The sequence below is a fragment of the Ipomoea nil genome, unplaced genomic scaffold (assembly GCF_001879475.1).
Source record: "Ipomoea nil cultivar Tokyo-kokei standard unplaced genomic scaffold, Asagao_1.1 scaffold0805, whole genome shotgun sequence".
NCBI lineage: Eukaryota > Viridiplantae > Streptophyta > Magnoliopsida > Solanales > Convolvulaceae > Ipomoea > Ipomoea nil.
In genome coordinates, this window is record NW_017617233.1 from 2,820,331 (window position 1) to 2,881,278 (window position 60,948).

Sequence of the window (60,948 nt, forward strand, 5' to 3'; positions counted from 1 at the left end):
ACGGTGGGCCATGCACCTCAATCAGTTTGACATAGATTTCAAACCAAGGCCCGCCATCAAAGGCCAAGCTCTTGCAGACTTTATAGTGGAGTGCACAGCTCGGGAAGTGACGGACCAAGTAGAAATTGAAGATGGAGGGTGGTGGACCTTGTGCACAGACGGTTCTTCCAACATCAAAGGTTGCGGCGGCGGCGTAGTGCTCGTCACTCCGGAGGGATTCCGCGCCTACTATGCCATCCGATTCCACTTCAAGTTATCTAACAATGAGGCGGAGTACGAGGCCCTGCTCAATGGGCTGCGGTTGGCGGCGGGACTACGAGCTGAAAAGGTCCGAATTCGATGCGATTCCAGGCTTGTAGTAAGCCGGGTGTCTGGGGAGTACGAAGCCAACGAAGGAAGCATGCAGAAATACAGAGACGCGGTGCTGAGAACCTTGCGCGAGTTTGAGGGGTATGAAATACATCAGGTACCAAGGGAGCATAACGCCGACGCCGACATGCTCTCAAAACTAAGTACCGGAGTCCCCAGCCACATTAGGAAGATCGCTCGGCTAGAAGACCTCGAGACTTCAAGTATCGATGTTTCGTGGGTCTTCCCCGTGCAGACTAGGGAGCCATGTCGGATTGATCATATCAAGCGATACAAGGCAGATGACACCTTACCACAAACCGAGGCGCAGCACCTCGCATCAAAGAAAAAAAAAAAGGGGGGGGGGGGGGGGGGCAAACAGCAGGCATGTATACGCATATATATTAAATACATAAATAAATCGTAAAATTGTAGTGACAGCGGAGACTTACAGAACTGTGGCAGAAGTTGATGAAGAGGTGATCTCAAACTGTTCAGAGGCAAGGGTTTATATTGGAGAGGAGCCTGGGATAAAAAGTTAAGTGAATATCATTAGAAGCAGGAAAGGATTGGGAAAGCACAAATCAGGGATTTGGAAAGCAAAAATCAGGGATTTGGAAAATATCATTAGAAGCAGGAAAGGATTGGGAAAACACAAATCAGGAATTTGGAAAGCAAAAATCAGGGATTTGGAAAATAAAATCACTCCTAAATCAATCAGGATTCTACACAGGATCAAAATAAGATTCAGCTTTACTCTCAAACCAACTCAAACACATCCGTTGACTAGGAGTAGGGGGGACTGGTGACAGGATAATAGGGCTGGAACCCGACCCGGATCACAAGTGGGCATCCGACCCGACACCACATGAAAACCAACGGGCAGAACCTCAACGAACAGAATTCCAACAATGTCTCCTTTACTGTCATTGAAGCCAGCATTGAAGCCCCCATTGATGAGAGAATTAAAAGCTTAGGCTCCCCATTTAAGTCCCATGTTGTTACCGTTAGGACCCTAGTATAAATGGGGCTCTCCTTAGCTAGCAAAGGACACACTGTATTTTCTATATTGAGACAAAAGTAATACAACTATTGTTACTCGTTCTCTCACATAGCGTTATTATAATATTATTATTACCGGTAACATTATTACCGTCAATAGCATTCTTTTATATTTAATAATGAGATGTGTAATTTATAATGCTTTTTTTATTCAAATTATTTTTATCAAATTAATTATGTTTCATATTTTGTTATGAATATTTTTATAAAGTTTCGATGGGTTTTATTTTTTGCTCATATCGAACAATATTTATACCTATATTTTTTAGATATTTTTTTCAAATTATCTCTTTTGTTTTAATGTTTCGCCTTCACTGAAAAAAATTTCTGGATCCGTCCCTGCTTTTTCGCTGCCCCCCTCAATGGAATTCCTGGTTGCGTCCCTGTGTATATATGTATGTGTGTGTGTGTGTGTGTGTGTGTGTGTGTGTGTATATATATATATATATATATATATATATATATATTTATTTATTTATTTATAACACTCCCCTAGCCTTAACCATTATCTTACTACACTCATTCCTCATTAAAAACCTCTCTAGAAAAATCAAGACGAGGAAAAAAGTACACGTACGTGGTGGGTGAACCATGTGTTGCACTGGTTGTCTCATTAAAACCTTAGGCTAAAAAAATAAGCGGGAAAAAATCTTAGTTAAGGAAAAAAGAGTACAACCATAACCCCAACATCAACCTTCATGGCATAATCTTTATAAGGATTGATTCAAGTAAAATGATACTCCCCTTGAAAATAACAATCTTCAAACCCCACATATGAAATATATTTCCAAAAAGTAAAAAGGGTTTTGTGAATAAATATGTTCAATTGTCAATGAGGCAAATATGTTGTATAATAATCTCGTGAATCTTCTAAAGCTCACATGGATTGAATCATGACACTACACTATATATGTCTTGTCAAAAATTTCATAATATGCCCGACCATTTATCATTAGTGCAACACAAGCTTTATTGTCTCAATATAGGACAATAATGATGGTAAAATATAATATAACCAATTCGGGACTTGACATCATGGGGATCAACTAACAATAGCAATACACACGTAGCCCACTATAATCATATATTGGCTAACTGGTGTATAAAATTCATTCAAGGAAATACTCGATCTTCAAATTGAGGTAATAATTAGGTTTCCCAAGCTTTTCATTTCAAAATCTCCGTGTTTAATCATGAGCTAACATCATCAAACTCTTTCTGTATTTCAATGATATTTATACCATCAATACTGACTGAGATAATAAATAAATAACTCCATTAGCAACTCCTTTAATGAGCACACATAATGACACATATTATATGGATATTCCTTCTTTAAGAGAAAAAAAACTCAGTCAATAATCAACTGTTAAGTCATGTAAATACCTTAATACTTTTCATGTTACAATTTTCAATTTTTTTTTTTATTTTGAGAATTTTTTAAATCAAGAATTTTGAGCTTCAAGTGCACATTTTTGTACCTTGAAGTGCATGATTTTGAGCTTTCAAATGCACATTTCGTATAAAATTTATTTTAGGAGAGTCAATGATCATAGTTTACCGTATTTTCGCACCGAAAGTAGGCTGCTCACCTTATCCTAAACATATGTATATGAGAAAGTAAGTACTGATATGAAAAAGTAAGTACTGAAACAAAACATGTGCACTCAAAGAAGAGAAATATGCGATTAAAACAAAAATATTAGTGTGGGAGTTTAGATTTTTTGAACCGAAAATGTTCAAGAAAGTATAGAATATATACTACATTGTAAAAGATCATGAATATTTAAAAAAAAAAATTAAAATAAAATAAACTCAAGTACCCTAGTAGTATTTCTCGAAAAAAAAAAGTACCCTAGTAGTAGTGATTAAAGAATATTTTGGAAGAAATATTTCTGCCACACAGACGAACGCCTTTGCCTTTCCATCAGTCACCTCTCACGCCAGCCCAACTTTGCATCTTTGCAACAAATTCAGTAGGTTTTTCACTGATCGTATGTTATTTCCGATTTAATCAAAATCCTTAGCTTCCTGCTTATTTTTGAGTTTTATTTTTATTACAAATTATTCGTTGAAGCGGTGGAGTTTGAATTGCGGACAACTTGTTTGATTGTATGCCTGAAAGAGGACGCTTTTGGTTTTTGGCTGTAGGAACTACTCGAATATGAACTGTACCGTAATACAAACAAGCTTAAAACGGTATTCTTTGCATTCCAATGAACAGTTTACATCGCCATTTTGCTAAGCTGTCGTATAGTTTGATATTGCTTTGCATTTGATGGTTTATTTGCTGAAATATTCTCAATTTACGGTAAATGGGAAGGTTCAAGATGGAGAATGCTACTAGGCTTCAAGGAAGCATTCCTTGCAGCAGTCCAAGGATGGGTTTGCAGAGAATGGTAGTCAAATTACATAAAGTATCCATAGGGAAATATACTTCACAGCGTGCTTCGGGGAGGATATTTTGTAACCCTGTTAGTTTGGAGGAGGAATTTTCAGCTCTACAATCACCAGATATATCGAGGAATGACGAGTCTGATACCGATTCTTCAAATGAGGATGATCTTGATCGACCTTTGAGTGCTGAGGAGGTAAATTATTTGGTCCATAGTTGTAAACCAACAGTGGAAGTAGCTAAAAGAATATTAGTTGCTGTGCCTCTCCTTTTCTGGTACTGCATATTCATATATATATTTTTAATATTGTTCTGCAATAGTTGTTGATGCAGAGATGAACTTGATTAATACTCTAGTCGAGTTAATACCCAATTTTAGTCCTAGACTATAATGGTTTTTCTCGATGGTTTTACCTAATTGAATCCTATGTTTGGATAGCTTGGTAATTTTTTCTGTATTAATACTCAATTTAGTTCTCGACTATACTGGTTTTACTCAATCTAGTCCTTGATTATAGTGATTTTACCTAATTTAGTTCTCGACTATAGTGATTTTTCTCGATTTAGTCCTTGATTCTAGCAGCCAATAGACGGAAGGCTTGACAAAGTACTCAATTAGATAAAATCATCAAAGTTCAAGACCCAATTAAGCACATAAAGTCATTTAGGAGTTAGGACTATATAGAGGAAAACCAGTGTATTGAGGACTAAATTGGGTATTAACTAATAACTCTACTCTAGTCATATTACAGATGGGTGATATTTTGTTGAACAGAGCTAATACTATACTCTTAACATTCTTGAACAGTTGAAGGTGCTGCTGACTGATTCTGAAAGATTAAAGCTGCTCAAGAAATTGAGTGAAGCCAATCAACATAATAGGTTCCTTAAACGCCAGGTTTTTACCTTCATTTTCCCTCAAAAACTCGTATAAGATTGCTTGCTTTATTGTATTAATTTTTGTTGAAGATAATTAAACATGATGCAATAACTGTTGCACTTGGGAACCTTTCTGCTATGATTCTGCAGTTGCAAGCACGGGAGGATGAACTGGTTAGTTTCAAAAGTGAACTTGCAGTGGCAGAACTCGAGATTGAGGTATGCATCTTTCATTATGGTTTCTTATCCGCATAAGTTTCCATTCAGTTTCAAAGCTTTAGTCCCTTGCACAACTGTTTGAGGATGCAATTCATGTCAATTATGTATTTTCTTTTTTTCTGTATCAAAAAATACATCTTCTTTTATAGCTTCTTAACCATGTAAATGTAGCATATCAGCAAATGTTTACAGTTTAGTTTTTAAAAAATGACCTTTATGCAATGATTTGAGGATGTAATTCTTGCCATTTAACACTTCAAGTGTCTGAAGATAAGTAATTATAAGACAAGAAAGAAGAAAAAGAAGTCCCACTTGAGGTTTAGATTTTGGTGTATGAATAAGACTCTTAATCTCTTTTTGAAGGCTTTGGTCAGTTTGGCAGAAGAAATTGCAAAATCTAATATTCCAGAAGGTACAAGAAAGATTAATGGGAAATATATTCAGTCTCACCTCCTTTCACGTCTCCAAGGTACTAACACCTGTTTTACAGTTTCACCTACTTCTGTTTCATTTATGCAAATATCAAAGACGACATCTACTCCCCAAAACAATTGATTATGTGAATTAGGATGTTTGTTTAGTAATATACTCTTTAAATGCATTGCAAAGTTATTTTGGAAAGGAGTTAATTGATTGGAAAACAAAGTTTAGCTAGTTTTAGTTAATATTCCATAATTATACACTATAATCATAACAAGAATATCCACTACCTCAACATTTATGTATGTCTTAACAAGACCTTTTCTTCATATGGACTTTATATTTGCTTTGAAAAGCTTTAAAAGGAAAACTGAAGGAACAAGTAAAGGATGTGGAAGCTGCTCAATCCAAAGAGGTTCCTTTATTCTGGATGGGTTTGGCAGAGGTCAGTTCGTATGGAAGTTTTTTCTGTTTGCATTGGATTTTGTCCAGCGGCATTATATTGATATATATTTTTTTTATAAAAGCAAAAAAAAAAAAAAAAAAAAAAAAAAAAAAAAAAAAAAAAAAAAAGATACTGTGTACAGCTAGAGGTTCTGAAAAGATGCCACCTTTGAGATATTCAACTTGAAACAACTTCGAATTTTTTCTGATCGATATATCCTTGAACTTTTGGGGTCTGATATTAATTTGGTTTGTTCAGAGTGTGCAAGTAATGGGATCTTTTGATGGCTGGAGTCTAGGAGAACACTTATCACCAGAGTACACAGGTTCATACACACAGTTCTCAACAACATTACTGCTTAGACCTGGAAGGTACCACTTTCTTCAACCACCTATATTCTTAAATAGTTGGTTACTTTTAGTTGATCCATATTCTTAAATCGTGAAGGTATGAGATCAAATTCTTGGTGAATGGAGAGTGGCAACTATCCCCACAATACCCTACTGTTGGTGAGGGATTAACCCAGAACAACTTACTGGTTGTGGAATAGCTCCAATTAGCAGACACCTGCTCATATCTATCTACTGAGCTATAGAAAATGTAATTCCTGCCATCTTACTTTAAAATCTGTAAGGAATTGGATTGTTCATCTTCTATATTCATCCAGTCATGTACTTAATTAACTATCTAATATATGTAGTTGACTAGTCCGTGAGATTATAATAATTTAACAACTCACAACCCTGAGTGGAAAAAGTGAAAACGATATATTCGAATTACTCGACCGCCTAGAACGCGCCTAGTGCCTTCTGCAACATTGGTTGACACATAAATTCTCACTCATGGAACAACTCAAAAACTTTTGGATGTAGTATGGAAGCAAAATTTGACTGAAATCATCGCAATTACATAGTTAAGAATGAAGGCGAAGCTAATGTTAGGGTTAAAGATTTAGAACTTACAAATTAGGAATTGAGAAGAAAAAGAAAAAGGATCCTGATTTCGTGAAAGGTTGAAAGAATGAGTCCAACAAGTTTATCCGATACGGATACGCCATCGGGAACCAGTTGCGGTTATAATACTCCTCCCTCGCTACTTATATACATCCTCATTTTCATGGCGGCCTGTTTTTCGCCTGCTCGTTCCATCCCCATCTTTTATCAGCATCTCTGCTTAAAACCCTCGTTTATCTCACGTTCCCTTTCTCACCCCAATCATTTTCTTAAATCCCGCCCTTGTCCCCTCTGGTCTTCTTCTTTCTCACTCTGCCTTCACACTACCACCCGCAAGTCAACACTCCGAGCGTCGTCTCTTTCTCCTCGCAAGCGGGTGACCTCCGTGTGCCGATTCTCCGCCCCGCCCTCTCCTGCTGTCTCCGGAATGGCCGCGGCCGCCGCGACTGACGATAATCCTTTGTTGAAGGATTTCTATTTCCCGCCGTTCGATGCCATCGACGCCTCGCACGTCCGCCCCGGAATCCGCGCTTTGCTCAAGCAGCTCGTATGTTGTTTGCGCGTGTGTGTATTTGGGTTTATTTGACGGCGTTTGATGAGTTTGTAATGTCTGTGGATTTTGGATGTAGGAAGGTGAATTGGAGGAATTAGAGAGGACTGTGGAGCCGACGTGGCCGAAGCTTGTGGAGCCATTGGAGAAGATCATTGATAAATTGGCTGTGGTTTGGGGCGCCGTTAATCACCTAAAGGCCGTGAAAGATAATCCTGAACTCCGCTCCGCCATTGAAGAAGTTCAGGTCACTATCGGATTTCTCATCACTGGTCCATTCTAGGGTAGAGGCTTTTGAGTTGAGGACTATTGAGCTTATCTTGGTCATTCAATTCCGCTTACCTTGGGCTATACTTTAGCAATTGACTAAAATGCCTAGGGACTATTTACATTTCAAGAAGTTTTGATAAGTTGAATTTAAGTAGTTTTCATACCTTTGATCATTGTGGGCTATAAAGTATTTTCTGCTGGATATTTTGTGGACCAAATTGTTCTTCACTGCTAATTACTTTGTGTATCCTTTGTTATTGGCCTACAGCCAGAACAAGTTGCTTTTGAGCTTAGGTTGGGCCAGAGTAAGCCAATTTATAATGCATTTAAAGCTATCAAAGAGTCTTCTGACTGGCATGGTCTGAGTGATTCTCGCAAACGAATAGTTGAAGGTATGTGTGCCAAAGCTCTTCAGTTTATTCTTTTGATGAATATATATTGCTTATATCAATGTGCAATGAGTGCTCCTGTGGCCTATTTCACATTTTCTTTCCTACTCATCCAGCTCAAATAAAGGAGGCTGTGCTGAATGGTATTGCCCTTGAAGATGATAAAAGAGAGATATTCAACAAAATTGAGCAGGTATCTACTTATTAGCTGCCTACTTGATAGACTCAGCTGTATTTGAAGGCTTGATTTCTGAATAACTGTTTACTCCAACAAAATTGAAGGCTTGATAGTTTCTGTTCACTCCAAATTTGCAGCACTGTAACTGTTTACTTTTTTTTACAGGACTTGTCAAATCTATCAAGAAAATTTGGGGAGAATGTCTTAGATGCCACAAAGAAGTTTGAAAAGTTAATAACTGATAAGAAAGAAATTGAGGGGTTGCCGGCTTCAGCTCTTGGTTTGGCTGCACAGACTGCAGTGTCTAAAGTATTTACTTCTTTGCATGTCTTCCTTATTCTCACTTATCTGACATATATCCAGTTTGCTTTCCTTGATTGTTTCCTTAACATCTATGCGACTGTTGACAGGGACATGAAAATGCTACTGCTGAAAGTGGGCCGTGGATTATTACATTAGATGCACCAAGTTATATGTCAGTAGTGCAACATGCAAAAAATCGCACATTACGGGAAGAGGTGTACCGTGCCTATATAACTCGTGCTTCAAGCGGAGACCTTGATAACACAGCAATTATTGACCAAATTCTGAAGCTTAGGTTGGAGAAGGCTAAGCTTCTTGGATACAATAACTATGCAGAGGTATGATCTTTCTTCATTTTTATATGTACTACTTTTCATTGGCACGACCACTCTTATACTTTGGAGCAATAGGTAAGCATGGCCAGGAAGATGGCAACTGTTGATAAAGCAGAAGAGCTCCTCGAAAAACTTCGCGTTGCTTCTTGGGATCCTGCAGTTCAAGGTAGTTCCTTCAAGATGAGTTCATGCTTAGTGATATTATCTTTAGTGTTGGTTACTTGGTTTTGTTACAATTGTACTCGTTTTGCATTATGTTACTTTTTCCGGCCTAGAAATACATGTATGCTTGATGTATACAAAAGATGCCAACTAGATTCAGTTGACAAAGCATGAAGGCTAATTTCATACATATATTTGTAGATTAATACTTGTTTCTGTTGTGGTTAAGTGGTATTTGCTTCTTAATTTAGATATGGAAGAGCTTAAAGATTTTTGCAAAAGTCAAGGTGCTCCAGAAGCGGATGATTTGAACCATTGGGATGTTTCTTTTTGGAGTGAGAGGCTTCGTGAATCGAAGTATGAAATAAATGAGGTTCGATCTCCTTCTCTATGAATCAAAAAGTAAATTATCCTTGAACAGACAGATGTAAATCTGTGCTCCTCTTTCATTCTTGTCCATCTGTCTTAGTGGCAAACAAATTAGAGAATGGTTCTGATGGAGGCCCTGAACTGCACCTGCACATTTTCTTTGGGAGCATTGACAATAGTTTAGTGCTTCAGATATACTGTAACCTTTTAAGAGTTCAGATACCACAGAATCAACCCACCTAAACTTATCATCCAGTTGCATCTTTTAAATACTGGGTGCCTGTCTTTTTCTGGAAATTGCTTATAAGCCTACTTGAACTTGATGTATGTATATTTTGCTTATTACTACTACTCATCAGTCATAATTGTGGAAACTTTGTGCTTTGCTTCTAAGCGTGATGATTATACTGCATACTACAAAAGCCATTTCCTTAGCTAATTGGATGCACTTTTCGTTCTTTTCCTCCAATTTTACTGTATATACAGATTTAATTTAACTAGCCTTTATACAATTTACAGGAAGAACTGCGCCCATACTTTCCATTACCAAGGGTCATGGATGGACTTTTTAATCTTGCAAATAAGCTTTTTGGAATACGTGCTGAACCAGCCGATGGATTAGCTCCGGTTAGATTTCAGTTGTCTATCCACTATTCCACTTACATTGAAGAGGAAGTACAGCTGGTATCTGTACTGATAACAATATTGTTAATTAGGTATGGAACAAGGATGTCCGCTTCTACCGTGTGAATGATTCATCTGGCAATCCCATTGCATATTTCTATTTTGATCCATACTCACGTCCATCTGAAAAACGTGGAGGCGCATGGATGGATGAAGTTGTCGGTCGAAGTCGTGTGCTGTCACCAGATGGTGCTTCTCCTAGGTTGCCTGTGGCCCACATGGTTTGCAATCAAATGCCACCTGTAGGGGACAAACCCAGCCTGATGACATTCCGTGAGGTAAGCATACACTTGATTTCTATTCTTAATTTTTTGGGCCCAAGTCCTAAAATCTCTTCTTGTGAAGTGCTGATTGGCTAGTGATTTGGTGTAGCTTACATTTCTTTGTACAGTTTATGCATGCTGGTCTAAGTCTAATTTTCATTCTCTTTATCTGTTTAAATCAATGAAACTTTTTCTGGGTATGTGAAATTTCATTTCATATGTAGGCAAGAAAAGTGTCATACAATACATGAGAATATCTCTCAATTGTTCAAATTGTTATACTTTGTAACACTTAATGGAAGACTAATCTCACAACTTTTTATTTGTAAATGGTGTTCTTATAATCTTACTAAGTGCATCTTTGGTTTGTTGTTGGTTCCTGGGTTTTATGTAGGTCGAGACTGTCTTCCATGAGTTTGGCCATGCCCTTCAACATATGCTGACTAGGGAGAATGAGGGTTTGGTTGCTGGTATACGGGGCATAGAGTGGGATGCTGTGGAGCTACCTTCCCAATTTATGGAGAATTGGTGCTATCACAGGTATTTGGTGCTTCAGTTGTCAATAACTCATTACTGCTAAAAATGTAATGCCGTAGATATTCTTTGGTATGTAGCTGAAGTGCTGAACAATTTCTTTTCAGGAGTCGAATGCACATTTGCTTTTGTATTGTTTTTATTTTTCTCTTTTATTTCATTTAGGAGAATGGGAAGGGTTGGCTAAAGTTATCCTTTACCTGCTCACAATGCTGTGATATACCTTATGTAACACCCATCCTTGTGTCACAAAACAGAAGGGAGCCTTCTGCAAAAAGAAGTGTCAGATTGATCACCCCATTTCAGTCTTTACTCACCATTTTGCTGAGGACTCCCTTAAAGAGACTTAAAATAGTGGATAGATCACCTAGATTAAATCTTCTTGAGGAGCCAAAAACAATAGTATGAACTCCATTGAAAGGAACAGAGAATTTGCCTGAAGAGATATAGAACTAAATACAACTTGTCTACTAAATAACCTATTCTTGTTTTACTTTGAGATTAGAGAAGAAAACTTGCGGGGATGTGATCATAGTTTTTATTTCCAACATTCAAACTAGCTCATTAATCCTTGTGTCATTTAGGTGTCTATACCTTTATCACTGCAAAGGCTGCATAAAAAAATTGTCATCCTTTCACAAAGACAGATGATGAGCATCAGTGATGCAATAATCTTCTGATTAAAAAAGAAAGACCTTTGCAATCAATTTGTAAATGCCTAATGAGGTTGATAGGTTTGAACATTGAAGTATTGTATCCTCGGTGTCATTCTTCTTGGGAATCAACCTAAAATATCAATGTTAATGTTCTTTTCTATAGAAATTTTCCATTATGTGCATTGCATATCCAGTTCACTGATTTCCTGATTATGTAAGCATGGTTGGTTATCTTTATTAATTAAAATGTGATATTATATTTGACGATTAAGTTTTTCTGTGACTTTTAATGCACTTATTGACAGATGCACGTAATTAATTATTGCTACTATCGGTTATTCATATTTTGCATATGGCTTGCAGAGATACATTGATGAGTATTGCTAAGCATTATGAAACTGGAGAGTCTCTTCCTGAAGACATATATAAGAAGCTCCTTGCTGCTAGGACTTTCCGTGCTGGCTCCTTTAGTCTCCGTCAGGTGAGTGCTAGTTGGTGGTCTGCATGTGCTCTTTCAATCTCTCCCCCCACTTTCTCCACGGCTTCCATGTGGTACTAAAGAGAACATCAAGGAGAATAAGGGATTAAATGTCTTCAGATAATAAAAGTTGCCACCTTTCTAAATACTCCATATGTAATAAGAAAACAGAAATTCTATAGGAGCTTCATTGACTGAGGTGATTGCTACTTAGATCTTTATGCATATTGTTCTGCAGTTAAGATTTGCAACTCTCGATCTTGAGTTGCATTCAAGTTACATCCCAGGTGGTTCAGAATCAATCTATGATGTCGACCAACGGGTCTCTAAGAAGACACAAGTGCTTCCCCCACTTCCCGATGATAAGTTCCTTTGTGGTTTTGCCCACATATTTAATGGTGGATATGCTGCAGGATACTATAGCTACAAGGTTCTTTTCTTTACCTTGTTATGTGCTTTAATGTATTCTCTTCACATTTGATTTTGTTTTGGAAGTACATTTTGACAATCATATCTTTCCACCTCCAACTTTGTGTCATAAGTAATAAGAGTTAATACCATATGAGGTCCTCCGAGTATTGTGGTTTTGCCACGTTTAGTCCTAAACTTTCAAATTGACCATCTGTGGTCCTTCGACTTTCAAATTTAACCATTCGTGGTCCAAGTTAACCACCCATGGTCCTTAAACTATGAAATTTTAACCAACCATGGTCCTTTCAAGAGGACCATAGCTGGTTAAATTTCAAAACTTGAAGGACCATGGATGGTTAACTTGGACCGCGAATGGTTAAATTTGAAAGTTGAAGGACCACAGATGGTCAATTTGAAAGTTTAGGACTAAACGTGGCATAATCACTATACTCGGAGGACCTCAGATGGTATTAACTCTTAAGTAATAATCATTACATTGCATGTCCACCTAAAGCACTTGCTATCATTACCCTTCCTTTCTTGGTTGGGTGGGTGAGGTGTCTCATTTTGTGGTTAGCTATGATATTTCTAGTTGCTAATTTTTTTTTTAAATAATGTTTAATTTTAAATTTTTTAGAATAATGTGAGACTATATTAATGGCTAATGGTTATGCAGTGGGCGGAGGTTTTGTCTGCTGATGCTTTCTCTGCATTTGAGGATGTCGGACTAGATAACGAGAAGGTATTTAGTTCTATGATGTCTGTTTTCCCTATTTTCTTTTTATTATAGTAGAAGATAAAATCTTATGTATCACTATTCAAGTAGCCAAATTATACCCGTATAATGGATGTGGGTGTTCATTGTTAATAGGCTGTTCAAGAAACCGGGCAAAGATTCCGGGAAACCATACTTGCTCTTGGAGGTGGAAAAGCTCCATTGGAGGTAGAAATAGAGCGTGTAAATGACTGCTTGATATAGATTTCTGGACTTTGCATCCTCTTACGTTGTTTGGATGTTTTACAGGTTTTTGTGGAATTCCGAGGACGAGAACCTTCTCCAGAGCCACTTCTCAGGCACAATGGGCTGCTACCAGCTGTTGCATAAGCTGCCATGAATGGAGCTTCAAGCTACTCGCTGACTATTGACAAAATCATAAGATGAGCGAGATATGTTTTTCAATTAAGATTAGAGATAGACTTTCGTCTTTACTTGTATGGGACTAACGTTATAGACTTATAGTTTATCAAAATTAAAAGGAAAAAAAAAAAGATTAATAAGGATAATAATATTGGACTAATGTTATTGCACTTTGGCAGTTGGCACTATGGCGTTTTGCATCACGTAATGTGGAGTGGGTTCTTTGAAGAAGCCATTCCTCGGTCATAAGTCGTGTTTTATATATATAATAAGACGTAATAGGAGGAAAAAGAACAAAATAAAGTGCTTGAAAGGGCAATCGTTATACACAATGGACCGCCTACACAAGTGATATGTCATTCATAAATATGTATATTGTTAAATGAACTTGTACTAGAATTGTAGAATTAAAATGATATTTTAGTATTGATACAATGAATTTGTTGTGAGAATAAAATGAAATTGAATAGCAAAAATTGAATATTTGTATGAATAAAATGAAATTGAATAGCAAAAACATGAAGTCTATTTAAAATGATATTTCAGCATTATTATAATAACATTATTAATGTGTGAAAAAATAAACTCAAACAAAATACATATCATGGTTCACACTATTAAATGAACTATAATCCACAGTAAAATTTGCCCTTTATTCCGTCAAATTTGATGCATAGGATCTTGGCTTTATCACTTTATCTAGTATATATAGGAGTGATCAAACGATCAACAAATAATCCGATTAGGGATGACAATTCAACCTGATCTCGACGGGAAAAATCGATTCTCGCCCAACTCGAAAACCGATTTCCGTCCCGACCCCGATCCCATCCCTGATTCCCTGTTTAGTGTATATATATAAATATTATAATAATATTTCTTTTTTTGAATGCTACTAGCTCTATTAGAATGTAGTATCTGTTCATATACTTTCTCAACCTACTGAAACACAAAGAGCTAATAACGCCTCCATTAAGGCTCGAACTCACAATCTTCCAAATGGAAGTCCAACCCGGATACCATTAGACCATATAGTCCTGGTTATAATAAAATTTCTTAATTAATAATTAGTTTTGATTTTTTAATCACTCATTGCCAAAGACGCAATTCGAATTTCAGACTTCCAGAATTCCATATAATAATAATAATAATAATAATAATAATAATAATAATAATAATAATAATAATAATAATAATAATAATAATAGTATCAGAAATTAATCAAAACTTTTTGTTATAGAAAATGATCCATTCTAATGTTGACAAAGCATTATCATCATTCAAAAAAATTGGGCGGGGATTCTCCGTTCCTGAAAAATCTTCGCAGGAACGGGGATAGTCCCGCCGGGAAATGTGGGCCTTTTCGGGGACAGGGACCGGGACCCCATTTCCCGTCCCCGTCCCGCCCGTTGTCATCCCTAATGTCGGTTATATAACTGACGGAGGAGTCGAAAAACTAAATAAATTTTTTTCTTTTATAATTGATCAAATTAAATACTATAACCGCCTAAATAGTCGACTCTCGATTTCGATTGTATCAATTTTTGTTTCTCAGATTTCTTCTCAATAAACAAGTATTTAGCAATGATTTTGTGGTAAGAGTAACGTATATATGAAGATTCATGCAGGGAATTTGAAATTTTTTTATAAAATGACCAATGTATTCTTTAATAATTTGAAAATTCAAAATAAATTGTTAAAGTTAACAAAATCTACAAGTAATGGATTGAGAATGTCACTTTCAACATAACTAAAGGGTACAATTTGTATAGAGTAATAATTTATGGACTGAATCTACAATTTAGATATAACTTCTTGATTAAAATCGTCATTTTCAATTGTAAAATAAAAATACTACTTAGACTCTAAAATATATTTCCATAATGGCACGTTTAGTTCGCGAAATAGGCCTAAAATGGAATAGCATTCCCAGTAATAGGCCTATTTCTTTGTTTGGTAAAATCTTTTATTGCCAGGAACATTGTTCCTGGGAATGACCTATTCCCAAGGGGAATAGAAATTCCTGGCACCCCGCTGGTATTAGGTTATTCCTCATGAATAGCCTAAAATTATTATTATTTCATACATATTTTATTTCTATTCCTTAAACCAACCAAACACTGGAATAACATTCCTAAAGTCTATTCCTTCACCGAACCAAACACTAGAATACAATTTTTATTCTATTCCTTGCCTATTCCATTCTCTATGGAATAGTATTCCTATTCCTTTAAAATTCATTCCGCGTACCAAACATGCAGTAAGTGTTCAAATTTTATTGAAGAAAAAAAATGAATAAAAATCATGATCTCCTTATATTAAGCATACCCGATAGAGTAGGATATGAAAGTATAAAATGAAAGTACATATAAAATTAATTATTAAATGAAAGTACATACTAAATTAAATTATGACAGTAAAGTTCAAGTATGGAGATACGTTGATAGCATAATAATTTTACATTGTTTTGATGTCTTGGGGTGGGAAAAACAATGTAAAATTATTATTAAAAAAAAAAAAAAAAAAATTGTGCGCTAGAATGAGAAATTGATGTCTTGGGGTGGGAAAAAAACCAATTTTCTCCGTCAGTGATCTCTGATCACCAAAATCTGGAGAGCTCGAAGCGGGAAAAATGGCGAGAGCCGGGGGAATAACGAACGCAGTTAACGTGGGAATAGCGGTTCAAGCTGACTGGGAGAGCCGCGAATTCATCTCTCACATCTACCTCAATATCCGCTGCCTCTTTGACTTCCTTCTCCACTTCGGTAATTTCCAGATCTCTCTCCTCCCTCCTTCCACCTCACCCATTACGGATCCCTCCCTCATTCCCTGTGCCGTGAATTGCAGAGGCCACCACCAAAACCAAACTCTCATCCTTGAATGAGAAGCTACATACACTCGACCGTCGCCTCCAACTTCTCGAACTGCAAGTCGCCGCCGCCGCCGCCAATCCAGCTCTCTTCAATACTTGATTCAATTCATACGGATCTTCAATATACGGAGCCAAGTAACCTGTAAGCCACTCCTTTTCTGTACTCTATACGACCTAATTGTTGTTATCTAATCAATGAAGAAACAGAAAATCTTAATCTGGGTGGTTAGTTTTTGCAACTTCTTTATTTCCTCCGCTGGGCTGCTATCGAGATCTGGACTCCAGGCAAAATTCTAATAGCTCAATTTAATAATTTTGTTCTATAAATCAACACTTTTTGTTTTGGTGTTGAAGGTAAATCTTTGAGACATTTGATTTTTATGTGAAATATTTCTGGATACTTATGGTAGCAGAAGCAATAACATAGAACAAATCAAGAAATATTGTATGCATTCCAATATGATATGGAATACATTGTATGGAAATTTGGATTATAGAATACTAGAAGAAACTAAAGTAATCTCAAGTAAACTTCTAACTTGAGTTTGCCCAACCTTACTAATCTCAATTTAGGAAGACTTACCTTTTATAGTGAACCATGTCATCTTCAACTGTATTCTTCATTTATGTTTCATGCTCCAGAATCGCCAGAAGTACCCGACATCTTTCTCTGCTAGAGCGAAGTCATTTTGGTACCGGTATTGTGTTGTCTTTGGTCCGGTCGCTAGTTCTTGTTTCTAGAAAACTTTTCATGAATTTTTTCATACTTGGGAGCAATCCGATGTAGTTTTTTGTTATCCCTTTCTAGTTGCCTCCAGATGGTCAGTTCTTCTTGTCCATAGAAGATGTTCTCTTGAGTTTGCCTTCAAACAGTCTTTTGCTATACCCTCTATGGACAAGAAGTAATAACCAAAGACAGCATAGTTCTGGGAAATTCGGGATTGAATAGGAAGGTCAAAACTGGTAAGGCAGAAATAATAAGAGAGAATAAACCAGCAAGACAGAAATATGGGAAATCTAAGCAGTTTGGTGCTTGGAGAGGGAGGCATTCAGGGCTGGGAAATCAGAGACAAACATAGGAAACTAAACCATTCCGAAATCTGGAAAACTATCCAAAAGAACACTCAATTTAAGGGGTTACAACTAATTCTCCTAATCTGTTTACAGCTCATGCACACCTCAACATTATGCATTCTCTTATCTCAAGCAAGGTAGGTACCCCTTTAACCAAATTTTCTGTTGTACTTTCCGCAGGTAACTTGTTAAGCTTCTATGTCCATTGGTTAAGTAACCATTGTTTCTGCAAAGGGATTTCAAGTTATAAGTTCACACTATCAACCATCATAATGCCATGTGTTTTGCTGTTTGAGAATAGCATTAGTTCAAAAGTCTATACATAAGCTGAAAGCCTGAAACACACAAAAGGGGCCGATACAAGGGAGTTTAACATAGAATGGAAAAAAAGAGCTCATTACTCTGTACATGTTGCCTCTATGTTTCTCAACCACTGAAAATTATGTGGTGACTTCTGTAAACAAACACAAAATTAGTCCCCGATTCTACCAACTATATTCTCCATTAATTTGTTCTAGAACCTAACTCTCTTACTCGCAACTAGAAAACATCTCAGTTTCCTACTACAATACTAGTTTCTGGTTTTGCTCACTTTATGTATGCTACTGATTAAGCCGGGCTAAGCTCAACCTGAACTCGCCTTTTTGCACTTACAAAACCATTTTTTTATAACACAGACAAACAGAAAACCCATATAATGGCTCCATGACCCATGTGCTTCAAAAACAGAGTTGCACGCAATTCTCAAGCTCATCATAACCATTCCCAACCTTCAAAACCGTTATGGTTCACAGTTTAGAGGCTTCTAGGCTTCAACATAAGGTGACTGCACAGTGTCCTCAGAGTCACTCCCAGAAGAGCTTCCTGATTCAGAATGTCGGAAGCAGTTGCGTTGATCAATAAATATCAAATGCAAGTATTGAGATTGGTGCAAATAGAGATTAGATTAGAAGGGTTTAGTCTGTTACCACTGGAAGAAGAATCACTGCTGGAGCTAGAGGCACTTGAACTGCTTGTTCCACTGATATCCTTCTCGATCACTACCAGGGGTATGTCACTGTTTGGAATGTCCTCCCCAATATCAACATCCTCTTCTCCCGCATGCCCTTTATTGATCTTCTGCACTACATTCTGTGGGATGGGCTCATTTGCTGTCAACTGCTTTGCAAAAACAATTATACAACACATTATCAGCCGAACTAGAATAAGTAAAGCAAACTAATCAGGCAATAACAGCCTAGTGTGCATTTTCTTACTTTATTGGGGTAACCTCCAGAAACATCTTTACTCATGCATTGCATGCTCACATTGCTTAAAGCATTCTTCTGGGAGCCCACAAATGTATGTAGTTCCCATAGTGTTTCATTGTCAAGCGCCTGAATGTCAAGTTCTATCTCACCACCCTCCTCTGACACAGATAAATTCATCTTCTTTAAAATTTGCAGCATATGATCCATCTTCTCTTGTGGCAGGTTCTGCAAGCTCAAACCCAACTTTGCTTTTTCCTCAAAAGTCATCTGCCTCTTGTTTGGATTGTTAACCATGGGTTTTGGCAATTTCCCTGACTTGGGTGGTGCTACAGGCTGTGGACAAGATTTTAGTGCAGTAGGCACCGAAACAACTGCACCCGAAGCTCGGATTGGAACAGGAGGATTGAACACCATTGCTGGTGAAGGTACTGAATTGGTTTTTTTGGCAATGAGAATTTGCTTAGGTGCTCCTGGCTCCACAATTTGTTCTGTGGGATCACAAGTCATTTGCTGTGGTCCAACAGCCTTGTTATCCTCAGCCTCAGAGTTCTGATATGCAGTCTTAAACATGTCTTCAAAGCTATTAAGAAACAATTCTGCCATGACATGCACTTGTTCACCCTTGGGATTATAAATCATAGCATTGTTGAAAGTCAGTCTAACATCAGCTGCAAAATCTTGTGGCGTTTTGTACTCATTCCTGTCCAGTTTTGATTTCACAGTTCCGAGATCCATTGGGTTTTTGATGATTAGGTTGTAATCATGAAGCCCCAGACGTTTGACATCCACTGGTTTGTTGAAAATCCATCCATACTTGCGTTTCATCAATTTTTCCAAGATCTGTTTGCACCTCCTCATCATACTGGTCAAAACCTTTTCAGTCCGTGAGCCCTTCACCGCCGGCTGCTTGCCGTCTCCATCTAAAGTGAGAGTATGCGCTCGCTTTTTCCCTGAGAGTTTATTGCCTGTACTCCTTTTGTCTCTCCGATCACCTAGCTCAGTACTCTGAAAATGTTCACTTGCAACATTCGGTGCTTGAATCTCAGGCAGATTATTAGATGCACAGTTCTGATTCACTTGAGGCCATGGATGCGACACTAGTGGCTGTGGAAGCTCCGAGGCTTCTCTTCGCTGAAAATCAGGGAGCGAAGCTCTGCATTCGAGTTCTCGAGTCTCAATCCTCTTCAGAACGCCCTGAACCCTAACCAGATCGGAGATCAGCCGTTGTTTCAGCTCATATACCTGCATTCTCGAATAGGAAGCGAGATTGAATGTAACATATTCTTTGCTGAACAGATTACTGCAGTCTATGAGAGTATTTGGCCTCGGATTGGAAGGCCGCGTACTCTCATGATCCATAGGTTGAGGCCGCGGCGGTGGAGCAGGACCATTGAAGTGACGCTTGAAATGCTTGTTTGAAGTATCATGGCGGTTGAGATTATTGTGGCCGGGGTTATGGTTGAACCTGTCGCCGGAATGAGGGTTACTGGTAGGCCTACAGGTAAACTTCGCCCGTTGCACCCTTCCATCGCCCCAGTGCGCTTCATTCCTGCCGGCGAAAACAGCCGATGCCATAGAAATAGAGGATTTTTGGAAGCTGTACTCAAGCGGCCATGGCTAATCTCCGGCGAGGAAGCGGAGAGAACTCATGATGAAACTGCCGAAAAGGTTTTATCTTCGCCGGTCGGAAAAATAACTGAATGGAGGGAATATTTGAAAGTAATGAATAGGGAGGGAGGGGGCGAGGGTTTCGAGGACCCTCTGTTCGCCGGAGTTTTGAACGATGATAGAAACAGAGGGCACTCACTCTTCTTAAATGCAAAAAGAGTCTGCCCGCTTTCTGTTACGGGCAGTTTCTGATCATTTTGTACACAAACACCTCAGCGGATTTCTGATTTCATTTACTGCCCGAGAGTCTACCCGGCAAACCATCATCAACGGTGAAGATCCGCCTAATTACCACGTGGATGGATATTAAGTCTGAACGAGAAGGGCAAATTTTTTTAACGCAGAAGATTTTTGAAATTTGCTATTTACACCATATATTTTTATCTTATTTATTTACTTCTGTCAGCTAAATTAAAATCTCTTAGGTTCTATTTGGCATTTTAAAATTATCATCACATGGGAAGAAAAAGTAAACACATTGAAAGAATATTACCCTCACACGATTATTTTTTTTCACCAATCAAATAATGGAATAAATATTGAATATAAAGTCAACATTTATTCATTTCAATTGAATTTAAATTTCATTTTTCATAAGTTGCTTTTTCACGAACCAAACAAGCCGTTATTACCTAAAAATGAAATATAAGATAAGGATGTGTGACGCTGAAAAATAAAGTTGGAATTCATCCATGATAAGAATGAGTGACGTCGAAAAACGAAGTCAGAATCTAGAATCCATTCAGGATAAGGATGTGTGACGCCAAAAAGTAACGCTATTAGATTGCATAGTCTTCATCATGTGTGTGCAAGTGGCGTGTCATGCAAAGAAACAATTAGGCATGTTCCTAAAATTTTGTCGAGAAGTAACTGATCCTACAAACCTATAAAAGGAAACTCAAATTATTCATGAAAACAGCATTCTTGGAATCATCATCTTCAATCCAATGTTGCAAAAGTCGACCTAGATGCTAAGAGCTAGCCCTAGGCCGATGAAATTTATTAGGTATTATGCGTCATTTAGGTGGCTAGCTAATTAGTCAATTGACTTAATAGACTTGACAAGGTAATCGATCAAATTTGTCAATTATTTTTTCAATCGGGGCTCAAGACGTCATAGTTTTGAACGAAACAAACTTAAAATTGACACCAACGAGACAGTGTCACCCATCAGTCCATCACTTATCGCAAGTAGCACACTCACCATTTAAAAAGAAAGTGGGGCTTGAGATTTTATTGTTCCATTCTTTTTAGCTTTGATTAATACTTTATCAGTACAAGCTTGAGTAGCATATGAGACTTTGAGTCTTTGAACTAGGTTAGAATTTTATGTTTTTGAACTAGAGTTAGGCTTTAAGCTATGGTTATACTTTAATGCTTTATTTTAGTATTGCTAAAACGTTTTGTTTAAATATTATTACAAAGGGAGGCAATGCATCCACACAATTTTTTATTAAGGCACCTAGGCGGCATCCACTACAACCTTGCTTCTCTCAGGATCAACTCTTCCATCTTCCCATCATGAAATCTAATGTCTTGTAATAGATCCTGAGCTCATTTACCAGACCATTAAAGAGTATGTTCATCAACTCTAATCTATATACATTGAAATAGCCCAATGCATATACGCTCAATCGTTATACCTGCGCCACGGTGCATATAGCACTGTGCGTCCGTGCCTCTTAAACGACGTCGTTTTGATAAGTTTTGTGGGGAGTCGACGCAACAGAGTGTAAGTGTATTATGTTATATAAATGGATTATGTATATTATGTTATACAATTATGCACATTCTGGTATACAATTATGTAGATTATTTTATACAATTATGTACATTTTTTTATACAATTATGTACATTCGAACACGCGATTTTTTTAACAGTTAAAAGTTTATATACATTTTCATATACAATTATGTACATTTTAGTATACAATTATGTACATTTTCAAAACATGATTTTTTTTTAACAAGTTAACAGCAAACACGAAAAAACGATTTTTTTTTTTTAAGTAAAAAAACGACGTCGTTTTGCTACCAGAACACACAATGCAATGTGCGCCCTGGTGCACGATATAAATTGCCCTGGTAAATTATTATTATTATTATTAATTAAAGGATAAATTTCAAGAGCTCGAATAGATATTGGATGTTCATCGTCTCGCTAGAACACATCGCGTTCTTATTTATTATTGCATCCATAAATTCCCTAGTTTTGTGGTCGACTTGGGCCAAATGGCCCAAATGGCAACGCGCCAATCGTTATGCTATGTAATCGTGTTTATTTTGCAAAGGTGGACACAGTTTTATATTTATAATTAGTGAACTATATATTTATAATTATAAAGCTATATATTCATAATTTTTGAAATTTATATATATTCATAATTATTGAATTCTATATTCACAATTACAGAACTCTATGTTTATAATTATTGAACTCTATGTTCATAATTATAAAGCTATATATTCATAATTTTTAAACTTCATATTCACAATTATTGAATCTCTACATTCATAATTACTGAACTATATGTTCATAATTATATTCACAACTCTATATTCATAATTATAGAAATATATGTTCATAATTTTTAAACTATATATTCATAATTATGAATAGTTTTGGAACCGTATCCACATTGCAAGGTGAACACGGTTCCACCGCATAATTTGCCGCGCTAATTCCCTTATTCCCCCCACCCCCTTTAACTATAAGTCTACAACCACTACCAATTTACTAGGAATAAAATATACATTTTAATAAAGTTAATTCCACCTTAGTTCCCTTGTTTTTTGTGTCAATTTTAATTTTAGTTTAAGACTATTGTTTCTGCCTTTTAACATTCTAGACTATCATTTTCTGGACATTTTTAATCTTTATCATGACTTTTTCTCTTTTTTAAAATATATTTTTGTCTTTTTATATTTTTTTTGTTTAGTTATTTTTCCAGTTTCAATTGGTTTAATTGGTTTAGGGCTTTAGATTAATTCTACGCTGATTCTAATTGTTAGGATTCAATTGAAGACTCAGGTCACTCAACTTCATTTACTTCGCCACTCCTTCATAGGTTGGAAGAACGAGAGTACTGCCATATTCCTCAAGTGCCGTTGTACTCAAGTGTTGTCGCCAACATAGTCAACGCCGCCGCCACCGCCGTCGTATTCTCGTTCTGAAGTGTGTAGCTGAAGTTCCTAACCATCTTTCTTAGGAACAACATTGCAATACGTTGTTGCTCATAGATAAAAGAACTTGCATGTGTTTACACATATAACTGAGCTAGATTTATGAGCCCCACGGTTTATTTCATCTCTGCAGTGAGGTTAACTTTTTAGGCAAATGATTCTTATGCACTCAATGGGCGATTCTTTTACTGCAGCACTATGACGACTGAAAGTTGCAGGACAAATGAGAGATTCGATGGCGGTGTTTTTTCACTTTTCACATCGCATGCATGATATATAAATAGACAATAGGATTGGCTTGTTGGGGAAACCATACATTGGAAAAACTTCAAAGAATTACGGCGGTACTCTCGTTCTTAGCCTGGTGAACCTGTGAAGGAGCAGTGAAGCAGATGAAGTTGAGTGATTTGAGTCTTCAATTGAATCCTAACAATTAGAACTGGCGTGGAATTAACTTAATGTTCTAAACCAGTTAAACTCGTTCAAACCTGCAAAATAACAAAAGAAAAATATGATAAAAAATCTCTTACTAAAAATGAGAAAAGTCATAAAAATGACTAAAAGCGTTCAAAAAATAAAAATATGGGATGTTAAGTGACAAAAACGATGGTTTGAACTAAATTTGAAATTGTCATCAATGACAAAGGACCACGGGTGAAATTAACTCATATTAATTTATTAAAAGTATATTATTTTATATACTGAATGTACATTATTTGAAAATACATTTTTTTTTGAAGATCAAAACTTAATGCATTAAATCATGAATAAGACAGCTTACGAAGAAAGAATGAAGGGTATCAAACCACTCCCCACAACCTGCATCATGGGGGAAATGAACGTTGGATGCGACGAGAAAGCGGGAGACTGAAATTGAGCACAGACGCGTCGCTCGATGCATAAACAAATTCTGTGGGCTTGGGTTGGGTCCTACAGGATCATGAAGGAGTGTTTATGGCAGCTAAGAATATGCATCTTGAAGGTATTTACACTATCAACGAAGCATAAGCTATTGGTCTATGAGAGGCTTTAAGTAGATTATTTATGTATTAAATGTACATTATTATTTTGTATACTATTAAATAATGTACATTCAATACATAAATAATCTACTTCTAATATATTAAAAATGTAAATTTTATTCATAATCTACACAGTTGTATAAATCATCGTCGACATAAAAATTTGCCCTTTTAACTAATATTAATAATAGGCTGTTCTAATTTCTAAATTTGCTCTGTTAGTATTATTATTATTCTTATTATTGTTATGTTACATCCATGTAATATAGTTATGTAATATGTGGTGTGTAGTGAGTCTAGTCTATTAGTCAGGGCTGTTAGAGATAGTTATTTTAGATATCTCTTGTACTCCTATTCTCTGGTTAATCTACGAAGAATTATCTCTAATCTGGTATCAGACGACAGGTTATCGGAAACAACCAAATTCTTCCTATCTCCACCGTGAAGCTATTCCCAGGCAGTGGGTCATGCTCATTGGCGCGAAGCTATGGACCAAGAGTTTAATGCTCTTTTACATAATAACACCTGGCGTTTGGTACCACCGCAACCCCATATGAACATCATTGGCTGCAAATGGGTGTTTCGGACCAAACGCACGGCCACCGGGTCTATTGAGCGCTACAAGGCGCGTTTGGTAGCAAAAGGGTTCAACCAGGTAGCAGGAGAGGACTTCTTTGACACGTACAGTCCTGTGGTCAAACCAACGACTGTTCGCATGTTGTTCTCATTAGCTATGTCACGTCAATGGACTCTGCGTCAGCTAGATGTTCATAATGCATTTCTGAATGGGCATCTAGAAGAAACCGTGTACATGAAACAGCCTCCAGGGTATGAGGACCCAACTGCACCGGGACACGTGTGTCATCTACAACGGTCCCTATATGGCTTGAAACAAGCCCCGAGGGCGTGGTTTAAACGGTTACATGACTTCTTACTATCTGTCGGGTTCCTTTCGTCCAAAACTGACGTATCCCTCTTTTATTATACATCAGGGGCTTCACAGGTATTTCTATTGGTTTATGTCGACGACATAATCATGATGGGCAATGACTCTAAACTGGTCAGTACTTTGTTACACCAGCTCGCTACAGTGTTTAAGATTCGAGATCTTGGCGCACCAGGCTTCTTCTTGGGCATTGAAATGGTCACAACAGGGAATAGTGTCATACTCTCACAGCGGCCTTATATGTCAGATATCCTAGGGCGGTCCGGCATGATTGATTCCAAACCACTTACCACACCTGCAGCCGTGACGAAGTTGGTCACCCCGTCTGATGAGTTGTTTGATAATCCCACGCAATATCGCCGTATTGTGGGCGCATTACAGTACTTGACGATCACGCGGCCTGATCTTGCTTTCGCTGTCAATCGTCTCTGCCAGCATATGCATTCACCCACGGTCGAACATTGGGGTCTTGTTAAGCGGGTACTACGCTACATTAAGGGGACACTTGACTACGGGTTGCGCCTCACTCCGTCACCCTCCTCAGCTATCCACGCTTTCTCAGATTCTGACTGGGCTGGCTGTCCGATAGACCGGAAGAGTACTAGTGGGTTTGCTGTTTATCTGGGATCTAATCTTATCTCTTGGCAGTCGAAGAAGCAGCGTACGGTAGCCCGATCTTCCAAAGAAGCAGAGTATAAGGCTCTCGCTGATGTGTCGGCCGAGGTGACATGGGTAGTCTCTTTATTACGGGAGCTTGGATTACACCCAGGGGGTCCTACTACGTTGTGGTGTGATAACCTAGGAGCTACATATCTGTGTGCTAATCCCGTGTTTCACGCTAGGACGAAGCACGTGGAAATTGATTATCATTTTGTACGCGATAAAGTCGCTTCAGGAGAGTTTGTAGTCAACTATGTCTCGACCACTGATCAGCTAGCTGACATCTTCACCAAACCGCTGTCTACATCAAGGTTCTGCGCTCTGCGTGACAAGCTCAATGTTGTGTCTTCCACACCTTGTGCTTGAGGGGGTGTGTTAGTATTATTATTATTCTTATTATTGTTATGTTACATCCATGTAATATAGTTATGTAATATGTGGTGTGTAGTGAGTCTAGTCTATTAGTCAGGGTTGTTAGAGATAGTTATTTTAGATATCTCTTGTACTCCTATTCTCTGGTTAATCTACGAAGAATTATCTCTAATCTGCTCTAATACTCTTTATTTCTTCACGGCCTAATCCATTTAATAATGGGCTGGCCCAATAATTATTATGGATTACCTCTATATCCTTTTTGGGCAAATTATGGTGCATACGGATGCAAAAACGGCGTTGTTTTACATCAAAACGTGCGTCTTATTTAAAAAAATAATAATAATTTTTTATTCCCAACAACAACATTATGTTGTTCATTTTTTAGTTCATTCATTATGAATTTTGAGGTATGCAATTCTGGATGTGTAGGTATGCAATTCTGGATTTATAGTTATGAAATTATGGATGTTTAATTATGCATGGTGTAGTTATGCAATTTTGGATTTTATAGTTATGAAGTTATGGATGTATAGTTATGCAATTCTGAATGTATATATAGTTATGAAGTTTGGATGTATAGTTATACAATTCTGGATTTATAGTTATGAAATTATGGATGTGTAGTTATGTAATTCTGTATGTATAGTTATGAAATTATGTATGTGTAGTTATGCAATTCTGATTTTTTTTTTTAAAGTTAGACCTCAAAACGACGTCGTTTTTGCATTTGGCATGGTGCATACGGATGCAGAGCATAATGATTGCCTTTTTGGTACCATGATTCTGGGCAAATTATATTGTGCACCGCGGTGCATAATCGATTATGCACCAAGTTACAAAACGATGTCGTTTTGCTTAATGAAAGAAATAGCACCCTTTTTGCGTCGTTCCGCAAAAAGTAACTCTGTTATTCAATTTCATTTTGTATACACTGCAGTGTCAGTTCAACACAACTACAATTTCATTTCGATATAACTACTGTTTCATTCGATATTTATACACTCAAATATGTGAAATGTTATTCAGTTTCATTTTATATACACTGCAGTTTCATTTCAACACAACTACAGTGGCTCTGTTTGGCAAACCTAGCTGAAAAGCTATAAGCTAGGAGCTGAAAGCTGAAAAGGAGTTGAAAGCTGAAAAGCTATAAGCTCGGAGCTGAAAACTGAAGAGATGTTAATCTAGCTGTTATGATTAATTGCGGTGAAAGTTGCGGATAAAGGAGAAGAGAAAAGGGTTTTAATTGAGAATGGTAAATTATGTTATTTCTTTAAAATAATAAGGATAAAGATGGGAAAAAGTTAGGAAACTATGAGCTTATTTTGAAACGCTACCTAAGGTAGCGTTCCAAAATAAGCTCTTATTTTAAGCTAGGAGCTTATTTTGGGAACATTACCAAACAGAGCTTATAGCTTATTAGTAGCTTAAAATAAGCTATAAGCTCCTAAATAAGCTCTGCCAAACAGAGTCAGTATCATTTTGATATAATTACAGTTTCGCTGCGTAATATACACTCAAATTTGTGAAATTGTTATTCAGTTTCATTTTGTATACAATATAATGCAGTTTCGTTTCAACACAACTACAGTTTCATTTCATTTCAATTGCAGTTCACTTGATAATATAAAAATAATACGTGAGGCAGTGTCAGTTTAGATACACTATAATTTTAATGGGTAATTAATACATAAAAAAATGCACGCTCTGTTAATTGTAACGGCGTGCTATTTCTTTACTTAAAAATTAATCTTATCTGACTTGACTCATTTTACGTATAAGAATTTATGATACGGTCTCAAAGAGTGCGACACCCATCTATAAATGCAAGCTGTAGAATTTCTTGACAATTATAAATAGACCAGTTGGGCAGCTGATCCGAAGTTCAAAAACGATGGGGACGGTGGGGTCATCATGTTTGACTTTGAAGCCGAAAGATTTCATCGAATATTGATCATAAACTTTATCTTTAAAATAATTGTACTTCAAGCCAAAAAAGGTTTAAAAATTAAAATTTTCATATTGTATGCAATAATGTAGGGTGCCATAAGGTGTCCTGAAGAGACCTTAATTATAAGAGATATCTTTAAATCCGTATCATACTCAGACTAATACGTATGAAAAATGAAATAAAAAAATAGAGTTCAAGTAATAAGGTATATTATCAAATGAAATTATAATAAAATTAAAATGATATTTTAGTATTATTATAATGAAACTAGTATGGATGAAAAAATAAAATTAAAAAACATAGCAATATTGTCAAGTGTAATTAAAATGATACATACTTCACAGTCTATACTAGTACATCCACCATGATTCACAGTAACACAAAAAAGCACTAACATATGGCCAGAAATGCGTCAATTTTAGTGACAGTGTAATTTGGACATGAAAGCCTGAGCCTAAGGTATCACATTTCACATTCAAGATCAAACTAATTAAGCTCTCTTGATTAACAACTAAAAACATCATCAAATCACTGCAGATTTATTTAAACAGATCAGATAATAACTTACTACAACATATATAACCCACTAATTGTAATAACAATCTCCATGCATATATATATAATCAGCTGATGAAGACGATGGAGGGGTCGCAGCAGCACTCATCTAACAGCCAGCAGCAACACAGAGCTGCCAAACTGCATCACCCACATAATTATTAACTTAAACTCTTATTAAAACGAAACACATACATTTAAAAAAAGAAGAAGCATAATCTTGTTATTGATTTAATTAAAAATTTTAATTAAGACGAAACGCGGGTTTGAGCAAGGAAAAGCTTACCATCCTTCGAGAAAACCAGTTTCTCTCCTGGGGGGTGGCGGAGCGGCGTAGTACTGCGGCGGCGGCATCACCGGAGGGCCTTGATAGTAACCTGTAATATAAATGGGAAAATTAAACCATCTCATCTGCTAATAAGTAGCTAGCAATCAAGATCTGAGTTCCAGAAGTTTGTGTGAGATAGATGACGGTGAAAGGGTTTTTTTTTGGTTTGTTTAGGGTGGGAGATGGAGATAGATAGCAGATTTACCTTGAGCAGGGTAGGGATAAGCGTACTTGGGCGGCTCACTCATCTTTTGCTTATTAGCTTCTTATTCTTCCTTCTCAAATATGGCTGCTGTTGTAATATATATATACCGCAAAATTAACCACAGATTTGTTCATATGAAGACGGGTTCTCTTTTTATTCTTTTATTTTTGGGGGATGAAGAGTGAAGAATGATAAGTGTAGGGCGGAGGGCGATGAAGAGGCAAGTCCAGCACCAGGTTGACAGGAGATCGTTGAGTCGAGGATGGTGAAGGGTCAAATCTAGCACCAGATGGTTAGGAGATTGTTGGACAGATCGGTCATCGGAGGTCGGTTTAGGGCTAAGTGCAGCATTACTAGGTGACTCTTGAAAATGTAATGATATAAGAAAATAAAGTTGTGTCTTCACTATCAACTCTAGCTCCATCTTAATAAGTGATATCTGCAGAGTTGGATTATAAGTTTGAATCCCAATAAAAGTAGACTATGCACCTAACAATAATCTTTTATTTTTTTCAAAATTAAAGGTGATACCAACTTAGGAGCTAGGGTTGCTTTTGTATTCCTGTTATGTCATTACATTGACGGAGAATTCTGTTTGAACACAATTGTGGACTTGTAATAAGCGGAATATGTGTGGCTTAAATATTCTCATGTCCTGTTTTCACGCGTTTTCTGAAAAGCAGTATTTTTAAAATGGCGTGTTTATGCATATCATGTTTGGTTCGTATCTAGAATCAAACTTAGAATTAAAATCAAATATTTGATAATTAAAATTTTTAAAATTAATTTTTTAGTAAATATAGTACACTTATTTAATACAAAAATTTTAAATTGAATTAAAGTAAAAAACAATGTAAAAATACTATTATAAAAAAAAAATACCATAGAAATTTTTAAATACAAATTCAAGAGAAAATTTTATGTTTATTTATCAAAAATATCTTGTAATTATCACATTTTTACTCATACTCTTTTAATTTTGATTAATTACATCATTGATTTTTATTTGTTGCCACAATTAGTTATTCTTTTAAATTTTTGTCATTCAATCAGCCAACATGTAAGTTCTTTCCCTATTTTAATGGAATGATGAAATTACATATTAGCTATATATCTTTATAAATAGTAAAATTTAGGGAGAGGGTATCGGCGCCCTCTACCCGAGGGGATATCATGTGTAGATAGCTTCTGGGTAACCCCCTCCGTCTGAACAAAAAAAAAAAAAAAAAAAGTAAATAAAAGTCAACGATGTAATGATGTAAAATTACAATGGCATAATTAAATGTAACAATTAATGCCACAACAGTTGAGTACTAAGTAAGACATTTTCTCAAGCGGACTACTAATACAATTGCAAGATCTCCTCTTGTAAGACTCCAACTCCTGCTTGCAATTTATACGCAAATAAATAAATAAATAAAATCAATGAGATGTCTATATATTGATCTTCTCGATTTGAGTCCGGTCAGCTATGAGCAACTTAACTAGAGTCATAAGGCATGTCTCACGTAAAACACATATTCAACGGTAGACTTTTCCGTAAATCAAAAGAAGTATATATTATGCTTTAAAAAAAATTGTTACAAATTATATAATAAAAGAAGTATATCACCACTTAACAATGCAGCACATCTTTACAGAATTCAAGATGGAGGAAATTAGAATATGCTTTCACATCAATACATGAATATAATATATATACACACTAATACAAACGCTGAAAATACATGTCGTTTTTTTCTTTTCGATTTCTTTTTGACTCGCTTTTAAGTTTTAACTATATATATATATATATATATATATATATATATATATATATATATATATATATATATATATATATATATATATATATATATATCCAAACACAGCATCTTTTTGCTGTTGTTATTATTCGATCGGTACGTCGAGATGAGTAGTTCATATTTGCTTTTCTTAGCTGTTACGTTGCATTTCAATCTCTAAGCTAAGCGCATCCTACACCTTTATGTGTAAAGACTAAAGCTGCCTACCCTTTCAATCACGGTTGTAAAAATTGGCCTAGCGGCCGTCTAGGCACTAGACACCCCTAAACCGAGGCAAATTATCCCTACTGTTCTAGACAGCCAGCCGTCTAGGTGCCCAACTCGACCAACTAGCATTGGCGGCAAACTCGGCTGAGTCGTCTTACTAATCTTTTTTAATATATATATATATATATATATATATATATATATATATATATATATATATATATATATATATATATATATATAAGGCGCTACTCTACTACCTGACTAGTGCCTAGCACCTACTGCCACCATTTCAATATAATGGGGTAAACACCGTTTTTTTTTTTTTTTTTTTTTTTTTTTTTTTGTTTTTTAATTCCTTGCTGTGTTTACTTTCATTTTATGTTTTATATTTTCCAATTTAAAAAACATGTTTATCACTATCTATTTTTAAATTTTATTTTATTTTTATTTCTCAAGTTTTTCACATCACATGGGTAACTCAGTTAGTATTTGGGTAGTAAATTATGATTAATGACATAGGATTGAGACCTGACAGTTGCCCTGTAGAGTTAAACTCAATATTGTAGAGTGCCTTCTTGTGAACATTTGACAGTGGTCCTTCCACCTAAGAGGTCGCTAAGTTACTACGATTTACCCTTTCACCATATGTCAGACGTTAACTTCTTTTTTTTTTTTCTTTTTTTTCTTTTATAATATTTAAGATAAGATGGTATATATAGTGGAGTAGTTAGCAGGGTGGGCCATAAAATATGGTATATATCGTGGTATGTGATGGTGGAGTTGTTTGCAATATGAAATCAATCAACCACCAAAGAAACATGAGCTCAGTAATTTGTACTTGTTCAACAACTGAAATCTTAAATTAGGTAAATAGTTACATGTGTGTTTGAGACAATTTAATTGATATTCTATCGAATAATTAAATACTCTTTCTATCCCGTTTTACTTATTTATATAGTTTGATTACAGTTAAATTTATTTATTTATTTTAGTATTAGTAAATAAAATTTAGAGAAAATAACATAAATGGCACTTAAATAATTAAGGAGAAGAATAGGAAATCAAAATTTCATTTTACCTTTGACATTTAAGTTTTTTTTTTTTTTTTTTTTTTGTGGTTAATTTTCTATCTAAATTTAATGAAATATTAACAACAACAACAACAAAAAGAAATCAAAATTGTCACTTCACGAATTATTGAGGGACTAAAAATATGTTATAGTATGGACTAGGGTTCATATTACATTGTGAACCATAATTCAAAATTATGTGTCTGCATCATGTACTTGCTGTTAGCAATTAATGTACCTGTAAATAAATTGAAGGCATATAACATGGTAATTAAAGACACATAACATGATAACTACAGACACATAAATTGTTAATTATAGGTACAGAATAAGTTAATTGTAGACACATAAGATGTTGGTTAACATGTTATGTGTCTACATGCAGTTAACATTTACTATACTTGCAATTAACAGTTTATGTGTCTGTAGTTATCATGTTATGCGTTTGTAATTACTATGTGATGTGCCTTCAATTTGTTTAACAATACGAAAACAGTTAACTGCAAGTAGAGATGTGCCAATTGCAAATACAAAATTCTAAGGTTATTTTTAAACCAGGATTTGCAATGCAAAGTAGACCCTGATCCATGGTAAAATTTGCCCTAGAAATAGACACATCAATAATGCGTACAAGCTAGTGATGGATCGAATATGTTTTTTTTTTTTTTTTGGAAATTTATATATTTTAAAATTATATTAAAAGATTTACTAAACACAAAAGTGAAATTTCAAAATAACTCTTTAAATTATTTTAAAAGTATGCCAAGAAATAATATACAGAGTAATTAGGGCTGGAAATTATGGAATTTCCGACCATCTGAAAGTGATCTTAAATCAAGTCGAAAGCAAAAAGTGGTCAAAAATAGCAATAAAGGTTTTTCCGGATACCAAAAATGATCGGAACAAGACTTGTGACTTGATTTAAGATCACTTTCCGGTGGTCGGAAATTCCATAATTTCCGGCACTGAATTATTAATTTGACCACTAAATGCATGGTAAAGATGACATTTAAATGGGACAAAAAAGAGTATATATACAAAAGATTAGGATTGAGAAAGAAGAACTGATTGATTCCTATTTCTTAATTTTGTGAAAAAGCTTGTTAGTCAAACCTCCAACCATTTTCTTCATCAAAAAGTGAAAAGAAATAATAAGTACTAGAATCATTGTCGTGGATATTTACATTCATCATTAACCCAAATTCGTTCATAATATGTAAACTTTTTTTCATTTTCAAATTAAAGTATGTTTTCTGTTCATAGAATCATAGCTAATTATTCAGTTTATGGACTATTTTCAGTATATTTTAAAAATACTTAGCAATTTCCACCGAGGGTCTCTCTCTCTATATATATTTCAGTTCCGGTGCGTGCCGTGGGTATCTCGATTATGCGGTTACTTATACTACTGCCAGTGACAATGTAACACGATGGATCAAGCCTCAACTAGGGAGGATCAAAATGAACACCGATGCTGCTATAAGCCAAGGAAATAATGTGATGGGGTTTGGTTGGGTACTTAAGGGATGATGAAGGAAATTTTCTCGCAGCCAAGAACATGCTTATGCCTGGAAATTATTTGGTCAAAGAGGCCGAGGCTCAAGTCTTCGAGAGGCCCTTAGCGGGTTAAAGGACACAGGTATGGAGGTGTGGATGTTGAAATGGATTTACAAGTTGTTTTTAATGACATTCGTACTGCGTCATTTAATTCTGCTTTTGGTTTTTTAATTGATGATGTAAAAGAATTAGCATCTGTGATCGGTATGTTGAATTCCGTTTTGTAAAGCGATCTGCAAATTGTGCCGTGCCCATTCTATTGCTAGGGAGGCCCTTTCTGTGTCTGGTTACGGGGAGTGGTTGGACTCTCGTCCCACTTTTCTTGTAAACATTCTCGCTTATGATTCAATGAATTAATCCTTCGTTTCCAAAAACAAAAAAAAAAAAACAAAAAAAAAAACAAAAACAAAAACAAAAACAAAAAAAACAAAAAAAAAAAACAAAACAAACAAACAAACAATAGAAAGGGCGAAAGAGGATAGGAGTTTTGACTAGGCTCAAGTAACGTGATCAAACCGAGAATAAGAATGACAGTTAAGTGATTTGACAACGGGGATGTCATCAAACGGGAGGAACGCATTTCTCAAGGTCATTCTACTCATTTAGGACATACATAGACAGTTTCATGACTCATGATGAGTGCCTAAGAGACATTTCATCAAATATCTTGTGTTCTTGACATCCCATATATACTCCCATTTTCTCAATGGTGTAGTAGAATATGGTTAATTAACACATCGGCCTAGATTAGGTAATCATATATCAATCGAAATTCAATCATGTTAATTAACATCATCAAGTTAAGTCACCCTTATTCAACCAATTCAAAATTACATTCACATAGAGCTAATTCTCATTCCGCCATCTCCTTCCTTAGAGACTACTCACACATGATTATTATGGAAACAAGCACAGATTCAAAGACAAAAGAGAATTCCATAACAACAAAAAGCATTGAATCAAAGTAGCAAAAAAAAAAACAAAAAACAAACAAACAGAAGAGCAAACAAGTAGCAAATTGCAATGAATTAAAAAAATTAAATTAGAATGGACTCAACTAATTGGAAGTAGAATTGCAGCGGGAAAAAAAAAAAAAGAAATAAATCCTCAATCTTTTCAACAGTTATTGCTTCTGAAATAGAAATTAATGGCCCGTTTGGTTCGCGGAATAGGTCGGGAATGGCATAGCATTCCCAGTAATAGGCCTATTCCTTTGTTTGGTAACCATTTCTATCGCAAATTATGATGTGCAACCGAATGCACCATGCGCATGGTGCATACGACGCAAAACGACGTCGTTTTGGTTAAAAAACGCGCGTCCCACTTAAAAAAGAAATCAGGTTCGATTCCCGGCAATAGCATTTTTATATATCCATAAATTCATAACTATATATCCGTAAATTCATAACTATATATCCACAAATTCATAACTATGTGAATGAATGAAGTAAAAATCCACAATGAATGAACTAAATATTCCCAATGAATGAACTAAATATCCCCAATGAATGAACTAAATATTCACAATGATTGAACTAAATATCCACAATGAATGAACTAAATATCCATAAATTCATAACTATATATCCATAAATTCATAACTATATATCCACAGTGAATGAATGAAGTAAATATCTACAATGAATGAACTAAATATCCACAATGAATAAACTAAATATCCATAAATTCATAACTATATATCCAGAAATTCATAACTATATATCCACAATAATGCTATTGCCGAGAATCGAACCTGAATTTTTTTTTAAGCGGGACGCGCGTTTTTAGTCAAAACGACGTCGTTTTGCATCGTATGCACCATGCGCATGGTGCATTCGGTTGCACAGCATAACTATTGCATTGCTATTACCAGGAATATTATTCCTGGTAATAGCCTATTACCTCAAATAAGGTAATAGCTATTACTAGGGGCCCCCCTGGTATTAGCCTATTACTGAACGCTCAGGAATAGATTTTAGAATCTATTTTCTTTTTTACCCCTTTCTTTAACCTAATTTTTTTATCCTATATATAAATTTATCCTATTTCACCACTGTCGTCGCCACCACCACCATCACCGCCGCCGCCGCCGCCGCCACCACCACCACCATCGTCGTCGCCGCCACCACCACCACCATCGCCACAACCGTCGCTGCCCCAGCACCACCGCCGCCCCCACCACTGCCACCGCCACCACCACCACCACCACCCCACCCCCACCACCACCACCCCCACCACCATCGCCGTCGCCACCACCACCACCAGAACCACCACCCAACAGCACCACCGCCGCCACCACCACCACCACCACCGCCACAACCGTCGCCGCCCCCACCACCACTGCCACAACCGTCACCATCAACCGTCACCGTCACCACCACAACCGTCGCCACCACCACTGCCACCGCCACCGCCACCACTACCACCCCAGCACCACCACCACCACCGCCACCACCACCATCGCCACCACCACCACCACCATCGCCACCATCACATATTTTTATAAGGGTATTTATGTCTTTTAAAACATATTTCATTTCTATTCCTTAAATCAACCAAACACTGTAATATAATTCCTAAAGTCTATTCCTTCCGTGAACCAAACAATAGAATACAATTCCTATTCTATTCCTTGCCTATTATATTCCTTATGGAATAGCATTCCTATTACCTCAAAATTCATTCCGTGAACCAAACGTGCTGTAAATCTAACTAGACATTGTAATGAAAATTGAAATCAAAATGGAAGTTGACATTGTAAATTTCGTAGCTAGGGTTCCCAGAGCTGAAAATTGAAACTAATGTCTAACTCTCCACTACTCCAAATGAATAATTAACCTTATTTATACACTCAAATTAGGCATTTCACGAGCGTGATAGGCCTCATGATGTCTTTGACACCCCTCTATGAAGTTTCTTCCTACGAGAGCTTTCACAAGTGCAACATCAAACGTGATAGCAAAGACCACGTTCTGAAGTTGCTCTCACATGAAACCCCCTATGTGTGTAATAACCTTGGTAATATTACCAGAGTTCAATTTCTGAAATTGTGTCTCACGTCACGCCTCACGAGCGTGAAAACCTTAGTGACAGACCCCTCACATGGCTTCTTCCATCCTATTTTGTTCAATTTGAGTCCAAATTGCCCTTGATTTAGCCATTTTTACTTCCAAACCTTGATGTATTCCCAAACTTGTTCCTTCCTATAAACAATTAATCAAATAGTTGGTCTATTTGAGCAATATTAAAGCAATTCATATCCAAACTTGAGCAAAATATGCATAAAAATGTAACACAAATGAACACTTATATATCAAGGTCTTTAACTTATAATTACTGATGACCTAATTAATTACATTACCCATCATCAAAATCTATTCCTAACACATTAATTATATATTCCTCTATTTAAGTGCTTATCATATTACATGTTCAACTTCTAATTATTAACATGCATACTATTATTATAGAATACATCAACACAACATAAATAACCAAAACCAAACCCATATACGTTAAGTTTGATCCAAAATTAAAATTTCAAGTCAAAGCCAGGTCCCCGGGAGGCTATATATGCTGTATATATGCTTGCATGCACTGTGATTTTAGTTTTTGTTTGCAGAAGCTGAGGGCAGTGAATGAAGCTAAGTAGCTCGATGGTGTTCGTTCATCATGTCTGATCTTCACATGCAAATTCAATAATGTTATCAATCAGATTCTCTTCACAACTTTTCCCTTTCAGTTTTGGCCCACCAGATGACATCACAATGATTACACAAATTAAATACAAAGAGAAACGTACACCCACACCCAGTGCTCCTGCCAGATGCCTTGTCTTTCCTATTACTAGTGGTCAGCAAAAGCATCATATATATTTACGAATTCATCGAATACCATAAAATTAAAGCGACATCATATTCAATTTTGTTTCATGCATGTGAATTATATTCCACTCCAACTTAGTTCAGTGCTCTACAATTAATAATCTTGGCAATCATAAAGTAGAGGTTTAATTTGATTCATACTATTTTAGTGTAACAACTTCTAAGTAATTAAATTTTTACGTGACAATGAAAAATTCTCGAAATTGAAGTTGAATATAATATAATGCTTCAAGGATATTATATTGGTCACTTAAGACACTTACTTCTTATGGTAGAGTGGTGGTTTGATATTTGTCACGAATATTGGAGGTTTAGGATGGATTCTTTATGCGTAAAAGTGTACAATTTGATACTAGCTCGATTTACCTTCTTATATATCTGAGAATTGATTTATGGAGTTCAGAATATAGTCTAGAGAAGAAATGGAGAAATTGATGAGTTATGAAATTTATTTATTTATTGAAGTTGAACTTTTTTCTTTCTTTCATGTGAACTGTGAAGCTGCAGCTAGTCGTACATTATCATCAGACATGAGTTGTAACTGCATGGATGACTCGACGTTACGTACAGGCAACAAAGCACAAGCTATATATATATATATATATATATATATATATATATATATATATATATATAGTTACATATAGAGTTTGTCTCAGAATAATGAACTTTATGACTTTATAACATAATTTGAAAGGGTTATATTATTTTTATTCCTGTAGTGTAAATTCATGAACCAAACACACCCTTAATTTATTTACTTATAGTATAGATATTATGTACATGTAAGTTAACATATTATAACATCTAATAATTTGTTAACGGTAACTTCAAAAAAAATAAAGAATTATTAACTGAAATACTGAATGTATATAATTTGGATCAGGATTCATAAAACGCACGGTAATAAATGTTAATCCGTGACATAATTTGTCCATCATTTCTGTGGATGGAGTAATAGCCACGTTCCCAAATCATTTAATTTCCACTCACTTTATTAAACTCATGATTTGCTATATATAGATCGGACCGATCAATTTACATATTGTGAAAAATAAATTGACACGTTTTATAATTCACCACATTATTTGTCATGTCGTCATTATCAAGGAGAATGTAGTTCGTCATGAAGAAGATTTTGTACCTTAATTGGCCAAAGAAACACATAACTCTGATCTTTTCTATCTGATCTAATAGATTGGTTCAAATGATGAGAACAATCACCTCATGTAAAAAGTGGGGATTGATCTTAGCTGTCCATTAGAGTTCACCAATGATGGAGCATTTTAGTAAAAGTATATGAGGTCAATTTTATAATTATTGTATACTTAATTTTTAAAATGAACTTCATCATTTTTTCTTACTTTTTAACAATCCTCAACTGTTGATCTACCTAGATGAATGGATTAGATCAGTCCTCACTTTTTGTATCTATTTGGATAGATCTATCAACGGTTGAGGATTGATGAAAAATAAGGAAAAAATAGGTTGGGTCAATTTTATAAATATTATAAATTTAAAAGTTTGTAATAATTATAAAATTGATCATATCACTTTTTACTAAAACTTTCAACCATTGATGAACCTTCATGAACGGTTGAGGTTAGTCTTCACTATTTATAGGATGACCTTGTTTTCATGAAACATAGTTTGTTTATTGGTTGGCCTGGAGCACAGATCAGAATGCATGAAAGTAACAGTCAGTCTTATCTCTCTTTGATGCATCCATGCATCCATGTTCATCTGATCTACACAACAGATTTTACATATAATTATATCAACTTCAAAATCAATCCTCGCAACCATTAGTGTAGAGTAAATCTCATCTTGTGTTTTTGGCTGGCAAAAGATGTGAACCCAAAAGCTAAATTAGTACGTTTAGATTACCCAAAACTGCCTCTCAAACAAAATTAAATAAAGCCAATACTTCACTCTCTTTAGAAATCAAACTTGGAACGTTGTAGTTATCATGTCAACTGGCTGACGAACTTGGGTAGGGAACTTTTAACTTTTATGAATTATTGGATTGGATGAGATTCTGGGATGGATTCAACACGGGACACAACAGTAAATCTGATGAATTATTTGAACTCTTGATCGAACATGACAGCATGCATTAATGTTACGTTGTTTTGTCGGAGTACGTATACTGTGTAACTGTTGCAGATGAGATGAGTCCGGCCTGTTTCATTATTCTACTTCAATTCAATTCAAATAAAATTAAAAATAAACCCAACCTGTACGTAAAACTGGATTTTGCAGGCAGCGAAAGAACAAAACCTAACAGGCTAAATTAAAGGAACATTCATGCAGTTGCATGCATATAAACGTACGTACGTACTGTGTATGTGGACAACACAGTAACATGCACTCATCACTTCACTCCCTTTAATTTGGAGGTGCCCATTCACATACTATACTATACATCATACATCAAAGGACAAACACCACAACACAACAAATCATCAACTCCGACAAAAGCATATGATATATATGTATATATATATATATATGAGCTGTTAATTTGCTTTTTTCGATGTTACGTCGCAATTGTTCACACGTGAAGATCGAATTACGACGACCTACCACTTTCTTTTTCTCCTGCCTGGATCGGAACAATGTAACTCTTCAATGGATCGGAGTTTTTGCTATATATACACTATATTACAATTCTATATACACACACTTCTATTCCTCTGATATGTTCATGATGATGATCTTCACATACTTTCATTGTATATTGTACCACCATTACTATATAATAATAATAATAATAATAATAATAATGAAGCCTTGGGCTTGTTCTAGGCAAAAAAGACAAGGTGAATTTCTATCCAACTTTTCACTTGCATATGAAAATTTTCACTTTTTAATATATCGTCCTCATTCACATGTATAGGTACGTCCTAATTGGAGTAATTTTCTCCGTCACAAGTAAACATTACTTTACATTTATTATTGAAATAAATAATATTTTTAATTAATTAGCTCCGGTCCTAAGTTGCCTCTTTTCTCCAAAAAGATTGAATTTCTAACCCCAAGAGCCCCCTAGATCCTGACGGCCCCTAAGTTATATCCTTACCGACCATATGATTGTTGGAAATTTTACTCTTTTTTTTTTTTTTTTGCAATTTAAATAGTGGGAAATTAAATTTATTATCATATTTAATTTGGTGTGGGCTTGCGAATGTTAGGTCCAGGGGCTGAGTTACGGTGGGGCAAGGGGGGCAGCTGTCCCCCTCCCCACCCCATATATATCCCTGGTAGATATATATGTATATATAGTACATGTTTTAGTATAAATATAAAAAAAAAAATTAAAAGATAATTAGTAACAAGAAACAAATTAGATTAGATGACAAAACAGGTGTGTGATTCTAAATAAGGTCAGTGGTTTGAATCTAGTGTCAATTTTTTACTTTTTTTTTTATGGCTTTTCACTATAATACAGTTTCTTTATGACTTTTTAAATATTAATTAATATTGAGATTTTTACACACACATATAACCTTTTTTTTTATATTAATAATGAGATGTGTAATTTATAATATGTTTTCTATTCTAATTATTTCATCAAATTAATTATGTTTTATATTATGTTATGAATATTTTTATAAAGTTTTGTTGTGTTTTATTTTTCGCTCATATTCAACAATATTTATGCTTATATTTTTTAAATGTTTCATATTTTTTTCAAACTATCTCTTTTATTTTAATATTTCTTCCCCACTGAAAAAAAATTTCTGACTCCGCCCCTCGTTAGGTCAATTTGGAATGTGATTACTTGAAAAGTAGGAAAGTTCATTATTCCAAATTAAAAGGGGTGCCCGGATGGCCGGATTCTTTTTGTTTTTTTTTTTTTTCTTTTGCAAATAGGTGAAATAATGTGACATTTCTAACTAGCTCATTACTTGCGGATGTGTAAGCTACTAATGGAAAATGTTGAAACCCCTTATTTTGCAAGGTTAGAATTAATTGGTCATTTAAATATATACCGATATTTTTTTTTTCCCTTTCAACCTAATGGCCTACAAATTTTGGATAAATTTGGTACCCTTTACTAGATCACCATGGCAAATTTGAACCCTCATTGAGTTGAAAATGATGTGGGCTGGATAAGGAGATATGTAGGAAGAAGAGTGATGCACCAAATTAAGGCTAATAAAAATACCACTTCAAAATAATTGAATGGACACCTCAAATTACTAAATGACTAAATTTATACCAAAATATTACTCTAGTACAAGATAAGGATGACAATGAGTCAGGGTGGGATGGGGAGGGCAACATCCACTATCCGACCCACCTTATATTTTCCCCACTTACCTTACGCCCGACTCGCATTGGTAAATTTCTTCAAAATGCATTTCTGCCCTATCAAGTGCGTGTGCCCACCACTTATTATCTTATTTTTTAAAAAATTAAAATAATATTTTAATTACTTACACATAATAAAATTCACTAATTATATTAAAATATAAAATAATAAAAATATTCAATATAATAACTGAATTGTTAATTTTTTTTTTAAATAAACGTATTAGTTTATAACAAAAAATTGTAAAATGTTGTAGAAAGTTCTATAATTAACTATATACTAGCACTTTTATATATATATATATATATATATATATATATATATATATATATATACACATTGTGGGACGGATTGAAATTGTCATTCCTAGTTTAAGAGTACAATTTTCCTTCAATTTATTATTACATTAAAAGACAACATAGTATGGAGTATTATATACCCAAGACTATAATTTTGTAAATACTGAGTGCAATCACAATTAGATCAAGTTGTTGGTTTGGTAATTATAAAATTTCAAGTTTGACTCTCTAAGGGAGCGGTTTATTAGTCTTCTCGGTTCGAGCTAGTTAACTATGAGCAATTGATGAACAATTTTAATATAGTCATCGCAAGTGCACAAATCACTACGGTCATAGTCTGTAAAAGTAAGGGTTGAACCAACATGTAAATGATATAATGCAATTTAATAACTTAAAAGACTGTAAAAAAAAATATTTTTAAAGAATTAAAAATAAAGTTTCAATTGCAGTAAATTTAACTAAAAGTTGAAGACAACTTGATAAGTAACAAAAGAATAAAATCTTAAACAACTTTGGTGACCTAATGTAGCCCCAGACTTTTGTGTTTTTTCTCAATTTAGTCTTCCGTTTGTTACTCTGTCCATTTGGTGTTAAATAGATGGGACAATTCAGTAATTTCAATATTGACATCTCTTTACTCCTAGACCTGTGAAGTGCGAAATCTCTCTTTCTTTCACAAATTACTTCCAGAATTATGTTCAAACCTACAAATATAAAATTTAATTCGCGGGTTTTGGAGTAATTCGTAAAAGAAATAAGGACTTCACACTTCTAAAAGCCGAGAGTAAAGAGATTCCAATATTGAGATTACTGAATTTTCCCTTTATTTAACACCAATTTGATGGAATAACAAACGGATGATTAAATTGTACAAAAACACAAAATCTGAAACTACATTAGGTCACCAAAATTGTTTAGGACGAAATTATGAAAAAGTACTATAATAGGTGACCATTTTGAGTATTAACTCATTACTATTTGATCATCATTCATAAAATGCATTATTGCATGCAGCATGTAGTTTCGAAATACCAATTCAATAGTCCATACATCTTCGTACACTGCAGCCACGTAGCATGTATCCCCTACTTCTGTCACAAAATAAAATGAAGAAAAAAAAAAAAAAGCTCCATATATAAGTTGGATCATAGCTAGCCTAGCTAGCCGAACCATTTTACTTATTTACCACTGCACTGCCACTTTATCTTATAGTACAGAGCATATACTGTTTCCTTGTGAGAGAGAGAGAGAGAGAATGGAGGTGAGTCGGCATGGTCTGTTGGAGGAATTGATAGCTCCATTAAACACCAATGAGTTGTTCCCAATTGGATGGATCTCTTCCACCTTTGAATCCTCCTTAGCCGCTCCAGATTTTCTACTCTCCTCAAATTCTTCCCTTGAAGACGACGACGACGACTCCACCTTTGCATGCCCTTTGGCAGATATCTTCAAGAAACCTCGTACGCCGCCGCCGCCGCCAGTGGAAGAAGTTCATGGCAGAGAAGCCCGGCAGGTTCTTGTTACTGGGTTTGAAGGTGCTAAGGAAGAGAAGAAGAAGAAGAGGAAGAAGAAAGGTGCAGAAGGGCAACCTTCAAAGAATCTAATGGCGGAAAGGAGAAGAAGGAAGCGCCTTCACGACCGCCTTTCCATGCTCAGATCGATCGTTCCCAAGATCAGCAAGGTTGTCTTCTTTTTACTGCTTAATTAATTAGGATCATATATATCAGATCGGAGTATTATTATATTATTATTTGTTGTTAAGTTGCTTAATTATAATTATACATATATATATGTGATGAGCAGATGGATAGAACATCTATTGTTGCAGACGCCATAGATTACATCAAAGATCTCTTACATAAAATCAACCAACTCCGTGAAGTTAGTGAAAACCCAACCGGATTTAAGCCGCCGCCTCATGAACTTACAAACCCTACTTGCTCTCCTAAGGTACATATTTATTGTTTTTTGATGCATTAATTGGTAGAGGAGGTAAATCCCGAATCGTCCCTGTCAGTCCCAAGTTTCCATCACCGTTACTGGTTGTCTGGGATTCTCAATGGGACTACAGCTAGAGCAAGACTTTAGGGTGATCTGTCAAACTAACTAAGTTAACGAATCCTGGCCTGCTAGACGTACTATATATTTATTGTTTGATTTTTTTGTTGAAAACTAAAAACACAAAAAAACAACATGGAATGTTTTGTTTTCCCAGTTTGATGTAGAAAGGAGACATGAAGATACAAGAATAGAGATACGGTGTGCAACAAGGCCCGGACTGATGCTGTCAACAGTTAGCACACTAGAAGCTATAGGCCTTGACATTCAACACTGTGTTACTGGCTGTTTCACTACTGATTTCTCCTTTCAAGCTTCTTGCATTGAGGTAGCTAATAACTATTATTATTCTATCAGCATTTCTTGGTTTGAGTCATGGACAACCTAGGATGATTTATCTGTCCGATATAAATGTGTATATACTAACATAAACATAATAAACCTAGCTTAAAATATAAGGAGGTGAGTCTAACCTCGTAGTAATAGCAAATGCTCAATAGACTCCACTAAGGCTCAAACACACTCCCTTCCATATGGGAGTGCACCTCAGGTACCATTAGACCACAAGGTCTTAGCTTTTTATCCTTAATTATTATTAGTATTATTATTACACAATGACATTTTAGTCTTTATACCACTTCTTCCCTTCTCATGTCAATAATTCAATCCCTCCCTACCAAACAATGTAATTTGAATTCCTGCTTTATTCCTATTTTATTATATTTCCACCAAATTACAATTCATTTCCTCCCTAATTCCTTCATTTCAACCAAACGGACTGTTAATGACAATTCTGTCTTCAAATCTTGTGTTAGGCCATGGAGCATCCAACGGTTGTCCGTCGCCCCGAAGACATAAAGCAAGTGTTATTCAAGACTGCAGGCTACGGAGGAATGAAGATGCTTATATGAGAAATAATAATATATGTCTGTGGAGTATTCATATTCATATTCCCAGAGATCAGAGTTTTAAGAAGCTAAGCAGTCTGCTTTTACAAGAAGTTTTCGGATTTTCAAAGAATAATTTCACTGTTTTTTAGCCACTACATACATGTTTGTTTCACAGATTGATCCAATCTGCACACTTTATGGTTGTATTCATTTCAAGATTTCCCTATAATTCAAACTGAGATTGAAAGTTTTGAAACATTTGCCTTGATTGCACTTCCCTTTTTTTTTGGTGACGAGGAAAACTCGATCACAGTCATTATCAGAAGATATATGCATTGAGTATAAACCCTGTCTTGTGATAATAAAAATGTAATTTTACTATAAACTTAAATTTTTAATTGAAATAAAACGCATCTTTAATTTCCACTCATTGCATCATTTTATACCATCCAGTTGTATTGAGGATACCGACTCAAGACTTCAATAGTGATACTGTAAATACTAAAGTCAAATGTGGAAATGGGCAGAACCTTTTTCTGATGAGGTTAGGAGCAGGAGCAAACACTTGGTCTGAAGAGCAAGATGTTCATCTCTTAAGAGCACGGTGCTCATCTCTTAAGAGCACGATGCTCATCTCTGAAGAGCAAGATGCTCATTTCGGAAGAGCAAGAGAAAGAGCAAGATGCTCATTTCGGAAGAGCAGGATAAAGAGCAAGATGAAGTTGCAGGAGATGGTTTGCTATAAATAGGCAACTCCTCTTCATCCAATCTCATCCCATTCCATCAGGAATTCTCCCATTAGCATAGCAAAATATAGAGAGTAGAATAGAGAGTTATATTTGTAATTCCTATTTGTAATATCATTTTGCCAATACAGAAAATCCTTCTTCAAATTGCCTTTATTTTGTGTATGATTTATTTTAAATCTTACACTAGAATTATTCTCATTATTTCCGGTACGAATTGCCGCTGTATTTTGGTGTTGTGAACCGTTTCGATCCTAACAGATACTAGCTCGAGTTTGAGACAGCTGTTATAAAATACTTAGAGTCGTGCAATATATATCGTCACAAAGAAGGTCAGACTGTCTAACCTATCTTCACTTGAGATGTCTAGCCAACCTAACTAGATCCCAGTGATAGAAGCATGGAGTTTGTTACAGTTACCCTAAAGAAAATTGCTCTTGGACCGTGTCTACATTATATTAGATTTCTTGTAACTATACTAGAAGCCAACTTAGTCTATAAATATTACCTTAATGTTTTAAAAAGGGGACAAAATGCTACTAATTAATAAATTAAAGGGATGTAATATAGTTCCCTGGTTCATCTCGAGTGACCAAAAACCTCTTTTTCTCTGCATTGCTTTGTGTTTATATATCATCTTGATTTATATTATTGTGCTTAATTATATTTACAATTTATATTAGGGTCGTGAATAAATAAACTTATAACGAAATAATCCTACAAAAATATTATTTCTGAACAAAATATCACAAGCAACAAAAGATTTAGGGTTAGTACGAGTCGAGCAAAACACCCTTTCTTTAAAAGGTGTAATGTGTTAGGATAAAATAAAACTTTATTTGCTACCTTCCGAAAGTGTTAGGATAAAATGTACTACGGCTCAATGTTCCACTATTACTCTGGTTTTCGAGCTCATTCCAGGACTTGATTTGCACCCCTACGCGCGATAGAGAGCATTTATACTATATAATTCAACATGCCTCTAAAAAGCTCTTATAATATAGTGGCGCAAATCCCCTTCTTTTTTCAATGTGGAACAAAGCTACTTATAAGTCTTTCCACCTTAATTTATTTTCCAACTCAAATTGGTCTACTTTGAAAATCAATTTCTCATTCATCCAATATCCGTTATGAACGTATAATATATCAATCTCTTCATCTCACTATAAAGAACCTTAGAACCCGACTCAAATCAGAAGTGAACCCCATGTATATTTGTACCACAAAATAACCACTTTCAATGTGATTTTTGTGCTATTTTTCCAACCCTTGTAATCTTTTCTAATTTAATTTGTTTGCTGCTAAGATTTAGGTATATATTGTGCCACACCCTTTAGCTTTTCTGGGTAATGTGAGACAGATGGAATATAATTGCATTGAATAGTAGTATGTAGCCCGGCCTCTGATCTTTCCTAAGTTCATGTATTTTGGTTTGATGGATGAAATTATTAGTTCAAATTATAAATATGTAATACTCCGTATATGACTAATATGAGACATTGTACTATTAATATTAAGTAGTAATTCACCCGCGCGATGCACGGGAAAAAAATTATGTTATTATAAATATAAATAAAAAATAGAAAAATTAAAATATTTTAAATTGTTTAATATAATAATATTTTTGAGCTTCCATTGGTCAAGTATTTATTATTTTTATAGAATACAAAATTAAAATTAAAATTAAAATTAAAATTTTGTATGGTTAATATAATATCTAATTATGTGCGTATTCAAATAAACTTATAGAGAGAATTTACATAATTACATTGATTTATTCTTAATTGTATTTTATCTATATTATAATTTTCATAATACAAATAATAACTAAGATAGTTACATTTTGAAAGCAAATTTTACATTTTGTATGAGTAAATTTAAACTCTAATTGAACACATTTTTTATATGATTATATAATATATAGCTATTTTATTTTTCAAAGTACATTTTTTATATGATTATATAATATATAGCTATTTTATTTTTCAAATGTTGTGTTTTTTTTTTATTTATAATAAAGGATGTTGTGGTATTAATTGTAACATTAATTACTTCCCAAACCATATAGCTTTATTATAGTTAAGATATAGGGAAGATTCAAATTAATGATTATCATGAGATATATTGGATGAACTTTTTGTAAAGATAAAATTAGATCAATATGTATCCCTGTTAAATTAGTTTGATAACTATAAGATTTTAAGTTTGACCTTTTAATTGGAGCTGTTTGATCTATTGATCTTTTTAGTTTAAAACAATTAATTAAGATAACTTAAGTTGGTTTACCTCCTCGTAATCTTTTGCTAGTTAGAATTACAAAACAGGCAGCCATACTTTTTAGCGTGGCAAACATTTGAGTCAGTCCAATCCTCTTCTAAAAAATTATTATATTCTATCTAAAAAATATTATACGTCCACAATAAAACAATTTTACACCAGACTTATTTTAAATTCAAGTAAAAAAGAAATATATAAATAAGATTTAGGAAGTAGTGCATGTCTGCAAATGGACTTGGATTTAAAGGCCCAAATTAGGAGTCTGATTCTTTCGTACAAGTGCCAAAAATATTAATGGTTATGAATCAGGATTCATTTTGATGTAAAAATTATATATTTATAGTTAATATTTTATGTGTCTCCAATTAATAAATTATGTGTCTGTAAATAAATTGAAAGCACATAATTTATTAACTATCGACATAAAATATGTTAACTGCATGTACAAATATGTTAACTGCATATTATGTGTTTGTAGTGAACATATTATGTGTCTTTAATTTATTTACAAGCACATAATCTATTAACTATAGCCTTATAACATATAGTATGTTAACTGTAGACACATAATATGAATGTCGTCATTTTGAATCATGATTCACAATGCAATGTGAACCCTGCTCTATAGTGTAATTTGTCCAAAAATATCAATATGACACGTGCTTGTCACATTTGGTTTTACTTATATAATCTCATATATTATATTAGGTCACATACATAAATGGAGGCTTTTGTTAGTTTAAGATTAGAAGAATCTGATCCAAAGGGATGACAAATGACAATTAATGTTTAGTACTGGTGGAGTTAGTGATAAAGCAAAGTGGAAATCCTACTCACTCCCACTATAATCTCTAGTCCCCACTTTAATTAATATTAATTTAACGTTTTTCTTTGTCAAATCATTCGATATATATTACGTTAAACATATCTTCCAATTACTGTCGTTTTTTGTTGCCTACTCCCAAACTAATGTCATTCTCCACCAGCCCTATAACAATTAGTTAAATTAAGTCGCATCTCTATTAACACGTTCAACGCTCGCCAAATCAGGGAGTAAAATTTTAGAGTAAATATAGTAAAACTTAAACAATAATTGATTTTATGACATTCAGGTACGAAAATCATGTTTCACCCACCTTCGTCACCTCTTTTGAATCCAAAATTCATTACTAATAATCATTGTCATTATAGTGCGGCCAAACGGAATGGGCAAGTATGTTACATCATTACCAAATTGGCTTAGCTAGCCAAGAACGCCACCATGCCCCCACTATACCAACTGTCTTTTTTAAATATAATCTACTCCATTCTATGATCAAGAGGCCCCAGCCTGCATCTTTGTTGTCTCTATTATCCTATGTTTAAATAAAAACACACTTTAAATGTACTTTTAAAATTTATTTTTATACATTTAACGAGGGGAAAAAGAAAAGTAGAGAATTAAAACATAGAAAACAGATAATAGAAAATGGAGAAAGGAAAGTAGAAAATTGAAATAAATGCAGTCATATGCGGATATGCTCTACACTGATTGGATGGAAAGAAAATAAGGAAGGAAGGAAAAAGCGAACCCCTTTAGAATCGATGATCAGCCAACATATCAGCAGGAAATATATAATATTAAAATCGAAATAGCAATAGTATAACATGTTTAAAAATACACCATGCATATTAAGGAAGCTAGGAAGGAAGAAAGGAAGGAAAAAGTGAATTATCCTTTGAAACCGATGATCAGGCAACACATCATCAGAAAATATATAATTGTAAAATCGAAATAACAATAGTATATAACATGTTTAAAAGTGCACCGCACATATTACATGACCAGATATGATATCAAATGTCGTAGTCATCATCATATATAATTAGGCCATATGCATTAAGATTTTGTAATCCTCAGATAAGGAGAATGGATGTGTTAAAACAATAATTACGTCCAATTTTATTTTATTTTTACTTAGTATTTATTTCAATGGTGATTCTTGTAAATTGAAGGTAGAAAAGAATAGAAGATGGATGGAGAGTAAACGAATTGTCATATCGAACAACGAAAGGTATTGTGTAGTTGAGAAGAAATTAAAGGCATATATAGTGAAAAGCATCGTTACATCGTGACAAAATCGAATAATCATCATATGGATGACGGAAGAGCAACATTATTGAGGCCTTATGTGGGACAATTTTACTTAAGATAATGGTAACATTTTTTAAATTGTTTTTTCATAATATATATTAATATCAATATTTCACAAATAATAATAATGATGTAATGTGTTATAATTGACTAGATATCAAATTGGAAAATTATAAGAAGACACTGATGGAGTAAACCTGTAACCACATTTTTAGATTTTATTAGAGAAAGAGAAAATAAAAGAATCAAAACTATAACCCTTTTTTTTAGATGAATCAAATATGACATGTCAGCACTCATCATGGAGTAAAAAATGAGTTCACAACTCGTTTGGTTTGATGTAATTTCATTGTAGTTGCATTGTAATTCCGTTTATTTCCTTAATTGCATTGTTTGGTTGGAGGGAATTGCAATTACCTCCATCCACTGAATTGTAATTCATGACACCCCCCTAGCTAGGAATTATAATTCAGTGGTGGAAAGGGAGAAATATACTGTTGTGAAGACAATTTTACCCCTGTCATTGTTCTCATCCACTCCCTCATTTATTATTACGTAAGGGCATTTCAGTCATTATATCACTTATTCCCTTCAATTCCCTGTAATCATATTCCTGCATACCAAACACTGTAATTTGAATTCCTACTTTATTCCAACTTATTCTTTTCCCACCGAATCACAATTCCTTTCCCCCTTAATTCTTCCATTTCAACCAAATGCCCTGTTACGATGCGGACTCACAAATTCTACCCTCTCAATCATATTCCATAATGTGGCAAGCATTAAGTTTCAACAACTACTCACATTAAGCACACAAATCATGCACCTTATTAAGCACAAAAACCACGCGCCTTAAGCACAAAAACCACACACCTTAAGCATGGTTGCAGTAGGCGCTGGGTGCTAGTCGGGCGCCAAGGCAGCGCCTAGCGCCTAAGCGGCCTAGTCGGCGCCTAGGCGGAATCTAGGCGGTCGCGAAAAAAACAGTAGCAAACATGCAATTTGACAATTTTAATGAGACTGTTTTCAACATTCAATCAAATAACACATCCAAATAAATGACATAATGACAATTCATAAGTCATAACATCAAAAGAATATTAAAAAAAATAAAAACTCAAATGAAATACCCAAATACTTCAATCATCCAAAGATTGAAAGTATCAAACTAGTCTACGAGTGTATATATGTCATATTATATGTATATGTCATATAAATGGACAAAATTAGCAAGGTCGAGTCGGTCGGGTTAACTCGACTAACTCGACAGAAATTGACGAGTTAACTCGGCGTAATCGGACGAGTTAGGCGCTAGGCGGCTGAATTAGGCGCTAGGCGGGCGCCTAGGCGGCTGGTCTCCTAGGCGGGAGCCTAGGGCGGAAATCGCCACGGCCTATGGGCGCCTAGTGCCTAGGCGCCGATTACTCGGTGCCTAGGCGGGATTTTTACAACCCTGACCTTAAGTTTCAACAACTACTCACATTAAGCACACAAACCACGCACCTTAAGTACAAAAACCATACACTTTAAGCAAAAAAAACTATGCACCTTAAGCACAAAACCACGCACCTTAAATTTGACCTAGATGCAAAAATTACCAAATTGCTATCAGCATTTTTTTTTAATTAAATTTTGTTAATCTTGAACGTTGATTTAAGCAAGATCAGTGGCTCAAATTTAACCGCACAACTACACCTGACGCCCTTAACTGCACGGGAACCCAATCCGATATGTGTAATATTATTTTATCAAATTAAAAGATTTATGATCGGATAATTGTCAACCAATCTCATGTCACATCATATGAGAATTAACCATCGAAAATAATTCTATAGAGTACATTAATTAGTTGAGTAGTAGTGGGGAAAATGTTTGGTGTCTATTATGTGAGTGAGACTTGATTGTGAAATTGTGTTATTTTGTTTGAGTTAACCATCGAAAATAATTCTATATAGTACACTAATTAGTTGAGTAGTAGTGTGGAAAATATTTGGTGTCTATAATGTGAGTGAGACTTGATTGTGAAATTGTGTTATTTTGTTTGAGTTAATGATTCAAATTAAGATTTAAAAAAAAAAAAAAATCACTCTTGCATTAAACTTTAAAAAAAAAAAAAATTAATGACGAAAAACATCGTAATCACCATTTAAGTATGTGTATTAACTTTCAAATCACATCAGAAAGTTTCATTTAATAACTTTCAGATTATATCAAAAAGATAAATTGTATTAAAAAAATCATGTGCAACATGACAAGACTTAAAAAGATTTTTGACAAAAATTAAAAGATTACTCGATACACTAACCATCCATATATAGTCATTCATTCATCTAGAATTTCAAGATATTTTTTTTATAAAAAAAAAATAAAAACTTTGTAAATTTACATTATAATTACATTACAAAAATAGAAAATAAAAATAGAGGGGGAGTCCACTACTGTCCACCGCTTCACGAAGCAAATGGTCAGTTTTCAGTTTCAAGAATCAACGATGACGTACGAGATGGAGCTGTAATCTAATAGAACGGCACTGCTTCAACCCCACAAAGCGGTTTGGGTGGCATTTGCGGCGGCGGGGGCGGCGGCTTCTGCACTTCCACAACCACGGCCTTCCCGGGCCGCGGCGGCTGACACGGACACGCCATTGCCAGGAACTTAGGTACTTCATCACCGGGCATTATCACCGGCAAAGTCTGCCTATGATTCTCCTTCGAATTCTGTCAACCAAAACACAAACAATTTACAATAATCGTTTCAACAAACAAATCTTGCCATTCAATTTGATAAAGCTGCCGAGTAAGGCAGTTCACTTAGTAATCATAAGATTACAGTGCTGGGTAAGGCAGTTCGCTTAGTAATCACAAGATTACAAATTAACTCTTACTGCAACCGATTTATTGACTTTCTTGATTTGAATAAGTTGAGTAATTCAAGTGATTTATTCTCTTATGATTCTTTGTTGGTTAGAGTTTCGGGAAAAAATTTTAAGTGCACACCAAGTAGTATTTATGATTTTTCTAGACAATATATATATATATATATATATATATATATATATATATATATATATATATATACTAGAATTTTTTATGCGCAATGCGAAAAAAATAGGGGCACAATATTAGTATTTTATATTAAAATTTTAAATTTATTTAAATTTTAGATATTTAAATTATTATAAAAATAATCAAAAAACATAATAAATGTAAATGAATATTATATTCCGTACCCTTTATTTATGCTCGATTTTTCCATTGACAATTGTTCAGATGGATAATATACAAAAAAAAAACTTAACAAAAAAACATACATAAATAAAGAATATAACATTCATCCACACTTATTATGTTTTTTTTTAGATATATACTATCTTATTTTAAATATATTATTTACTATTCATACGTCAAATTAACTATTTGAGTAATTTTATATTATTTTTAGATTTAAATTTTTTGTTTAATACTATTAAAAAATTAAATTAAAAACAACTCTTGTCTGAGTAATCAAATCAGACACATAAAATAGTGCGAGCAAGTATTTGCTACCTGGGGAAGGTGTTTAGGTTTATGGGGGCCGTAGCCGGCGGCGGAAGCCTCGAGATCGGCGGCGTTAGAGAAATGAGAGCGTCGGCGGAAGGATCGGAGTTTGTCCCAGTGGTAACAGCAGGAGAAGATGCCGCTCAAGCTGAAAATTAGAATCAAGAGCAGCGCCGTGCCGAGAGGGAATCCCATGGACGGCCGAGACGCGACGGTGTGAGGTGGCGCGTAATACGAACTCTCCATAAATATCGGTGGCATAAAAGTTCCTCCAAGCTGATGTTGACGCCGCTACTCCCCTCATCAAAGGGTTTAACAGCAGCTAAAAATGGAAAAAGAACAAAAAAATATCTGAATAAAATGGAAAAAATTAGATATAAAGATGATAGTAGGGCGAGTGTTACTGAGATTTATAGAACAGAGAAGAAGAAAGAAAGAATGGAGGGAGGGGTACTCATAATTTATAAAGATATGATGATCGGTGTGGTGTGGTGTGGTGCGTGATCAGGTGTAACGGTACGGAACTCGGGAAGTGAACATTATGACGTTATTATTTTTTAAAAATACAAATAATTATTAGAAAAACACATTTTTTTAATTACTTATTCTTGTAACAAAAGGTGGAATCGTCCAATCCAAACGTTTCCAACTGATCAACTAATCAACATACGCTAGATTTTTGTTAATTGCGCACAAGGAACTCCCTCATTCTACCGTTGGTAAGACTTGATCTTTGGTTTCTTATCACAAATTTCACCTATACAATCAGTTGAGCTACCCATACGGACTTAGTTATGTTATTCTATTTCAACTTCTCGTGAAAGTTATGGACAACCTAGTTTAGTGTACTTCCTTATGGTCTTTTATCAACTATAATTAAAAGACGATTTCACTCGAAACACGTTTTCTAATAACGATTACAAACTTTCCTGTAATTGAAAGTTACGAGTTATTTTAGTTTTATTAAAAAAAGTTGTGATTTTCATTCCTTGAGCACCAAAATAGCAAACCTTCTCATATTCTATAACTAAAGCAAATATTTTTAGTAAAATCACATATGAATGAACTTTTTTGCTTATGAAAGTTCATGGTTTTGTTTTTCTAACATATGAAAATTGTATCTTTTTTGCATAATTTAGAGATTGAAAATGCATTATAACAAATTCTCCACTGCTAGGATACATAAAATCTACCAAAAAAAAAGGTGATTTTTAGGATTTATATATTTTTCTCAAAATTAACAAATTATATATTTCAGTAATCAATAGAACCCAGATTAAGAAATGTCATCAAAGCCAACAAATTCTCCACTGCTACCAAACAGAAAATGGGGCCATCTTGCAAGTTGCAATTCCCTCTATAAGACAGCCCAGATTTCTGCAATCATCACTTTGTGCAATTATAATCCACTGCTATCAACTACTTTTCCCCTTCCTATAATCTCCTCCAGCACACAGCAATTCAATAATTTGTCTCAGTTCTTAACCCATTTGCAGTGGAACTGTATAGTGGGTGAAGCTGAGACCTCACATTCCATATAAAAGGCATGAATATGATGTAAACCACTCAAGAATCAACAGCTATTACCTGGTCATCGTAGATCGAAAGAGCTGTAGAGCACATCTGATTTGGCTGTATTCCATCCGTCTGATCTTCTCTTCATCCCAAAAGCCATATTTTTCATAAAACCGTCTTGCATAGTATAACACCAGCGAAAATCAAAAGCAATCCAAGAATAGCTCCCTGTCTGGAAAGTGCATACTCGGTCCAAGCCAATGGCTTTGTGATCTGGATTAGAACCATCTCAAACTGCTCATTCAAAGCCTCTAGTGTCCCTGTATTATCAATGATGATATCCGCCTTTGTCTTCTTTATATCCAGAGACATTTGAGAACTTATCCTGTTTTGGCCTCTTCCTCTGTTGATCCGTCCCTTGTCATGAGGCGATGGAGCTGTGTCTCCGGATCAACCCAAACAACAATAATAGGTTTAGTCCATTTATCCATCTTGGCTTCAAATAAAAGAGGCACATCAAGAACAATTATCTTGCAACCCTTCATCCACAGCTTCAAGACTTCCATAAATAGACCGGTTGAGATATAACATGCTAACAGCCTACAAATGCATATTACAAAAATACCATAAGCTCATTCTGTACTCTCAGAGATTGTGGAAAACTCATTCTTAAAAGCTTCTCTTACAATGCAAATGCATGGTTTACACATTATGCCACAAATAAGCAGATTCTTTAAACTGAAGAACAATGCTTTCAGTTAAATAATACAATTCCATTCCAACATGATCTGACATGTATAGTCTGATCATGACTCTACAAGTAAAAGTAATATTTTAAAAATGTTTGAATTCAGTCAATACCGCTCGATAAATGGAAAGTAAAAGCCAAGTCAAATTGGGTTCTCTCCCTACTACTTATTTCACTTCTTTTATTCTCAGTCAGGCATAACCAAACAGGTTGAATGGTTGAAATTAATTCTCTCTAAATCATATGATCAGTAACACTAGCTTGACACTATAAATACCCTACCATCCCATTGTGAGTTAGGGCCAAAAAATGTTTAGGCCAATAAATAACTACCTCCCAAGTTTTAGGGTAAGGGCAAACAAAATTTAACCCGATTGACATCCCTATCTCCAAATCAACAGTAAGAAATTGCTTTAAAGTGCCAATATTTAAAAAATGCTAATAGCTAAGGCTTTTTGTGATATGGATCCCAATATCCCACATCATTAAAAGCAATTTTATTGTTACCGATGCATGCTGGAGTTGTAGCATTGCTCCTAAGGTTTAAGCACAGAAATTGTTGACTCCGTGCCCCCAGAATAAAGATTGAAACTTACAAAATACTGCTTAGAGACACAATATAGCAGGAGAGAAAATTGCTTGAGTTTTTCAATTCTACACGATGATTTGCAAATGGGATGGCAAGGTATCCATAGTGTCAAGCTAGAGTCCCGACCACATGAATGCAACCTGTGTCTAGCTTATAATAAAAGAAGGGAAATAAGTAGTAGGGAGAGAAAAGTCCGGTCTGAATTGGATTTTTCTTGCATTTATCCAACACTCTACAACGACACAACATTAACTATTTAGTGCTTTTAAAATACCAATAGAATATTTTTCTCAACCCTTTCATCTCATCATTAACAGCCATATATCCTCATAGCAACTTTTTCCAACATAAATTTAAAGATTATATAACATAAACATGCAAAACCCCTCATTTATTAAAAGTGTCTTAAGGTGATGGTAGGAAACAAGGAATGTAATTAAAAGCATAAGGAATGTGAGGAAAAAGTGGAAACTAATAATCTAATATTGAAATCAAGACGCCGAAATAACGGGTACCCATTCAATCTCAAGTTGCTCTTTCTAATTAATATAAGTGAATAAATTTGTTCAAATACAAGACCATCATACCTCTAATCAGCCCAATACCCCATCACAAGGCCCCCCACTTTTTTTGTGTTGTCAATGTCTACAACATGAAGTAGGAAACAATAACTTCACTAATACTTTCTTGATTCCAATCTTTATTAGTTTGAACATGTTAGCTTACCATTCCTACTTTCCTCTCTTCCTTTAAAAAAAATTTCCCTTTTTAAAACAGAGAAGTGCACCCTACCATGCGAGCATTTGAAGGGTCCACAATGCTGGAAGAAGGATCCATGGGGAATATATACACTTTGTCGCCTAACCAATAACCAATGGCACATTGTCTGTAATTCATCTAAGTGCAAGCAAGATATGATCTAAAGGGTGGGGCTTTGATCCAACAACAAAGAAATGAAGAGCTCAACGGCCCATGGTGAAGAAATCATGGCTTGGGGCAATATGGGTTGGCATGTGCTATGATTGAGCGAGGAGGTAACATCTGGATTAACAAGGTTCATTAAGCGAGAACAAAATGGCATGTCGGGCCGGTGTGCAAGCGGGAAACAATGGGATGAGTGCGTCCAAGGACGGTAACCTCCCGGGGCAATCTCACGATTGTGCCCATGCAGAGGGGCAACAAGACTACCGCATCCACATGATGGGGCTATGGCGCGACCACACCCGTGCACTAATTCAAGGTCACGGCCTCAAACCCAAGGGCAACCACACAATCATGGAGTAATCACGGCTAGCTTTAGCAGTGGTGTGGAGCACCATGTCACTAGGGGCAATATTTGTGGCATATGGATTTCAATATCTATCCTACACAGTTCTGTGATGGGCAAGAGGCATAGAACCTATCCTAAGGAATAACCACGAATTATGAAAATAAAAAACACAACTAAATGCACATCAATAAAGAACCTATTAAGGAGCTGGCGTTTTGCAGGATCAGAAAATACAACTTGACCAAGCTTGCCACGATCCACCTCGCCGTTGGCCTGCAAGATGTCCTCCCCAAATGTAGCCACTACCTTTTTCCATCCAACAGTGCCTTTCATTAAGACATTCTGCATAACACAAACACCCATCACGATAACTCCCCTAAAGTACCGATAAGCAATTCAGTAATACACTAATAATGCTAGAAATGATCAGCATTCGAAACAGAAGTTTCAGTGCGGAAACCTAATTAACGGATAATACTCACACGAGCAACGATGTCGGCATCCACGACTGGAATGCCGCGGGACTTGAAATGACTGGAGGTTGTGCTCTTCCCTGAAGCAATTCCTCCCGTTAATCCAACTATCCTCATTCCAAACTGGAGGATAATCAGGATTGTTCTAAATGCAGGAAGCAATCGTTATACCCTACACCACCGGGCGTGCGTAGCACTGTGCGCCGCGCGCCTCCCAAAACGACGCCCGATAGGAAGTTATTGTGATTATTTGTATTTGTTCACACAATTATATGTATTTGTTCACACAATTACTTGTATTTGTTCATACAGCTATGTACATTTTTTATACAACTAGTATTTTCACCCGTGCGATGCACGGAATTGAATTGTTGTAATATACTAAGAATATTTTAAATCGATATATAATTATTTAAGAGTTAATTTCACCAGAGGTCGCTTATAGGATTTCTATTACCATCATTAATTATCCCTAATTTACCATAATTAAATAAATTGACCAATTATAAAGAGAGATTATTAAAAAATGCACGGGACAATTTTTTAATTAAAAAATTTAAAAATTCATTAATAAAACATAATGTTCTCATAGTTATTTCTTAGAAACTATTTAATAAAGCATTCTTTTTAGAAATTGGTGGGCCAAGCTAAACATATGGTTCTCATAGTTAATTCTTAGAAACAATTTAATAAAGCATTTTTTTTAGAAATTGGTGGGCCAAACCGCCTAAGGCAGTTTGCGATGGATATATCTCGAAAAAATACACAATTTTAAAAAAATATTTGTCCAAAACGGACAACCGAGTCAAAAGTGTTGCATTGCCGAACTTTCGAAACTTCACAGCTTTTACCCAGAATTATTGTACGAATGGAAAAGAAGAAATCAATATATTTTATTGGGAAGAGAGATGTTTTAGGAATTGGGCGGAAAGTTAAAATTTCAGGATTTTGTTTTTATATATAGTATAGATAGTATAGATTGGATGTGCAAAAAGAATTGTATTACACTATTTTATAATTTTAGAATTGAATTTTTACCCAGAGTTATTGTAGGAATGGGAAAGTAGAAATCAATATATTTTATTGGGAAGAGAGATTTTTTAGGAATTGGGCGGAAGTTAAAATTTCAGGATTTTGTTTTTATATATAGTATAGATTAGATGTGGAAAGAGAATTGTATTGCACTATTTTATAATTTTAGAATAGAATTTTTACCCAGAGTTATTGTAGGAATGGGAAAGTAGAAATCATTATATTTTATTGGGAAGAGAGATTTTTTAGGAATTGGGCGGAAAGTTAAAATTTCAAGATTTTGTTTTTATATATAGGATAGATTAGATGTGCAAAGATAATTGTATTACACTATTTTATAATTTTAGAATAGAATTTTTACCCAGAGTTATTGTAGGAATGGGAAAGTAGAAATCAATATATTTTATTGGGAAGAGAGATTTTTTATGAATTGGGCGGGAAGTTAAAATTTCAAGATTTTGTTTTGATATATAATATAGATTAGAATAGGAATTGTATTACACTATTTTATTTATAATATTAGAATAGAATTTTAAAGCAGATTTATTGTACGAATGGGAAAGTAGAAATCAATATATTTTATTGGCAAGAGAGATTTTTTAGAAATTGGGCGGAAATTTAAAATTTCAGGATATTGTTTTTATATATAGTATAGATTAGATGTGCAAAGAGAATTGTATTACACAATTTTATAATTTTAGAAAATAGAATTTTTACCCATAGTTATTGTAGGAATGAGAAAGTAGAAAAATCAATATATTTTATTGGGAAGAGAGATTTTTTCGGAATTGGGCGGGAAGCTAAAATTTCAGGATTTTGTTTTTATATATAGTATAGATTAGATGTGCAAAGAGAATTGTATTACACTCTTTTATAATTTTAGAATAGAATTTTTACCCAGAATTATTGTACGAATGGAAAGTAGAAATTAATATATTTTATTTGGAAGAGAGATTTTTTAGGAATTGGGCGGGAAGTTAAAATTTCAGAATTTTGTGTTTATATAT

At 35.0% G+C, this 60,948-nt stretch overlaps 5 protein-coding genes, 2 long non-coding RNA genes and 1 pseudogene across 8 annotated transcripts; 4 read left to right on the forward strand and 4 right to left on the reverse strand.

Annotated features, from left to right (window-relative positions):
• Nucleotides 1-3,283: 3,283 nt before the first annotated feature.
• On the forward strand, nt 3,284-6,494 carry LOC109177513 (protein PTST, chloroplastic). The gene is made up of 9 exons (XM_019326880.1): nt 3,284-3,386; nt 3,562-3,609; nt 3,734-4,001; nt 4,614-4,703; nt 4,835-4,903; nt 5,267-5,372; nt 5,680-5,768; nt 6,027-6,139; nt 6,216-6,494. Exons 2-9 carry the CDS (start codon nt 3,575-3,577, stop codon nt 6,316-6,318), a joined length of 873 nt encoding a protein of 290 aa, XP_019182425.1. The 5' UTR covers nt 3,284-3,386; nt 3,562-3,574; the 3' UTR covers nt 6,319-6,494.
• A 268-nt stretch (nt 6,495-6,762) lies between these two features.
• Nucleotides 6,763-13,611, forward strand: LOC109177779 (probable cytosolic oligopeptidase A). The gene is made up of 16 exons (XM_019327234.1): nt 6,763-7,268; nt 7,351-7,518; nt 7,810-7,933; nt 8,047-8,123; nt 8,274-8,417; nt 8,519-8,749; nt 8,822-8,912; nt 9,160-9,281; nt 9,797-9,904; nt 9,994-10,239; nt 10,619-10,764; nt 11,778-11,895; nt 12,131-12,322; nt 12,980-13,045; nt 13,175-13,246; nt 13,328-13,611. Exons 1-16 carry the CDS (start codon nt 6,789-6,791, stop codon nt 13,406-13,408), a joined length of 2,466 nt encoding a protein of 821 aa, XP_019182779.1. The 5' UTR covers nt 6,763-6,788; the 3' UTR covers nt 13,409-13,611.
• Nucleotides 13,612-15,963: 2,352 nt separating this feature from the next.
• LOC109177785 lies at nt 15,964-16,713 on the forward strand. Its single transcript, XR_002053636.1, has 2 exons — nt 15,964-16,206; nt 16,289-16,713. It is a non-coding gene; the product is annotated as an uncharacterized LOC109177785 (long non-coding RNA).
• A 1,026-nt stretch (nt 16,714-17,739) lies between these two features.
• On the reverse strand, nt 17,740-20,752 carry LOC109177780 (transcription factor GTE7-like). 2 transcript variants are annotated; one of them, XM_019327236.1, is made up of 3 exons: nt 18,671-20,752; nt 18,356-18,545; nt 17,740-18,251 (listed from the first exon to the last, which is right to left on the reverse strand). In XM_019327236.1, the coding sequence occupies exons 1-3, from the start codon at nt 20,210-20,212 to the stop codon at nt 18,193-18,195; spliced, it is 1,791 nt and encodes a 596-aa protein (XP_019182781.1). In that variant the 5' UTR covers nt 20,213-20,752; the 3' UTR covers nt 17,740-18,192. The 2 variants fall into 2 exon arrangements, with proteins under 2 accessions (XP_019182781.1, XP_019182780.1); XM_019327235.1 differs by having other exon boundaries at nt 18,644-20,752.
• An 8,123-nt stretch (nt 20,753-28,875) lies between these two features.
• On the reverse strand, nt 28,876-29,836 carry LOC109177783. Its single transcript, XR_002053635.1, has 3 exons — nt 29,531-29,836; nt 29,284-29,374; nt 28,876-29,138 (listed from the first exon to the last, which is right to left on the reverse strand). It is a non-coding gene; the product is annotated as an uncharacterized LOC109177783 (long non-coding RNA).
• A 14,015-nt stretch (nt 29,837-43,851) lies between these two features.
• On the forward strand, nt 43,852-45,877 carry LOC109177781 (transcription factor bHLH93-like). Its single transcript, XM_019327237.1, has 4 exons — nt 43,852-44,354; nt 44,477-44,623; nt 44,889-45,059; nt 45,547-45,877. Exons 1-4 carry the CDS (start codon nt 43,929-43,931, stop codon nt 45,640-45,642), a joined length of 840 nt encoding a protein of 279 aa, XP_019182782.1. The 5' UTR covers nt 43,852-43,928; the 3' UTR covers nt 45,643-45,877.
• A 7,168-nt stretch (nt 45,878-53,045) lies between these two features.
• Nucleotides 53,046-54,791, reverse strand: LOC109177782 (uncharacterized protein At5g65660-like). The gene is made up of 2 exons (XM_019327238.1): nt 54,324-54,791; nt 53,046-53,495 (listed from the first exon to the last, which is right to left on the reverse strand). Exons 1-2 carry the CDS (start codon nt 54,573-54,575, stop codon nt 53,295-53,297), a joined length of 453 nt encoding a protein of 150 aa, XP_019182783.1. The 5' UTR covers nt 54,576-54,791; the 3' UTR covers nt 53,046-53,294.
• Nucleotides 54,792-55,519: 728 nt separating this feature from the next.
• Nucleotides 55,520-59,044, reverse strand: LOC109177920 (annotated as a pseudogene).
• Between the last annotated feature and the right edge of the window lie 1,904 nt (nt 59,045-60,948).

Bases quoted from the DNA above. Each gene is read 5' to 3' on its own strand.
- LOC109177513 (XM_019326880.1), top strand. From the start codon at position 3,575: ATGAACTGTACCGTAATACAAACAAGCTTAAAACG. The intron at 3,610-3,733 runs GTATTCTTTGCA...GTAAATGGGAAG, and splicing joins ATACAAACAAGCTTAAAACG to GTTCAAGATGGAGAATGCTA. The intron at 5,373-5,679 runs GTACTAACACCT...TGCTTTGAAAAG, and splicing joins CCTCCTTTCACGTCTCCAAG to CTTTAAAAGGAAAACTGAAG.
- LOC109177779 (XM_019327234.1), top strand. From the start codon at position 6,789: ATGAGTCCAACAAGTTTATCCGATACGGATACGCCATCGGGAACCAGT. The intron at 9,905-9,993 runs GTTAGATTTCAG...ATTGTTAATTAG, and splicing joins CAGCCGATGGATTAGCTCCG to GTATGGAACAAGGATGTCCG. The intron at 13,247-13,327 runs GTAGAAATAGAG...GATGTTTTACAG, and splicing joins GTGGAAAAGCTCCATTGGAG to GTTTTTGTGGAATTCCGAGG.
- LOC109177780 (XM_019327235.1), bottom strand. From the start codon at position 20,212: ATGGCATCGGCTGTTTTCGCCGGCAGGAATGAAGCGCACTGGGGCGAT. The intron at 18,546-18,643 runs GTAAGAAAATGC...TTTGCAAAGCAG, and splicing joins CTGGAGGTTACCCCAATAAA to TTGACAGCAAATGAGCCCAT. The intron at 18,252-18,355 runs GTAACAGACTAA...ATTCTGAATCAG, and splicing joins CAGTGATTCTTCTTCCAGTG to GAAGCTCTTCTGGGAGTGAC.
- LOC109177781 (XM_019327237.1), top strand. From the start codon at position 43,929: ATGGAGGTGAGTCGGCATGGTCTGTTGGAGGAATTGATAGCTCCATTA. The intron at 44,355-44,476 runs GTTGTCTTCTTT...TGTGATGAGCAG, and splicing joins TCGTTCCCAAGATCAGCAAG to ATGGATAGAACATCTATTGT. The intron at 45,060-45,546 runs GTAGCTAATAAC...ATCTTGTGTTAG, and splicing joins TTCAAGCTTCTTGCATTGAG to GCCATGGAGCATCCAACGGT.
- LOC109177782 (XM_019327238.1), bottom strand. From the start codon at position 54,575: ATGCCACCGATATTTATGGAGAGTTCGTATTACGCGCCACCTCACACC. The intron at 53,496-54,323 runs GTAGCAAATACT...TTTGGTTGACAG, and splicing joins AACCTAAACACCTTCCCCAG to AATTCGAAGGAGAATCATAG.